This window comes from Zea mays, chromosome 4 (genome assembly GCF_902167145.1).
Source record: "Zea mays cultivar B73 chromosome 4, Zm-B73-REFERENCE-NAM-5.0, whole genome shotgun sequence".
NCBI classification, from domain to species: domain Eukaryota; kingdom Viridiplantae; phylum Streptophyta; class Magnoliopsida; order Poales; family Poaceae; genus Zea; species Zea mays.
The window spans coordinates 17,094,922-17,165,952 of NC_050099.1; the positions used below are offsets into that span (position 1 = coordinate 17,094,922).

The 71,031-nt window shown below is 49.7% G+C and overlaps 2 protein-coding genes across 6 annotated transcripts; both read right to left on the bottom strand.

The window, feature by feature from the left end:
- Nucleotides 1–46,797: 46,797 nt before the first annotated feature.
- On the bottom strand, nt 46,798–50,591 carry LOC103652890 (putative serine/threonine protein phosphatase superfamily protein). 5 transcript variants are annotated; one of them, XM_035967200.1, is made up of 4 exons: nt 48,447–50,591; nt 48,085–48,241; nt 47,486–47,931; nt 46,798–47,101 (listed from the first exon to the last, which is right to left on the bottom strand). In XM_035967200.1, the coding sequence occupies exon 1, from the start codon at nt 50,451–50,453 to the stop codon at nt 49,185–49,187; it is 1,269 nt and encodes a 422-aa protein (XP_035823093.1). In that variant the 5' UTR covers nt 50,454–50,591; the 3' UTR covers nt 46,798–47,101; nt 47,486–47,931; nt 48,085–48,241; nt 48,447–49,184. The 5 variants fall into 5 exon arrangements, with proteins under 5 accessions (XP_035823093.1, XP_008678098.1, XP_008678097.1 ...); XM_008679876.4 differs by lacking the exon at nt 48,085–48,241 and having other exon boundaries at nt 47,486–47,678; XM_008679875.4 differs by having other exon boundaries at nt 47,486–48,241.
- Nucleotides 50,592–52,324: 1,733 nt separating this feature from the next.
- On the bottom strand, nt 52,325–53,908 carry LOC103655133 (uncharacterized). Its single transcript, XM_008681935.2, has 4 exons — nt 53,753–53,908; nt 52,712–52,873; nt 52,595–52,624; nt 52,325–52,431 (listed from the first exon to the last, which is right to left on the bottom strand). The coding sequence occupies exons 1-4, from the start codon at nt 53,906–53,908 to the stop codon at nt 52,354–52,356; spliced, it is 426 nt and encodes a 141-aa protein (XP_008680157.1). The 3' UTR covers nt 52,325–52,353.
- Between the last annotated feature and the right edge of the window lie 17,123 nt (nt 53,909–71,031).

The following is a 71,031-nucleotide window of genomic DNA, read 5'->3' on the forward strand; positions in this document are numbered from 1 at the left end:
TGAGAATGGAAGCATAAGGTGAGGATTAGATCTAATTTTTGATCTATGTTTTTAGAGAAAACCTTTCTAAAAAAAGAAAACACACAAGATCAGCAATGATAAGCACAAACAAATCAAATGTTTTGAATAAGGGAAGTATAGAGTTTTTCCAAAGCACGGACTACTCAGATTCGGGGGCTAAGCATAACTACTATTGCTTGGCTCCTGAATTGAGAACTATGCTAAATGCGACTTATGATCACTAACGTTAAAGCATCACATATGCACTCAAAAGGGGAGAAAACATCAAGCGAAATTCATTTTGAAATGCCCTAGGGGGCCACACAATCAGAGTTTTTCAAAACACGGGGCTACACGGTTACCTCTCATACATGCAGGGCTCTGGCCAGAGTGAAGAAAAACTTCACTACCCAATGCATGCAGAGGACTGGGCATGACTAACTTCAGACCAGACACCTTCTCTTATAGCAAGGCTGGCGCACAACTTCAATCTAAGACATCTCCTGGATGGGTTAAGAGGGAGCTGATGTTGATGACTTCTTCCGGCGGCGACTGAGATGGCAACACGGGGTCGAACTCTTCTTCGAGCGGGATTGGCTCTTGTAACTCCTCTGAGGGCTGAGGGCGGCGGTGTTGGCGGGGTGCTTGCAGCTTCTTCCTTGACCTCAAGGGACGGTGCTAGAATCTTCTTCATGGTGAGGGGCTCAAACAACTCTGGCGGGGGATCTTGGGAGGACTCGGGGTGCTCTTGCTTATTCATAGCCTGAGGGAAGACTGGAATTCCTTCCAAGACTATGGTTCCTTCCGGGAGTTCCCAAGCCTTCTTCTCTCCTCTGATAGAGACCGGGTGACCTTCAAGAATCTGGGGGTCTTCAGCTCTGATGGGTTGAACAGGGTTGGATGAAGCGGGCTCTTGGATCCGCATGGCTCTACGTTGGTTATGGGTTACCAAGTAGGCCTCCATCAACTTCTGGACGTGCTCATCCTTGGCTTGCTTCAGGGCTTCAAAAGCAATGACTTCACGACTCTCCAAGGCAGTTGCACGGGCTTGAGCTGTGGTGAGATCCACATGCAGCTGACGGTTGCGCTTCTCTGCATCTTCTGCTCGGGCAATCATCTAACGGTGGTGCCGAGCCAAGAAATCATACTGTGCATCCACTACAACAATATTGACCTTCTATGACATTCTGATGGTATCATAAGCGTCACAGAAGGTGCGTAATTGAAGGTCTTCTGTGACGAAACATAAAAAATTATGACGTTCCTAAGGAGGAATATTCTAAGGAATGTCATTATTTATTATGTTTCGTCACAGAAGATCTTCAATTACGCACCTTCTGTGACGCTTATGATACCATCAAAATGTCATAGAAGGTCAAAATTCTTGTAGTGATCAAGGGTGAGCAGGTATGCAGTGAGGTACACGACTGTGGGGTCGTCCTCAAGCAACTGCTGCACTTCCAATGCATGCATCCTGGCCATCCAGATGGGACGGTTTCTTTGAAAGGGCGGAAAGAATCTGAGTGGGGTGTCGGCCACTTCTTCTTCATAGATCTGACATAGGGTCCTCAATGCCTTGCGGGCGATGACTTGGTAGGTGTCTCTGAATCTGTGCCCAGCAGCAGTGACACTCCATTCCACATGGTGCGGACTAGATCCAATGTATACAGTCACGACACACTTCTCTGTGCCATGCTCGACGAATTCACGACCATCATACTCTGGCTGACTCCTGATTCCGAGGCGAACTGTGCATGCTTTCAGCAACTTGGGGAAACCATCTTCATTCTGGCAAAAGCTGGTTTGGCAACGAACCTCCATCTGACTTCTGAGAGAAGGAAAGGGGGAAACCATTTTTGAAATGAAGGGATGAGAGCAAGAACTTTTTTTTAAGAAAATAGTTTGGACTCAAAAACTTTTGGATCAGGCTAAGGGTTACGTCCTGCGGCCAACCTAACAGCTCTGATACCACCTGAAGCGTCCTCAATCCTCCGGGACTCAAATGTGATACAATTACTAGTCCCAGGAGGCTAGTAAACACATTTATACATCAGATGATACCAAATCTGCTTAAATGAGACAAACCTACAAAGGTGGCGAACAACTTTAAGAGTTGGTCCACAACTCGGGACATATCATCAGAGTGGGGCTGAAGCAGCCCGATATACGTAGCGAAGCAAATCAGCGGTCCAACAGCCACAGGCAAGGTTGGGAACAGTCGTAACTCTTACCCGATCTCCTTTTCTGAAAAACAACAAATAAGCAAGGGTGAGTACAAACGTACTCAGCAGCCCACCTTCACCCGCGGAATGGGGAAATCAGATATAATGTATGGAATATGTGGAGCTCAGGATACTTTGCAGAAACAGCAGTATTTTATGCAGGGTTATTTTGTAAAACATTTTGTATTTTTCAAGGCGCATCCTCTCCCAAAGGAGCAGGAAGTTTTTCAATATTAGAACAAAATCCCCTGGACTAAACCATCCAGGTATCTCAGTAGTTTCCCACTGGTTTTTATTTTCAAAAACAGCTACTGGACTTCCCGTCCACCATAGCTCACGGCTCAACCGCTGAACCTTTTGAAAACCACTTTTCTCAAACGCACCCTTTTTTTTGGAAAACAAAACATTAATTGTCATACCCTACCAGACTCGTCCATTCCTGTGGTCACAGACTATTCGAATAGGTTTTCAAACTCTGCGCAGAGGTGTACACTTTACCCACTAGTCCGGCTCTGCGATCTCATGATCAATGAGACCCGAATCCGAATCTCTTTCTTTCCTCGCACGTCCTAACCTTAACAGTTATACCGGAAGGAGTCAGGCCACCGCCATGTCCAAACCGAACAAAACATTCCCCCTCCTTATCCTCCCGGTGCTCCCCAGCCTTCATAACCCTAGGGTTGGACCGTACGAGTTCAGATTGAGTGACTGCCCACACAGTCTCGAGTGGTTGTACTTATCATGAGTACAGGTAGTGAAAGATGACAAGCCGGTCCTTATATGAGGGGACGATCCTTCTGCTCACGCCTAAACCAGCTGAGCCTTCACCTTAGGCCCTCCCCTAAACCAGGGAGTCCCTGATCATCCCTACTCAAAGGTGATAAGGGTGAAAACCCTTCATTATACACATTTTGAAAAGCATTTTCTTTTGAAAAACTCACACCCTTTTCTCAAATCATTTGTAACAAATATATTAAGGATTGATTGAGGCAAGCGGCTTGGGTGGCCATAATAACTTGTCTCAAAATCATATCATGCATAAAATAACAGGTTGAGGGTTGTGGTTGAAAAATCATAGGTAATTTATGCATCAAAGGGATCCAGTGAGCTTGCCGTGCTTATTCGGCGAAGGGGGAAGGGGAGCTCGTGGAACTGGCTTCTAGCTCCACTGCCTGGCGTAGACTTGTAGATCTGGCCTCCACGAGACGGCACGAACGCTCCGATAACTATGCAACATGAATAAGCAAACATACAAACAAGCAAGTATACCAACAAATATTTAGTATAGTGGTCAGAATAGCGATATATGGATGGGTAGAGTCTTGAGTAGAATATGTGTCATGTGGTGTTGTGATATTACTGGTGGAGGAGCGGAGGTGCTTACCAGGAGGGTGGACTGGAGGCGAAGCGACACTATGCGTGTAGCCGGCAGAGCGGAGTAACTGAGTGGGTGGGGTGTTTGCCTTGGCTGAGGGTGTTGAGTGTGTGTGGAGAGGGAGGGGGTAGCTGGGTGTATTTATAGCTGAGTGTATGTGGTGTAGCACAGTGAAGTTCACTGTTGGTGAGAATAGTGACGAATGAATCGTCTGACTTAGTATGAACATGAGATTTATAGGCAGAATATGGGACAAGAGTATTTTGGGAGTCTTCTGGAATATGAACCATGCTTAAGGGATGACATGGTTGGATAGGAAATAGTTTGATAAAAATTTAGAAACAAGAATTATTGGAATCTGAGTTTGGAAGCCTGGTTCGAAGGAATCTCAAAGTCAAGCATGCTCAACTTGGAGAAACCTGGGATGGGTGACCAGATGGGAAGTTCCCACTAGAAGGAAAATCACAGTCACCGGAGTTCGTATGACTGGAATATGGGTCTGGCTGGTCTTAGGTGGACTGGACAGCATGATGTATGAGTAGTTGAAATTTAGGGTGATCGGCTAATCGATGAATAGTAATGATGAATAGTGACAACAAAAAAGTTACTATAGATATCATCGATGAGTAGTAACGATGATAAATAGTACCGATGATGAATAGTAACAATGAATAGTAACGATGGTGAATAGTATCGGTGAATAGTAACGATGAATAGTAACGGTAAATAGTGATGGTGAATAGTTCGTATGAACGAACGATGAACGATGAATAGGAACTATGAACGAACGAACGATCGGAATTTCGGCAGCATAACGGCAGGACAAAGATTATCTGGAAGAACGATGAATAGGGACTATGAACGATGAATAGGAACTATGAACGAACGATGAACGATCGAACGAACGAACGATCGGAATTTCGGCAGCATAACGACAGGAAAAAGATTATTTGGATGAACGAACGGACGAACGATCGAATGATCGGACGAACGAACGATCGGAATTTCGGCAGCATAACGGCAGGACAAAGATTATCTGGAAGAACGATGAATAGGGACTATGAACGAACGATGAACGATGAATAGGAACTATGAACGAACGATGAACGATCGAATGATCGAACGAACGAACGATTGGAATTTCGGTAGCATAACGGTAGGAAAAAGATTATTTGGACGAACGAACGGACGAACGATCGAACGATCGGACGATCGGACGAACGAACCATGAACGATCGGACGAACGATCGAACGATCGGACGAACGAACGAACAAACTAAGAACAGGGGACGAACGATCGAACGATCCTTGTGCTAGTGTGTGCTTGTGTGGAACATGGAGTGTGTGGGGGGGGGAAGAGAGTTGCCATGAAATGGCTTGGGGTGGGATGAGAGGACGCCCTTGCCCCTCTATTTATAGCCATGGTGGGGGATTAGGGGGAGGGATGAGAGGATTAGTGGGAGGATGAGATGATTAGTGGGAGGTTAGCATGTATTTGTCTTGTATAAGTGAGATTTGCTTGTAGAGCTCACCGTATGACACTGGAGGCATACGTATACGTATGAGCATGAGGACAGTTATGAAGAAAATATTTGTAGGGACTTGAAAAATGATTCTGAAGGTATTTCTCAAGAGGAAAATACCTGGAGATATATCAGTGGAATATTTGGGCAGTATTTCTGGAAAGAACTTGAAGAGGATCACTAGGGAAATATCTGGGTAGTATTTCCGTAAACAATTTGAGGGGAATCACTGGGGAAATATTTGTAGGATATTTTGAGGAGGATTTTAGAGAGAATATAGACCACTATACTTTATTTGTTCATATCAACTCGCAAACAAACATTTTGAAATGAAATTTGAAATTCATTTTGAATTTAGAGCGAGTTTGAGAAAATTTCAGGATTTGAATTTTTGGGATGCTACAATAGTCCGGTGCCCTCTGACTTCTGCTGAGGCACTGTTCACCGCAGAACGCTTTTGCAGTCGACCGTTGGCTCCAGTTAGCCGTTGCTCCGCTGGCTCACCGGACAGTCCGGTGAATTATAGCGGAGGTTGCCCTAAAATTCCTGAGAGTGGCTAGTTTGGAGTTGTACGGGCCTGTCTGGTGCACCAAAAATCTGCACACTCTAGTCCTTTTTGCTCCAAATAAATTGTGTCCCTTAACTGAATTCGTTCTTGGTTTGTGTTGAACCCTATGCACCTAAGATAAATCACATCTACCAAACTAGTTAGTCCATATGGTTTGTGTTGGTCGTCAACCACCAAAATCTATTTATAGGAAATGGTTAACCCTATTTCCCTTTCATCTTGCAAGGAGATAATATAAAGAAGAACATTGGCCTCAAGTTGATCATTGGATCACTTGAGAAGGGTTGAGTGCAACTCTCGTCCTTTGGGACAACACAATGTGGAGTATGCGAGCATTTGAGGCTTGACCGAACCACATGAAAAATTGCCTTATCTTGTGTCTTTGATCTTTTGTGATTTATTCTTCCTCCTTCTTTTTAAGTTCTTGAGTTCACTTGTAATATTCCTCTAAGTTATAATTCTACATCTAAAAGAGCAATCGAATGAAAGAACTTCTCTTCCTTCTCGCCTTAACTTGATCTATACTTTCAACTAACATCTAAACTAGTTTAAGTTTCTTTTTAAGTTGTGATTTTTCACGCATCACCTATTGACCTCCCCTCTAGGTGACTATCATGTTGGTGATAGTCTATTGTAAAGGCTAACAAGAGGCTTTGTCTTGTGGATTACCTTGTGGAGACTTTGTCTCTCTTCATCAAAGATCCAAGGGCTCAAGCTTGATCATTGGGATCACTTGAGAGGGTTCAGAGAGATGTCATCCTTAAGGACACCTCAACAAAGATGTATGTTTTTTTGGAACCAAACTCTGGTCAAACAAATTGTGTTTCTCTTTATGTGTGTTTTGCATTTGCTTACAATTTGTTCTTCTCTCTCTCCCTCTAAGTTATCTTGCTTGTTCTTTGATTTAAATCACTTGAGATGCTCTCTAAGTAAATTTTTTTATATTCATAAGAGCAACAAGTCTAAGAGAACTTTCCTCTCCATTCTACTACTTTAATTTGATTATATCTTGCTCTAACCTCTAACTTGTGATCTAGTTTTCTTTAAGTGTTGTATTTTTAGGTGTGGCCTATTCACCCCTTCTAGTCAACTATCAATATATACGTCACAAGCCTCAATAAGGCCTACCCTAAGGATGACCTCCCATTGCCAAGGATAGACAAAATAGTCGACTCAACTACAGGTTGCAAAGTCATGTCCCTCCTTTACTGCTTCTCTGGTTATTATCAAATTTACACAAGAGAGGAAGACAAGGCCACATCAAGATTTATAACACCCTTCGACACATATTGCTTCATCCACATGCTCGAAGGCCTTAAGAACGTGGGCTCAACATTTTCTAGAATGATGAAGATCATCCTAGAAACTCAAATCGACCCAAACATCTTCACATATGTCGATGGAATAGTCATTGACAGCAAGAATAAAGAAAACCACCTGACAGACCAAGTAGAAACATTTACAAACATGGGAGAGGCCAGACTTCACCTCAACCTAGAAAATTGCATCTTTGAGGTTTGATAGGGAAAAATCTAGGATATTTGGTCTCACACAGGGGCATCGAGGCCAACCCCAACAAAATAAAGGAAATAACAGACATCAAGACCCTCTAGATTGCGAGGGACATCTAGAATCTGATCGGCAAAATAGCGTCCCTTAACAAATTTATCTCGTGCTCAGTCGAGCAAAGTCTCCCCTTCCTCAAGACTTTGCACGGAGCAAAAGACTTCATTTGGGTGTAGGAACAAAAGGCAACCTTTGAGTCGTTCAAGGCCTACCTTATAAAGTTCACAACAATATTCAACCTAGACCTGAAGGCTTCATTCTTGCTCTATATTCCAGCCTCACACAATTCCGTTAGCGTGGCCCTCGTCCAAGAAAAAGAAGTCAAAGGGAAGGCACAATAGTAGCCGATCTAATTTGTCTCCGAAGTCGTCACTAAATCAAAATCCAACATGTAAGAGATGGAACAAATAGTGTATGCTATCTTCATGGCCTCTCGAAAGCTCCACCACTACTTTGAGGCACGCAAAATAAGGGTCCTAACATGCTAAGTATGAATGATATATTCAATAACCCTAAGGCCTCCACAATAATCGGCAAATGGGCCATGGAATTATTGGAGTATGTGTAATATCCCAAAAAAATTGTTGCCAAAGGTTGATCTTTGGTGCGTGGATGTGGGAAAAGGGTTGTGGGCCGTTGGATGCTAAGTCAGAGTCATCTGTGGTGTCGTTTCTTTTCTCCCGCAAAGAAACCCTAGTGGTGGCCCTTCCCCCCTTTCCCCTTCTTGGCCGCCACCCCCTTTTCCCCCACACTTGGCCACCCCTCCCCCTTTCCCTTGGCTGGCCGCCCTCTCCTCCCATGGCAGCCGCTCTCCATTGCTTCCTCCTCCCTAGATCTTCCCCCACACAGCAAGGATCGTGAAGAGGAGGAGCACATTGAATTGAAGAGGAAGAGAGGATCAAGGAGATGTTCTACCCCATCTCTTCTTGCAGATTTCCTTGGGGAAACCCTAGGTAAGGATGGGATCCTTGTTCCTCCCTGTAATTATGTGCTTTTGGAGGTTGTGGATCATGGGGGTTAAAGGATTAGAGGTTGGATTAGATGTGGGGTTAGGTTGTGATCTCGAATTTAGTTTCTGCAGAATGGCAGATTCGATAGTTTCTGTAACGCCCTGAATTTGGGGGTAGAATTTTTTCTTCTTTTCTCTCACCAAATTCAGGCGTTACCCTTTTCTTTTCTCGTTCCCTCGCTAAACCTTGACCTTTTCCAAAGTTTTAGCGGGGATTGACTTGGAATTCCCGTGTAAAGAAAAACCCTAAATTACTTTATGTTGTTTGGTGCACCATGCCGAACTATGCATTCTTTGATTGCTTAAAAATGTAAGCGCATTCATCTAGGAAGATCGGATTTCGAAAAGGAGAAAAAACCCTTTTCTTTCTTTCTTTTTCTTTCTCTCTCTCCTCCCTTTTTCTCTCTCCCGCGCCGTGGGCCGCCCCTGGCCGGCCCAGCCGCCCCCCCCCGCGCGCCCCCTTTGGGCCCAGCTGGCCCAGCCGCCCCTCCCTCCTTCCTCCAAATCCCTCTCTCTCCCTCCCTTTCTCCCATTTTCTCTCTAGCCGCCGCCCCCTGCCCTAGCCGCCGCCCCCTGCCCTAGCCGCCGCCCCTGCTCGTCGCCGGTTCGGCCGCCCGTCCCCGTCCCCGGTGAGGTCCCCCTCCCCCTCTCCTCCCTCCCCCATCTCCCCTCCCCTTTCCCCTACCCGGCTCGGCCCCGCCGCTCGGCCGCCCCTGCGCCCCGGTCCGGCCGCCCGCCGCCCAGCTCGGCCGCCCCATGGCCGGCTCGGCCGCCGCCGCCCCTGCGCGCCCTGCCCGCCCCTGGCCGGCTCGGCCGCCCCTGCGCGCCCTGCCCCGCCGCCCCCTGGCCGGCTCGGCCGCCCCCTGCCCCGCGCCCCCGCCGGTTCAGCCGCCCCGCCAGCTCGGCCGCCCGCCGCCGGCTTGGCCGCCCCCACCCCTGCCCCTGGCCGGTTCAACCGCCCCCTGGTCGGTTCAACCCCCCCTTTTTTATTTTATTTTTTTTTCTTATTTTATTTTCTTTCATTACTGTTATTTATTTTATTTTAGGCAGGTTAATCATTGTTCATGTTATTGAAATAGAAAACTTAATTTTGAATTCCGTTACGCTAATTAATTCATATAATCAATTGTTTATCCAGTTCAATGTTGATCGACTAAAAATGACTAGGTTTCCATTAGTGCATATAACTAAATTCTTTTGTTAGAACCAATTGTAACTAATCATTAGTGCCTAAGCTTTAACCCCCCCGCGAGACCTTTTCCCGTTTCTTTCTAACCATAATGAATGCGATATCGAATGTCATACTTGATGCATATTCACTTTATTTGTTCCCTTGTATGATGTACTGTTTGTTTCCCAATTTGAATGGATGAATGTATGTATGCTTGCAATCGCATAGAGAACGATCCGGTTGAAGAGCCCGAGGAACTCGCAGGAGAAGCCCCTGAGCAGCAGTCGGTTGGTGGAGGCAAGTGTCCTTTGACCTATCTCTGTCCTATTCATTATTTAATTCACCTCCCGCTTTACACATTTATGCCTAAGGACTGACTAGCTTTTGTTATCCATGTCCTTATCTACCTATCTGGGTTGGATTATTATTGTTTAGCTTTATGCTATTGTTCAAACTCTAATCAATGAACATGATGAGATTATCTATGATACGCTGTTTTCCCTTCTCTTATTATGATGTTATACTTGTGGTCTTCAAGGGGGCTCGAGCGGTTTCTCGAGTGCCTCTCCGTAAGGACCTGTTCTATGGATGACCGCCCGGGAAAACAGTGCAACCATGAGGGTGGAATGGGATGCCCTTAGCTGAATAATTGGAGGATCCGGGGTGTAGTTCACTTAGCCGTCGTGCCGTCAATGGGGCTCGGTGTATGCGGCTCGCTCTGCCAAGTTTGGGTTCGCCCCTTGGGGAGGAGTGCGGTGCATTCAGGAAACCTAACGGGTGGCTACAGCCTCGGGGAATCTTTGTAAAGGCTACGTAGTGATGCCCTGCTGGGTCACCTTGGTAGTGATCAATGGAGAGTCATGATCTCCGGGCAGAATGGGAATCACGGCTTGTGGGTAAAGTGCACAACCTCTGCAGAGTGTTTGAAAACTGATATATCAGCCGTGCTCGCGGTTATGAGCGGCCAAGGGAGCTCCAGTGATTAGTGGTACTTGATCAGAGATACTTTGGTACAGGTGGCTATGAGATCGATGGTTTCGGTTATGACTATGGTGCTGGTAAGTGGTATTCTTTCCGTTTGGAATGGGTACATCGGGTTAATAACTTGGGTTAATGTTAAAACCTGGCTTTCTATTAGTAAATAATAATCTGACCAACTAAAAGCAACTGCTTGACTTATCCCCACATAAAGCTAGTCCACTACAGCCAAACAGGATACTTGCTGAGTATGTTGATGTGTACTCACCCTTGCTCTACACACCAAACCCCCCCATCCCTAGGTTGCCAGCATTGCAACCACTGCTCAGGCGAAGATGAAGCTGTGGAAGGAGACTTCCAGGAGTTCCAAGACTACGACGAGTTCTAGGCGTGGGTTAGCGGCAACCCCCAGTCGGCTGCCTGTGAAGGCCGCGGTTATCTACGTTTCTTTTCCGCACTTTGATTTATTGTAAGGACTATATGGACGTCTCAGACGTATGATGTAATCGACTATTTCCCTTTATATACTATTTTGAGCACTGTGTGATGATGTCCATGTTATGTAACTGCTGTGTACGTGAATAACTGATCCTGGCACGTACATGGTTCGCATTCGGTTTGCCTTCTAAAACCGGGTGTGACATAAGTGGTATCAAAGCCAGACTGACTGTAGGACCGCTAACCTAGAGTAGAATGGTCGTTCTAAGGACTATAGACCTCTGTCCCTGCCTTGACTTTGATATCTCTTCAAAAGTTGGTCATACCGACCACACCTATGTTCTACTATATATAATACCTTGCTGAAAATCATGTTTTATTCTAATCCTTCATTTACTTATGATTCATTATTTGCTGGTCATATTAATTCTGTTCTCACCCTTTTGCTTGCGATGTCTTTTGTAGATGGCTCGACTTAGACACACTGCACGAAAGTCAGTCATCCCCTTCTTACCCTCCCGCCTTGCTGAGCGTCCGCTTCGCCGTCCCATGGCCGGACAGTCCAGCCACTTGGAGAGACTACACCACCGCCTGCGTGAGGAGCAGGAACGTCGACGACAGGAGCAGCAGGGCTCTTCTTTCTCGCTCCAACAGGAGATAGAGTCTGTGAGGAGCTGCTCCCCTGTGCTTCCCCTGGAGGCGCCCCCTGCACCACCACTGGGCGCCCCAGCTTCTGGAGTAGCTGCTGGAGGAGACCCAGACGACAGAGGTGGCGACGACAACTCGAGCCACGACACCGACTTCTCTGCTAACCCTGAGCCGGAAGGATGGGTTGCTCGACCCATCACTCGCGACGCTGCTCGTGGGTGTCACTTCCACGATGCGCTCGACACCCTGCTACGTCGGGCATTTGACCGGCATACTTGGTCCGTCGAGTATCGCTGTGTGGTCTACCAGCACAGTCGCGAGGTCTACCCGTACCGCTGGGAGGCAACCTGCTTGGTGCGCTGCCCGGAGAACAGTCTCCAGGGTGCGGAGGCCTGCTCAGAGCACTATTCTATCTCTGAGCGGGACTCAGCTGAGGCAGCCATGCAAGATGCTGCACGGCGTGCGCTTTCGCACTACTGCTCGGTTTTCGGTGGGGCAGCTGATGGTCTTGACCTGAAGTATTACCCCCGCCGTCCATCTGGCAGCACAGGAGGCGTGATTGTCTCACCTGTCGGTGAGGGCAATCCTAGGTTGAGCAGCACAGTCAACCTAGCCGCCGTGCTAAACACGGAGCTGGACCATGCATTAGACGAGCTGAGTAGGGCTCGTGCTGAGATCGCCCTGCTGCGGGCTGAGCGCGCGGAACATCGTCACCTGGATGGTGGTTCCCCCGCTCCCGTTGGGACTCAGCACCCGTACCGCTCACCTCAGCGTGGACACCAGTCTTATGGCAATCCCGACTGCAAGACCAAGATAAATCTAGAACCATAGATCGTTAGAGTTGGATCTTGTAATTAATACGAAATATATACATAGAAGCTACAGTCTTAGCGTTAGTCTCGGTCTTAATTAGTCTTAGTTAGACAGGGTAGTTTGCTATATCCTGTGCATTTATGTTTGTCATGATGAACTATGTTTGGTTTGGATCTTTGTAATGACTGTCACCAGAGTGTGGGTATCCCCTGCATTTTGGCTTACCTATTATGTTAATGGAGTTAGCTATATAGTTGGGAAACCTTTTATTCCACTCTCCTCTTTATCTGAGAAGCTGTGTGGTCTGTGTTGGAGATCAGTGAAGATGCTCATCTGTTCAGTGCTGTTGAAGAATTCTATACTCTTTTCTTATGCTGCAAGATTTGCCAGATCAGTTCTGATGTGTGGTTGCATTCTGCAGATGTCAGAGAACAGGCGCAGAGGAGGAAGGCGTGCTCAGCAGGAGCGAGCCGCTCAACAGGATGAGGTGCCCCAGCAGCAGCACCTGCCGCCCCTGCCCCCGATGTCCATCGAGCAGATGTTTCTGATGCAGACTCAGGCAGTTCAAGCCATCGGTCAGACTTTGGCCGCCATTCAGCAGCAGCAGCAGCAGCAGGCCCCACCTCAGCCTCAGATGCCTCAGATGCCCAGGGACAAGCGTACTGAATTCATGAGAGGTCATCCACCAACGTTCGCTCATTCTTCTGACCCCATGGATGCTGAAGACTGGCTGCGCACTGTGGAGCGGGAGTTGCATACCGCTCAGTGCGATGACAGGGAGAAAGTCCTGTATGGTCCCCGTCTGTTGAGAGGAGCAGCCCAATCATGGTGGGAGTCTTACCTCGCCACCCATGCCCACCCTGACGCCATCACCTGGGAAGAGTTCAGAGGTAGCTTTCGTCAGTACCATGTTCCTGCAGGTCTGATGACTGTGAAGAAGGAGGAGTTCCTGGCCCTCAAGCAAGGGCCATTGTCTGTCAGTGAGTATCGGGACAGGTTTCTGCAGTTGTCTCGCTATGCTCCTGAAGATGTCAACACCGACGCCAAGCGGCAGTACCGTTTTCTGAGAGGCTTGGTTGACCCTCTGCAGTATCAGCTGATGAATCACACCTTCCCGACATTCCAGCACCTGATTGACAGAGCAATCATGACAGAGAGGAAGCGTAAGGAGATGGAGGATCGTAAGCGCAAGATCAGTGGACCCCAGCCTGGGAGCAGCAATCGTTCTCGTTTCTCAGGCAATCAACCTCAGCAGTTCAGGCAGAACCAGCGTCCACCTCAGCAGCATCAGCAGTTCCAAAGGCAGTATCCTCAGCACCAGTATCAGAACCATCAGAGCAATCAGTCAGGAGGTCAGTTTCAGAGGCAGAATCAGCAAGCACCTCGTCTTCCTGCCCCAGCAAGCCAGCAGAACAGTCAGGCAGCACCAGCTCAGGTTGGAAACAGAGCATGTTTCCACTATGGAGAGCAAGGCCACTAGGTGATGCAATGTCCGAAGAAGGCAGCCCAGCAGCAGTCAGGCCCCAGTGCCCCAGCAAAGCAGAATGTGCCTCAGCCTGGAGCAGGCAATCGCTCTCAGCCGCGCTATAATCATGGAAGACTGAATCACTTGGAGGCTGAAGCAGTTCAGGAGACCCCCGGCATGATAGTAGGTATGTTCCCAGTCGACTCCCATATTGCAGAAGTGTTATTTGATACTGGAGCAACTCATTCTTTCATTACTGCATCATGGGTAGAAGCACATAATCTTCCAATTACTACCATGTCAACCCCCATTCAAATGGACTCAGCCGGTGGTAGAATTCGAGCCGATAGCATTTATTTGAATATAAGTGTGGAAATAAGGGGGATAGCGTTTCCCGCCAACCTTATAGTAATGGGTACTCAGAGAATAGATGTCATCCTAGGGATGAATTGGCTAGATAAGTATCAGGCAGTTATCAGTTGTGATAAAAGGACCATCAAGTTGGTGTCCCCACTAGGAGAGGAAGTGGTGACCGAGTTAGTCCCGCCTGAGCCAAAGAAAGGAAGTTGTTATCAGATAGCTGTTGATAGCAGTGAAGCAGACCCAATTGAGAGGATCAAGGTTGTGTCCGAGTTCCCAGATGTGTTTCCAAAGGACTTACCGGGTATGCCACCAGAGCGGAAAGTTGAGTTTGCTATAGAGCTTCTTCCCGGAACCGCCCCTATCTTTAAGAGAGCTTACAGAATATCTGGACCAGAGTTGGTTGAACTTAAAGAGCAGATTGATGAGCTGTCAGAGAAAGGTTACATTCGGCCAAGCACCTCGCCTTGGGCCGCCCCTGTCCTATTTGTGGAGAAGAAAGATGGCACCAAGAGGATGTGCATCGATTACCGAGCTTTGAATGAAGTCACAATCAAGAACAAGTATCCCTTGCCCAGAATAGAAGATCTGTTCGACCAGTTGAGAGGAGCCAGTGTGTTCTCCAAGATTGATCTGAGGTCAGGTTATCATCAGCTCAGGATCCGACCTTCGGACATTTCGAAGACGGCATTCATTTCCAAGTATGGTTTGTATGAGTTCACAGTGATGTCTTTTGGTTTGACCAATGCGCCAGCGTTCTTTATGAACTTGATGAACAGTGTATTCATGGATTACCTTGATAAGTTTGTGGTGGTATTCATCGATGATATTCTGGTTTATTCTCAAAGCGAAGAAGAGCACGCAGATCATTTGAGGATGGTATTGCAGAGATTGCGAGAGCACCAGTTGTATGCAAAGTTGAGCAAGTGTGAGTTCTGGATCAATGAAGTCCTGTTCTTGGGTCATATAATCAACAAAGAAGGATTGGCTATGGATCCGAAGAAAGTGGCAGACATTCTGAACTGGAAAGCGCCAACAGATGCTAGAGGAATCAAGAGCTTCATTGGAATGGCCGGATACTATCGGCGATTCATTGAAGGATTTTCGAAGATTGCGAAACCAATGACAGCGTTGCTAGGCAACAAAGTTGAGTTCAAGTGGACCTAGAAATGTCAAGAGGCCTTCGAAGTGCTGAAAGAAAAGTTGACTACAGCGCCTGTCCTAGTCTTGCCTGATGTGCACAAGCCCTTCTCGGTGTATTGTGATGCTTGTTACACAGGTTTGGGATGTGTGTTGATGCAAGAGGGAAGAGTTGTGGCTTACTCGTCCCGACAGCTGAAGGTTCATGAGAAGAACTACCCAATCCATGATCTAGAGTTGGCAGCAGTGGTTCACGCACTGAAGACATGGAGGCACTACCTGTATGGACAGAAATGTGATGTTTACACAGACCACAAGAGTCTGAAGTACATATTCACTCAGTCAGAGTTGAATATGAGGCAACGAAGATGGTTAGAGTTGATCAAAGACTATGAGTTGGAGATCCATTACCATCCAGGCAGAGCAAACGTAGTGGCAGATGCTTTGAGCAGGAAGAGTCAAGTCAATCTAATGGTCGCTCGTCCGATGCCTTATGAGTTGGCCAAGGAGTTTGACAGGTTGAGTCTCGGATTTCTGAACAATTCGCGAGGAGTCACAGTTGAGTTGGAACCTACCTTAGAGCGCGAAATCAAAGAAGCGCAGAAGAATGATGAGAAGATCAGTGAGATCCGGCGACTGATTCTAGATGGCAGAGGCAAAGATTTTCGAGAAGATGCAGAAGGCGTGATATGGTTCAAAGACCGCCTGTGTGTTCCCAATGTCCAGTCCATTCGGGAGTTGATTCTCAAGGAAGCTCATGAGACAGCCTATTCGATTCACCCTGGCAGTGAGAAGATGTATCATGATCTGAAGAAGAAATTCTGGTGGTACGGAATGAAGAGAGAAATCGCAGAGCATGTGGCCATGTGCGATAGTTGCCGAAGAATTAAGGCAGAGCACCAGAGACCTGCTGGATTGTTGCAACCATTGCAGATCCCTCAGTGGAAATGGGATGAAATTGGTATGGATTTCATAGTCGGATTGCCTCGCACTCGAGCCGGCTACGATTCCATCTGGGTAGTAGTGGACCGCTTGACCAAGTCAGCCCACTTCATACCTGTCAAGACCAACTACAACAGTGCAGTATTGGCAGAATTGTATATGTCTCGGATCGTTTGTCTTCATGGTGTGCCAAAGAAGATAGTGTCAGACAGAGGAACGCAGTTCACCTCTCATTTCTGGCAGCAGTTGCATGAAGCTTTGGGCACGCATCTGAATTTCAGTTCAGCTTATCATCCGCAGACAGATGGTCAGACCGAAAGGACCAACCAAATTCTTGAAGACATGTTGAGAGCCTGTGCGTTGCAAGATCAGTCCGGATGGGATAAGAGATTGCCTTATGCGGAGTTTTCCTATAACAATAGTTACCAGGCCAGTTTGAAGATGTCACCATTTCAGGCGCTCTATGGAAGGAGTTGTAGAACTCCGTTGCAATGGGATCAGCCTGGAGAAAAGCAAGTGTTTGGGCCGGACATTTTGCTTGAAGCCGAAGAGAACATTAAGATGGTCCGAGAGAATCTGAAGATAGCGCAATCGAGGCAGCGAAGCTATGCAGACACAAGAAGAAGAGAGCTGAGTTTCGAAGTCGGAGACTTTGTCTATCTGAAAGTGTCACCGATCAGAGGAGTCAGAAGATTCGGAGTGAAAGGCAAGCTAGCACCCCGCTACATTGGTCCGTATCAGATTCTTGCAAGACGTGGAGAAGTGGCCTATCAGCTCAGTTTGCCAGAGAATTTGTCTGCTGTGCATGATGTCTTTCATGTGTCTCAGTTGAAGAAGTGCTTGCGTGTGCCAGAAGAGCAGTTGCCAGTGGAAGGTCTTGAAGTCCAGGAGGACTTGACCTACGTTGAGAAGCCAGTGCAAATCCTTGAGGTTGCAGACAGAGTCACCCGAAGGAAGACCATCAGAATGTGCAAAGTCAGATGGAATCATCACTCTGAGGAAGAAGCAACCTGGGAGCGTGAAGATGATCTGATGGCTAAATACCCTGAGCTCTTTGCTAGCCAACCCTGAATCTCGAGGGCGAGATTCTTTTAAGGGGGATAGGTTTGTAACGCCCTGAATTTGGGGGTAGAATTTTTTCTTCTTTTCTCTCACCAAATTCAGGCGTTACCCTTTTCTTTTCTCGTTCCCTCGCTAAACCTTGACCTTTTCCAAAGTTTTAGCGGGGATCGACTTGGAATTCCCGTGTAAAGAAAAACCCTAAATTACTTTATGTTGTTTGGTGCACCATGCCGAACTATGCATTCTTTGATTGCTTAAAAATGTAAGTGCATTCATCTAGGAAAATCGGATTTCGAAAAGGAGAAAAAACCCTTTTCTTTCTTTCTTTTTCTTTCTCTCTCTCCTCCCTTTTTCTCTCTCCCGCGCCGTGGGCCGCCCCTGGCCGGCCCAGCCGCCCCCCCCCCGCGCGCCCCCTTTGGGCCCAGCTGGCCCAGCCGCCCCTCCCTCCTTCCCCCAAATCCCTCTCTCTCCCTCCCTTTCTCCCATTTTCTCTCTAGCCGCCGCCCCCTGCCCTAGCCGCCGCCCCTGCTCGTCGCCGGTTCGGCCGCCCGTCCCCGTCCCCGGTGAGGTCCCCCTCCCCCTCTCCTCCCTCCCCCATCTCCCCTCCCCTTTCCCCTACCCGGCTCAGCCCCACCGCTCGGCCGCCCCTGCGCCCCGGTCCGGCCGCCCGCCGCCCAGCTCGGCCGCCCCATGGCCGGCTCGGCCGCCGCCGCCCCTGCGCGCCCTGCCCCGCCCCATGGCCGGCTCGGCCGCCCCCTGCCCCGCGCCCCCGCCGGTTCAGCCGCCCCGCCAGCTCGGCCGCCCGCCGCCGGCTTGGCCGCCCCCGCCCCTGGCCGGTTCAACCGCCCCCTGGCCGGTTCAACCGCCCCCCTTTTTTATTTTATTTTTTTTCTTATTTTATTTTCTTTCATTACTGTTATTTATTTTATTTTAGGCAGGTTAATCATTGTTCATGTTATTGAAATAGGAAACTTAATTTAGAATTTCGTTACGCTAATTAATTCATATAATCAATTGTTTATCCAGTTCAATGTTGATCGACTAAAAATGACTAGGTTTCCATTAGTGCATATAACTAAATTCTTTTGTTAGAACCAATTGTAACTAATCATTAGTGCCTAAGCTTTAACCCCCCCGCGAGACCTTTTCCCGTTTTTTTCTAACCATAATGAATGCGATATCGAATGTCATACTTGATGCATATTCACTTTATTTGTTCCCTTGTATGATGTACTGTTTGTTTCCCAATTTGAATGGATGAATGTATGTATGCTTGCAATCGCATAGAGAACGATCCGGTTGAAGAGCCCGAGGAACTCGCACGAGAAGCCCCTGAGCAGCAGTCGGTTGGTGGAGGCAAGTGTCCTTTGACCTATCTCTGTCCTATTCATTATTTAATTCACCTCCCGCTTCACACATTTATGCCTAAGGACTGACTAGCTTTTGTTATCCATGTCCTTGTCTACCTATCTGGGTTGGATTATTATTGTTTAGCTTTATGCTATTGCTTAAACTCTAATCAATGAACATGATGAGATTATCTATGATACGCTGTTTTCCCTTCTCTTATTATGATGTTATACTTGTGGTCTTCAAGGGGGCTCGAGCGGTTTCTCGAGTGCCTCTCCGTAAGGACCTGTTCTATGGATGACCGCCCGGGAAAACAGTGCAACCATGAGGGTGGAATGGGATGCCCTTAGCTGAATAATTGGAGGATCCGGGGTGTAGTTCACTTAGCCGTCGTGCCGTCAATGGGGCTCGGTGTATGCGGCTCGCTCTGCCAAGTTTGGGTTCGCCCCTTGGGGAGGAGTGCGGTGCATTTAGGAAACCTAACGGGTGGCTACAGCCCCGGGGAATCTTTGTAAAGGCTACGTAGTGATGCCCTGCTGGGTCACCTTGGTAGTGATCAATGGAGAGTCATGATCTCCGGGCAGAATGGGAATCACGGCTTGTGGGTAAAGTGCACAACCTCTGCAGAGTGTTTGAAAACTGATATATCAGCCGTGCTCGTGGTTATGAGCGGCCAAGGGAGCTCCAGTGATTAGTGGTACTTGATCAGAGATACTTTGGTACAGGTGGCTATGAGATCGATGGTTTCGGTTATGACTATGGTGCTGGTAAGTGGTATTCTTTCCGTTTGGAAAGGGTACATCGGGTTAATAACTTGGGTTAATGCTAAAACCTGGCTTTCTATTAGTAAATAATAATCTGACCAACTAAAAGCAACTGCTTGACTTATCCCCACATAAAGCTAGTCCACTACAGCCAAACAGGATACTTGCTGAGTATGTTGATGTGTACTCACCCTTGCTCTACACACCAAACCCCCCCCCCATCCCCAGGTTGCCAGCATTGCAACCACTGCTCAGGCGAAGATGAAGCTGTGGAAGGAGACTTCCAGGAGTTCCAAGACTACGACGAGTTCTAGGCGTGGGTTAGCGGCAACCCCCAGTCGGCTGCCTGTGAAGGCCGCGGTTATCTACGTTTCTTTTCCGCACTTTGATTTATTGTAAGGACTATATGGACGTCTTAGACGTATGATGTAATCGATTATTTCCCTTTATATACTATTTTGAGCACTGTGTGATGATGTCCATGTTATGTAACTGCTGTGTACGTGAATAACTGATCCTGGCACGTACATGGTTCGCATTCGGTTTGCCTTCTAAAACCGGGTGTGACAGTTTCTGTTCATGCCAGTTTTCTGTGGTCTTAGTAGCCTCAAAAAATAAAAAGTCTATATATGAGTCGTGGATAATTTGTAGATCTTTCCATGGCCGTGAAGAACACCTCAATCGGACATCAGTTCACAGAGTTATTGTAGTTTGAATATAGCAGTTTTTCAGTCTCATAATTCTGTGCAGAATATGTTCTCTTAAAATTTAGGCAGTTTTATCTACAGAATTAAACCTTAGGTTTGTAAGAAAATTTGTAGATAATTTCATAAGCTTTCTAGATTGTTAAAGAGTAGTTTGGGAGATATCGAATTTTGAAGTTAACTATGATGCTGTCTGAAACAGATTCAGTCAGTTATCTTATCAGATGTTTTAGAACTTATATATGGCAGAATTTAGTTATCCATTGAATACCGAAGTTGTAGAGTATTTTGTGTAGATACTCCTAGAGTATTTGTTTGATATCACCATTGTTTTAATTTTAAAGATACAAAATTAACAAACAGCGCTGCTGTTGTATGACATGTGGTTCAGGGTGGGAGTCTTTCCACCAGGTCTTGGTTTCAAGTGTAGGAGCGATTTGTTGATTGTTGGCAAATGTTTGTGAAATATTTGTACTAAGTTTTATGCCCCCTAGCAGGTGGCTACACTCCAGATCATGCCTAGTACATTTTTCTTCTTTGATGAAGGCAAGTGAATGTAGTGGTGGTTGCTTCCATTCTGATCTATTATTTCTATCGCCTACACTCTAATATTCATAATTATTGGATTCTTTCATAATTGAACTCTATGGTGATGCTTTACTTGCTTGTATTATACTGATGCTCAATCATATATTGATGATGATTATGATTCAAGTATGACTCATGAGATTAATTCACACCCCTGAAGGTAAATGAAGTATTAATTGAGGTTTATGTTGTATGTGAAGGAAGTGAAGTATATTGATAAATGCAGCATGCCATATACATTGCATGATTCACTTGCATCTGAAGTTGGGTCGTGACCTATGGTCCGACCGTACCGTTACAACTTAGCATCATACGTTGCCCGAGGAGGGCTACGATGCGGCTTCATACCCTTAGAGGTATGAAGGCAGAGGACATATGCATTGCATTCATATGCATTCATTGAAGTGATATTTGTAGATGATGTGGTTTTATACCCTCAGAGGTATGAAGACAGAGGACTTACACATTACATTCCTATGCATACATTGAAGTGATATTTGCAGGTATTGTTGACGCAGGGAAGTGTTATACAACCTATTATGGTTGTTCGAGGAAATGAGATGGTATTGGTTATATTGGGACTACTGAGTTCTATATCTACAAGTATTTTTATCTTAATTGTGATTCTTTTCAAATGTTGATTAATTCAATTTGTGGTTTAAATATCTCGTCAAAACAATTCGCTTGTTGAGATGTTTCATCTCACTCTTGCATTACTCAATGCATGTGCTTGTTGCTCATCAAGGGGAGTGGGAAGTAGCAGCACATCCACCTTCACTCTCATAATAACGCTGCTTAGGCGCAGTCATGATTTAATTAGAAACTTCTTGTCAAAGGATGTTTGTTTCTAACTAGTTATGCGCACTGGTTAATTTAGTTCATGTCGTTATGGTTGTCTTCCCATTGCTAGCAGATTATTAATGTCTATTATGTTTTCATATCATGATATCTATTTATACTTTGTTGCTTTCCCGTTTATGCAATTTTCAAAGGAGATGTTGTCGGAATTTTATATATGAAAGTTACATGTGTAGTTTAGTAGCATTCTGGGGTGTTTGTGGATCCCGGGGTGTTACAGTTGGTATCATATTACAGGCTTTAGATTCTTGGCAATTTGAAGATAAATTTGACACACTTGCACATATAGGAAGGGTATGGGTTCAAATATCTTTGATATATATTAGTGTCTTTGAAGTGCAGATGACAATAATTTCACCCCTCCCTATTCCTTTACGGTGATGTGGTAAGTTGTTTATGGCTTAATGCTTGATATAATTTATTTCTGAAATTTTGATATTGTTTTATTAATGTGGTTGATATCGCTGGTCATTTGTGAGATTGAAGTTGTTATTATTATTGTGATATACAAGTATGCCTATGTTGTTTTCACCATGTTTTTCATGGTTGAGTTTTATTACAATAATATTGTTATATATGCTTGATTGAGGATGTTTCTAAGAGGAGTGTGAATTGCGTGTTTTGGGGTACAAGATAATCATCAATTTGAATTTAAGTTGTTGAGCGGTTGGTGGATAGCTCCAACTATCTTTGCAAAGAATGATTGTTTATGTCGAGAAACCAGTTCTGAAAGAAATGAATATTGGTACCTTTATATGGATTTTGGGGGAAGTCTTTACATAGCCAGAATGGCTTACATGTCTCTCTTCTATCATGTGTTTTAGTAGCCACAAAGCCTAGATGTGGTTTAAAGTGGTTGCATGTTAGTCATGCTAATTGTAGAATAAATCTTTGATTTTCTTGATCCATTGATTATGTATTAATACGTTGAGGATCTGATGGTTCTCTCCCCAATGCATGTTTGTGGAGCCATTGTTGGACTACTTATCTATTGGTTTGAATGAAGTCATTGCCTAGCCTAGGGTTGGTTGTGTGTGGTTAGTCACCTATTCCTAAATGATGTGGTTTTTACATCAGCTTGAGATGTTTGCCAAATGTGTGAAGGATTACAGGGTTAGTATTGACCTTTATGTCTGGTACTTTGAGTGCATCATATGATAGAATGAAATGTAAGTTTCTGAACTACAATAGATGAAGACTTATATTATGTGTAGGTTAACCTTACTAGTTTGAATATTTTTTATTAGTTGATTTGTTGGATGAAGTATAGTGGCATGGGTTAAGCAAGTATTGTGTTGTTGTTGTGCTATCAGTGCTCTTTGTGGAGTTTTTGGCATTTCTTCGATGAACTGTGCCGCGCAGAATGTTATTGGCTTCTTGTCGGCTTTATTGCTGCATTAGTTCTGTAGATTTTCTCCCTTTTGGTGGGGTGCAAAGAATGTTATATTAGATAATTATTTTTTCATGATGGCAAGAACAAGGTTTAGAAAGATTAGGAGTTTTGTTTCAATAGAACTACTTGTTTCGTGGTGCTGTGAGGTGAGGTGTTTGATCTTCTTATACATTCATCTGGTGTGGATGTTTCACCATTGAATTAAAATGAATTGTTGAAGTTGGTAAAAGTTGTGCTTAGTGCATATTACCCCTTCATAAAAGAGTGTCGTTTTAAAACATTGATGCTAATGTATGGATGCATCCAAATTCGATGTTGTGAAATCATAGTGTTGATTGCATCTATGACTTGGTTTGAGCTTCATTACATGTTGGTTCATGCTTGATGTCAGGTGGTGTAGTTTCCTTAGACAATTAGTCCGAGGTAGAAGTTCTTATGTTAATTAAGACCAATAATGGACCCATGTTTTGAATGGTGGTGCTATATGGGGTACCTTGGATGTTTTGTTTGGAGTGGTCGAATTCGAGGACGAATTCTTTTTAAGGGGGGTATAGTGTAATATCCCAAAAAATGTTGCCAAAGGTTGATCTTCAGTGCGTGGATGTGGGAAAAGGGTTGTGGGCCATTGGATGCTAAGTCAGAGTCATATGTGGCGTCGTTTCTTTTCTCCCGTAAAGAAACCCTAGTGGTGGCCCTTCCCCCCTTTTCCCCTTCTTGGCCGCCACCCCCCTTTCCCCCACACTTGGCCGCCCCTCCCCCTTTCCCTTGGCTGGCCGCCCCTCTCCTCCCATGGCAGTCGCTCTCCATTGCTTCCTCCTCCCTAGATCTTCCCCCACGCAGCAAGGACCGCGAAGAGGAGGAGTACGTTGAATTGAAGAGGAAGAGATGATCAAGGAGATGTTCTACCCCATCTCTTCTTACAGATTTCCTTGGGGAAACCCTAGGTAAGGATGGGATCCTTGTTCCTCCCTGTAATTATGTGCTTTTGGAGGTTGTGGATCATGGGGGTTAAAGGATTAGAGGTTGGATTAGATGTGGGGTTAGGTTGTGATCTCGAATTTAGTTTCTGCAGAATGACAGATTCGATAGTTTCTCTTCATTCCAGTTTTCAATGGTCTTAGTAGCCTCAAAAAATAAAAAGTCAATATATGAGTCGTGGATAATTTGTAGATCTTTCCATGGCCGTGAAGAACACCTCAATTGGACATAAGTTCACAGAGTTATTGTAGTTTGAATATAGCAGTTTTTCAGTCTCATAATTCTGTACAGAATATGTTCTCTTAAAATTTAGGCAATTTTATCTACAGAATTAAACCTTGGGTTTGTAAGAAAAGTTGTAGATAATTTCATAAGCTTTCCAGATTGTTAAAGAGTAGTTTGGGAGATATCGAATTTTGAAGTTAACTATGATGCTGTCTGAAACAGATTCAGTCAGTTATCTTATCAGATGTTTTAGAACTTATAGATGGCAGAATTTAGTTATCCATTGAATACCGAAGTTTTAGAGAATTTTGTGTAGATACTCCTAGAGTATTTGTTTGATATCACCATTGTTATAGTTTTAAAGATACAAAATTAACAAACAGCGATGCTGTTGTATGGCATGTGGTTCAGGGTGGGAGTCTTTCCACCAGGTCTTGGTTTCAAGTGTAGGAGCGATTTGTTGATTGTTGGCAAATGTTTGTGAAATATTTGTACTAAGTTTTATGCCCGCTAGTAGGTGGCTACACTCTAGATCATGCCTAGTACATTTTTCTTCTTCGATGAAGGCAAGTGAATGTAGCGGTGGTTGCTTCCGTTCTGATCTGTTATTTCTATCGCCTACACTCTAATATTCAGAATTATTGGATTCTTTCATAATTGAACTCTATGGTGATGCTTTACTTGCTTGTATTATACTGATGCTCAATCATATATTGATGATGATTATGATTCAAGTATGACTCATGAGATTAATTCACAGCCCTGAAGGTAAATGAAGTATTAATTGAGGTTTATGTTGTATGTGAAGGAAGTGAAGTATATTGATAAATGCAGCATGCCATATACATTGCATGATTCACTTGCATCTGAAGTTGGGTTGTGACATATGGTTCGACCGTACCGGTCAACTTAATATCGTACGTTGCCCGAGGAGGGGTACGATGCGGCTTCATACCCTTAGAGGTATGAAGGCAGAGGACATATGCATTGCATTCATATACATTTATTGAAGTGATATTTGTAGATGATGTGGTTTTATACCCTCAGAGGTATGAAGACAGAGGACCTACACATTGCATTCCTATGCATACATTGAAGTGATATTTGCAGGTATTGTTGACGCAGGGAAGTGTTATACAACCTATTGTGGTTGTTCGAGGAAATGAGATGGTATTGGTTATATTGAGACTACTGAGTTCTAATCTACAAGTATTTCTGATCTTAATTGTGATTCTTTTAAAATGTTGATTAATTCAATTTGTGGTTTAAATATCTCGTCAAAACAATTCGCTTGCTGAGATGTTTCATCTCACTCTTGCATTACTCAATGAAGGTGCTTGTTGCTCATCAAGGGGAGTGGGAAGTAGCAACAAATCCACCTTCACTCTCATAATAACGCTGCTTAGGCGCAGTCATGATTTAATTAGAAACTTCTTGTCAAAGGATGTTTGTTTCTAACTAGTTGTGCGCACTGGTTAATTCAGTTCATGTTGTTATGGTTGTCTTCCCATTGCTAACAGATAATTAATGTCTATTATGTTTTCTTATCATGATATCTATTTATACTTTGTTGCTTCCCCGTTTATGCAATTTTCAAAGGAGATGCTGTCGAAATTTTATATATGAATGTTTGATGTGTAGTTTAGTAGCATTCTAGGGTGTTTGTGGATCCCGGGGTGTTACAATATGTCATAGACTTTGAATCTAGAAATGCATTAACATCTCAGGACCTGCCTGACTTCATAGTAGATTGTATAGTACCAACAAGCTCTCCACATCCAACTCTAGAAACAGTGTAGACAGTTCATTGTGCGCTGCCTAGGGCTATTTTGGAGCAAACACCGCAACAAACCTTAATGCGCCTTCAGGCGCAAAGTACATGTCTCACATCTGAGTTTTATCATAGATTCTAAAAGGTGCACCAATAATGTGGCAGAGATCGTAATCCCCAACCTTCAAAACTTAGAGCCCTCAGAGTCAAGACAAGTATTGTGAAAACTAACTCTAAAATAGTGTCAGATCAAGTGGAAAAGCGCTCGAGAGCGAAGGCTGTTACAATATCTCTTGGTCGTATGAAGTCTAGAAAAATAGTTTCATGGCTTCACAGTCTAATACATACAAAGAGGGGAAATACAAAAGATGACATACTAGCGAAGGCAACAACAAGAGGTGAGGCTCTGCCATCAGACATCTTCTACCAAGTCATAGGGACCCCCTTCATCAAACATCTTTCGCTCATTTTTTGGCCGTCGCATTTCGGCTCAGGGTCCACCATGCTCTAGCCACCGTTCGACCTCTCGGTTAAGGCTCGACCAAGCAAGATCGAGTACGCCTCAAATGTGCCGGTAGTCAGCGACATGTCAAATTTCGGAGAGCTAGGAGCGTCGGTGGGACCCGTCGTGTGGCACTTAACATGCGGTCACTCATTTTTCGCATTTCCTAGAGAGAAGGAGCAGATGATCATTTTTTCCTAGAAAGTTGTAAAAGTAGAGATACACTAATAAATGTCATCAGGGTCTTTGCCTTTTGCTTTTCGCTTGTCTTCACTAGCGGTCGTCCCACCGAGATGGGTTTTCACAAGTGCTAAGGCCCCTAGTTCCATTAGTCACCATTGTTGTAGCCTTCGAGGTGTAGGTGTTCGCAGTCCCGACCACCTTCCTTGATGGGTACTTTATTTCGCGTCACGTGTCCCATAGGTCCACTTCTAGCAAAGATTTGTGGTAGAATCGCCTCGCTCAACACCCTTCCTGGGGTTAGATCGCGGAGGTTTCTGGTTACGTTGCCCTAAGCCCCCTTCTCATCAAGGGTGCCCGGGGAGGGAAAGAGTGGTGCAGTGTCGCATTTTGTCTGAGATCCTTCTAACGATAAGGAAAACTTGATGCACTTAGTTTTAGAAAGAAAAGAAGTAACATAACTAATTTTGCAATGGGGGTTCCCACCTGTTACTCCACCGAGTCTGTCATTGTTGGCCCTGCCTCGTTTGGCTCCTGGTATGCTTCCTATCCTGAAAGTCACCGAAGGGAAACGAGAACGGGAAATAGAGAGAATAAACAGAGAGAAAGAACCAGGGCTTAACTGAGGTTCTCCCCTTATTTATCGTGTTTGGCGTCAAGAGCATTTCCAAAAACATGCTTTATTGATAGTCGTTCGAGGGTTTTACAGGAAGGCGCGGATCCGCTCTGGCTGGGTGTCTACTACAAGCTCCCATCAGAGGCATTACATAAACGATCCCTCCGACTCCTACCATGTGTGGCGCCCCACTTTGTTGGTATCGCCGGCCGGGCGATCTTCGTTCTCCTCGCCGCTGGGGATTCTTCCTCGCTGCTTTCAGGGGCTCCAATCTAGGTCCGAGCCCAAGTCCGTGCAGAGAGCGTCGAAGATGAGGTCCCCACCGCCGTTGGCCATCCCTACAAACTCCAAGTCATCTAAGGTGGGGAGATGGATGCGGGCCACTAGGGTGGCAATCACCGCCGGGGCACGGCCAGTCGAGGCAGGAAGGTGCAAGGGTTGCTGCTAGAGCCACCGTAGTAGGACATTGTCTCCATGTCATATAACGTGGAGAGCTCCGTGTAGGACACGAAGAAAACTGACAGATTATCATATGAGCGGTTAGGCCCCATATGAATTGCTATTCGTCGCCTTATCTCGTCAGCCTCGGAAGGGGGACCAGCCCATGCCCCTCACGCCGCCCGCGCGGGGCGAGGCTGAGGTTTACGATGTCGCAGTTCTCGGGCAGAAGAGGTCGGGCGGGAGCGCTCTAACCATATCGCCCTCCCGGTTGATGATGAAATCGAGGCTCCCGAAGTGAAAGGTCGCTCCGGTGGTGAAGTTGATGCTGGGGCCGCCTTTGGCCCCTATGGTCGTGCTAAGACTCCTCGATGGAGGGGATTGGGCTTCCGAGGCCCTAACCGCTTCAACTTCACCGTTGAAGGAGAAGTTGAGGCTCTCAAAATGGATCATCGTTTTCAGGGGGTTGATGGACGTCGTGGCTAGCCATCCGAAGCTTGAAGAACTTCGTCGAGAATGCGCAAGGCCCCTACCTAGCGCGCCAACTATCGGTGTTTCCAACCTCACTCCGACAAGTAAATTTATCATGCGCATTCCGGGCTCTAGACAGTGTGAGCGATGGCTGCAAGATTTATACTAGTTTGGGTAGTGTCGGCGTTTCGAGACCGGGGGGTCCCTAAGCCGACGAGTGAATGTCGCTGCGTGCCCCAGCCCAGATGGGTCGAGCGCGTGGGCGAGCGCGAAGGGGGGAAGCGAGGTGGTCGGAGACGGGCGTGAGAGAGGTGGAAATCCCGCGGCCTTCGTGTTCGTCCCGCGCCCAGGTCGGGTGCGCTTGCAGTAGGGGGTTACAAGCGTCCACGCGGGTGAGGGAAGCGAGCGGCCCCAAGAGAGCGCCTGTCTCGTCCTCGTCCCCGCGCGGCCAACCTTCTCTAAGAGGGCCCTGGTCCTTCCTTTTATAGGCGTAAGGAGAGGATCCAGGTGTACAATGGGGGTGTAGCAGAGTGCTACGTGTCTAGCGGGGGAGAGCTAGCGCCCTAAGTACATGCCGATGTGGCAGCCGGAGAGATCTTGGCACCCAGCTAGTGTGATGTCGTGGCCGTCGGAGGAGCGACGGAGCCTGGCGGAGGGATAGCTGTCGGAGCGGTTGTGTCCTTGCTGACGTCCTCCTGCTTCCGTAAGAGAGCTGAGAGCCGCCGTCGTCACAGAGCATGCGGGGCGCCATCATTGCCTATCTGGCGGAGCTAGCCAGATGGGACACCGGTCTTGTTCTCTGCGGCCCGAGTCGGCTCGGGGTAGGGTGATGATGGCGCTTCCTGTTGACGTGGCTGGCCTGCGCCCTAGGTTGGGCGTCGTGGAGGCTCCTCCGAAGCCGAGGTCGAGTCTGTCTTCCGTGGCCGAGGCCGAGTCCGAGCCCCTGGGTCGGGCGAGGCGGAGGTCGTTCGGCAGAGGCCAGGGCGGAGTCCGAGCCCTGGGGTCGGGCGAAGCGGAGTTCGTCGTCTTCTGGGGCTGAGCCCGAGTCCGAGCCCTGGGGTCGGGCGGAGCGGAGTTCGCCGTCTTCCGGGACTTAGCCCGAGTCCGAGCCCTGGGGTCGGGCGGAGCGGAGTTCGCCGTCTTCCGGGACTTAGCCCGAGTCCGAGCCCTGGGGTCAGGCGGAGCGGAGTTCGCCGTCTTCCGGGACTTAGCCCGAGTCCGAGCCCTGGGGTCGGGCGTAGCGGAGTTCGCCGTCTTCCGGGACTTAGCCCGAGTCCGAGCCCTGGGGTCGGGCGTAGCGGAGCTTCCTATGGTGCCTTTGGCAGGACCTGACTGCATGTCAGTCTCACTGTGTCAAGTGGCACTGCAGTAGGAGTGGCGCAGGCGGCGCTGTCCTTTCGTCAGGCCGGTCAGTGGAGCGGCGAAGTGACGGCGGTCACTTCGGCTCTGCCGGGGGGCGCGTGTCAGGATAAAGGTGTCAGGCCACCTTTGCGTTAAATGCTCCTGCGATTTGGTCGGTCGGTGCGGCGATTTAGTCAGGGTTGCTTCTTAGCGAAGGCAAGGCCTCGGGCGAGCCGGAGATGTGTCCGCCGTTGGAGGGGGGGCCTCGGGCGAGACGGAAATCCCTCGGGGTCGGCTGCCCTTGTCCGAGGCTAGGCTCGGGCGAGGCATGATCGAGTCGCTCGTATGGACTGATCCCTGACTTAATCGCACCCATCAGGCCTTTGCAGCTTTATGCTGATGGGGGTTACCAGCTGAGAATTAGGAGTCTTGAGGGTACCCCTAATTATGGTCCCCGCCAGTAGCCCCCGAGCCTCGAAGGGAGTGTTAGCACTCGCTTGGAGGCTTTCGTCGCACTTTTTTGCAAGGGGACTAGCCTTTCTCGGTTGCATTTTGTTCCGGTGGGTGCGCGCGAGCGCACCCGCCGGGTGTAGCCCCCGAGGCCTCGGAGGAGTGGTTTCACTCCTCCGAGGTCTTAATGCCTTGCGTAATGCTTCGGCTGGTCTGGTTGTTCCCTCATGCGAACTGGCCGTAGCCCGGGTGCACGGTCGGGGCCCAAGTTCTCGGGCTGGTATGTTGACGCTGTCAACGGTTCGGCCGGAGCCGGGTTTGCGAGAGCAGCCCCCGAGCCTCTGCACAGGGCGAGAGGGCGATCAGGGACAGACTCGGCTTTTTTACATACGCCCCTGCGTCGCCTTTCCGCAAGGAGGAGGGGGGAAAGCGCCATGTTACCCTCGATGGGCGCCGAACATGGTGTCTCCGGTGAGCTGCAAGCGGGTAATCCGAGTGGACGTCCGTGCCCCGTTCGTTAGGGGTCGGCTAGGGGCCCAGAGGCACGCCCAAAAGTACCTGCGGGTGATCTACCGGACCCGGTCCCCTGGCGACGGGGTCCGAGGGCTTGATGCCTCCCTCCGATGGGATTCCGTTACAAGATCGCTCCCGCTGGTCTCGGAAATGTCCTAGGGTACCTCGGGAGCGCAGCCCGAGCCTTGGTTATGTATCGAACGTACCCCTGGTCATCCCTCGCTCGACGTCTGAGGCGGCTGTGAACCCTTCGGGGGCCAACCTTCGAACCCCTGATCAGTAATGGGCGCGGAGCCCGAGTAGCCTGAGGCGGCCATGGAACCCTTCGGGGGGCCGGCCTTCGAACCTCTGACCAGTAGTGGGTGTAGGGCCCACGCGATCTGAGGCGGCTGTTGAAACCCTTCGGGGGGCCAGCCTTCGAACCTCTGATCAGTAAGGAGGCTCGGAGCCTGGTTCCTTCACGGGGAAGGATCCTTTTCGGGGTATCCCCCTTTCCCGGTCCCTGTTGCAAGAGATAGAGAAAGAGGAGAAAAGGAAAAGGATATGAAATCGAACGACGCGGCGTACCTTTTTTGGCGCGGTTATTACGGCGAAGGCGAAGCGTCGCCCGCTTCTCCTGCCAGGAGCGCCGCCTGTCCTGCCGCGGAGTTAATGCGATGGGGCGAGTGGTTGGCGGGGCAGCCGTTGCGCGTGCGCGAGCCGTTCGAGGAACGGATCACGGGCGCGTCATCTTCACGCCGTGAGAGGGGGTTCTCTTGCTGCCCCCGGATGGGGCGTGAGCTTGGCTGACAACGTGATCGCTGCTCCCGCCCACCTGCCACCGCCATTACTGTCGGCCCACTTTTGGCCGCATTGACCGCCGCGTCGGGCTGGCGCTGCTGGGTCGTGCGCTGGGTCGCCTCGAGTCGCGGTGTTGGTTCCGCAATCGAGGAGGCGCGGTGGTGGCGCAAGTGGCGGTGCGGTTGCTTGCATGCAGCATCCGGTGCACCGGTTGCGTGACGCGTGGTCCTGGGCCTCCATGCTGGCGTGTTGGGAGTCGGAGAGGCGCGTCCACTTGGCGCGGTTGCATGCCGCCTGCATGGCTTCCCGCCTCTTTCGCCCGTTGGTCTGGGCAAAAGTGGGGGGTCACTTGTAACCGCTGGGCGGTTATGTGCACCACGCGCGGCGGTTTGGCTTCTTCTGCTCTGAGCCGGTTTGCATGACATGCGCGACCCAGCCCCCGCGCCGCAGGGGAGGGCCTTGGAGCGTGTTGGAGAAGACTCAGCCCGTGACGGTTGGGGGCGCACGTAGGGAGAGTTGCCTTTAAAAGGAGGGCGACCCCTTTCGGAAGGTGACCATGTCTTCTCGCTCCCTTATGCATCGCGTCTTTCCACCTTCCAAGCCCCCGGATGGGGGATACCCGCCGTCTTTTCGCCTCATCGTTGGAGGAACGCAACTCCGTGGGAGTTGGTACCTTTCAGCCATCGTTCGGCTTCAAGGATTTTCATCGCACAGCCTGGTTGCTCCCCTCCGCTGGTGGTCACCCAAGACGGTGACCTCCAGCTCCTGGATGGGGAGAGGCAAGCCGGGATGTGATCCCGCCCTCAGCATCGGGGGTGTTCGTCATCCTCGCTGGGGCGGGGAGCGAGGCGAGCCGGGGCTCTACCTCCTGCGCGGGTCAGCGGGCCACCTCTTCTTCCAGCTTCTGGTGGTGGCAATCGCCCTCCCGCCCTGCGGCGGAGACGTCCTCCAGTCATGCCGGGGAAGGCGAACTGTTGCTGCCCAGCTAGGATGCAACATTCCGCCCTCCCCCTCGCATTCGCGGCGAGGACGGCAGCGAGGATCTGCCGGTGCACTTGGGAGCGGCCCGCTCTTTGGCTTTAATAGCTGGTTCGCGTCCCTTAAGAGGGACCGCGAACGAGAGCCTTCTGGTGGCCGCGTCCACCCGGGACCATGGCTGCTGCTGCAGAGGTCGCTGGCAGGTCCTCCGACGCTCGTCGCCCCGCAGGCTCGAGGTTGCTGATGCCCGCGGGGGACGGAACCAGAGTTCCGTTTGTGATGGCACTTTGAATGCCAGTGTTTTTGTTCATTATGGCTGTCGAGGCCTGAACATGTATGTAATTTTGGCACGGAGCCGCGTTTTTTCCTCATTTTCGAGCACTAAGACTCGCCTGTTGATTATCTGAACCGCTTCACCAAGCATGAGTCGCCCCGTGTCAAGGTGACGAGTGAGGTATCTGTATCCCGGAGGCGTAGGAGTCCCTCGGCTCGGTCGGCCTTGTTATCTGAGGCTCCTCTAGCTTAGTTAAAGGGACCCCTTGGCCGCTCTTCGACGAGCCGAGGCCAAGGGTAGCGATATCAGTATGAACAGAGGCGGAGTTGGCTCGAAAATGAAACCTGGTTGGCCGGAGCCTGGCCGGGTTGTCCGTCAGCGGGACCGACGCCGGAGTTGATCAGCCGAGGCCTCGGGTCGGGCTGGCGCCCTTGGAAGATGGTTGGCCGAGGCCCCAGGGGTAACCAGCCGAGCCGCCTGCTCGGGCCGGATTCCCGGAGAAGTCCCTGGACCGCGTCGCCGTCCGAGGCTGGGTCGGACCTCGCTGAAGGTGTCGTCGATGCCGAGGGTGCCGCTGCCCCCTTCCAGCGTCAAGACCCGAGCCTGCAGGATCAGAGTGTCTTGTAGCGTGTGCCTTCCGCGGCCGCCGAGGCCAGAATTTACACCCTCGCTGTGTTGTAAAGTTGCGTCTCCTTTCCTCTTGTTTCGAGTATCTGGACTTTTTTGTCGGTAACAGGGATGTTTGTGCGAGCGAGAGTTGCTTCTCGCGGAAGGTGATGAGTGAGGTATCCGTATCCCGGAGGCATGGGAGTCCCTCGGCTCGGTCGGCCTTGCCGCTTACGCGCACTTTCACCCGTCCATGAGGCCCTGTCACCGACTCAGTCGAGAAGGCTCGAAGGATCGCTTCGGCAGAAGAGCTTCCGAACGTGAAGACTTGTTCGGTCCGCGGAATCACTTTATCCGAACGCGAGTTACTTATCGCAGAAGGTGATGAGTGAGGTATCCGTATCCCGGAGGCGTAGGAGTCCCTCGGCTCGGTCAGCCTTGGCTGCTTACGTGTACTCCGTCGTTTTCAGGATCCACTTTTTGAAGTAGTCAGAAAGCACGAAAGATATTCTGGCAGAAGAGATCTTTTTTCGAGGAAAATTTCAACGCAGAGGGGGTTCCCCCCCTTTTAGCCCCCGAGGGAGGGTCGGGCTTTGCCGAGGCGAGGCCGACCCTTCCTTGATGACTAAACTTTGCGTGGGTGCGAGGTATATGAACAACTTGAAAACATCTTAAGGGTAGAAGCGACGTAGCTGTTGGATGTTCCAAGCGTTGCCGTAGACCTCGCCTTGACTGTTGGCCAGCTTGTACGTCCCGGGCTTCAGAACTTTGGCGATGACGAAAGGCCCCTCCCAGGGGGGCGTGAGCTTGTGCCTCCCTCGGGCGTCTTGCCGCAGCCGAAGCACCAGGTCGCCCACCTGGAGGTCTCGGGGCCGGACACCTCGGGCGTGGTAGCGTCGCAGAGACTGCTGGTACCGCGCCGAGTGTAGTAAGGCCTTGTCCCGAGCCTCTTCCAGCTGGTCCAGCGAGTCTTCTCGGCTAGCTTGGTTGCTTTGATCGCTGTATGCCCTCGTCCTCGGGGAGTCGTATTCCAGGTCAGTGGGTAAGACAGCCTCGGCCCCGTAGACCAGGAAAAACGGCGTGAAACCCGTGGCCCGGCTTGGCGTTGTCCTCAGGCTTCAGACCACCGAGGGGAGTTCCTTCATCCATCGCTTGCCGAACTTGTTGAGGTCGTTGTAAATCCGAGGCTTGAGCCCTTGTAGAATCATGCCGTTGGCACGCTCTACTTGCCCATTCGACATGGGATAAGCCACGGCGGCCCAGTCCACCCGGATGTGGCGATCCTCGCAAAAATCCAAGAATTTTCTACCGGTGAACTGGGTACCGTTGTCGGTGATGATGGAGTTCGGGACCCCGAAGCGATGGATGATGTTGGTAAAGAACGTCACCGCCTGCTCGGACCTGATGCTGTTCAGAGGTCGGACCTCGACCCACTTGGAGAATTTGTCGATGGCGACCAGCAGGTGCGTGTAGCCCCCGGGCGCCTTCTGCAAGGGGCCGACGAGGTCCAGACCCCACACAGCAAAGGGCCAGGTGATGGGTATCGTCTGCAGAGCCTGAGCGGGCAGGTGGGTCTGCTTCGCATAGAATTGGCACCCTTCGCAGGTGCGGACAATTCTAGTGGCGTCAGCCACCGCCGTTGGCCAGTAGAAGCCTTGCCGGAAAGCATTCCCGACAAGGGCTCGAGGCGCTGCGTGATGGCCGCAAGCCCCCGAGTGTATCTCTCCCTGGATTCGCCGACCCTCGGTGGTTGATGGCTCCGGCATCGCGCGGAGAAGCATCGCTGCTGCAGCCAGGTTCTGACCGACCCCACTGGATGCGGGTGGCGGCCTGACCCTGACGTCGTTGGCGACGCGGTGCTGGAGACCCTGGGGCAGGTGACGTATTTCTCCGGCCGGGGGTTGGCACGCCCATGCCTGCCCGACGTCCCGGTGGACCGGCTCAAGCGCTCCTGCTCCCTCGTCGAGCCTGGCCTGCGCCCCGCGGACTTGCTCGAGCTGTGGGTCGTGACCCCCCGCCGGAACGGGGACCACAGCTAGCTCCCGCGGGATGTCAGCGCGAGGCACCGGCCTAGGGAGATCACCGTCCTCCGGCATGCCGAGATGATTTCCTTCGGAGGGATCCCCTAGCTCGACGTGGAAACATTCGCGGCTTGGGCCGCAGTCCTCGTCGTCGAGGCTGCGGCTACCGTCGGAACAATCGGAGAGGCAGTAGTCACATGCGGTCATGAAGTCCCACATGGCACTGAGGTTGCCAAATCCAGAGAAATCCCAACAGATGCTGGGATCGTCATCTTCCTCGGACCCAGAGGGCCCGTAGGTCGAGACGTCCGTCAACCGGTCCCAAGGCGACCGCATGCGAAACCCCAGAGGGGTTGCACTCGCCTCTACGAGAGCGCCCGCCAAAGCAAGGTCGCTTGGCGGGTTGAGGCTGAGTCCAAATGACGTAGGATGGGAATCGATCGGTACCTTTCGGTCGACGAGCAGCGACATAGTCACGTCGGGGACTAATTGCACCGTCGTCTCAGGTACGAGGGCGACGTCCTGCAAGCTCTCCGCGAGCGCACTGGCGTCGTCCGCTTGCTCGGGATTGGCGTGTCGCGGGGAGACGGCGCTCGCCTTCGTCTCAAATGCGAGGTCGATGCCTGACGCGCCCCCCGTTGGGGCGCTGGGGACGTCGACTCGCTCGACAGTCGACGAGGCGCGGCCCCCCGCTTGGCCTTGGTTGCCCCGCCTCCTCCTCCGTGGACGGGGGAGAGGACGGGGCTAGCTCGAATGTTGTTCTTCCACCACGCGGGGAAGACGTCGTCGATTCCGCCGCCGGCGGGCGGGCTGTCGGCCGCCATTGTCGTTGTCGCGCGGCGGTGGAAGGAGTATCATGTCATAGCTGCCGTCGAAGGACACGAACTCAAGGCTCCCGAAACGGAGCACCGTCCCGGGTAGGAGAGGTTGCTGGAGACTGCCCATCTGGAGCTTGACGGGAAGCTGTTCGTCAACACGCAGCAGGCCCCTACCTGGCGCGCCAACTGTCGGCGTTTCGAGACCGGGGGGTCCCTAAGCCGATGAGTGAATGTCGCTGCGTGCCCCAGCCCAGATGGGTCGAGCGCGTGGGCGAGCGCGAAGGGGGGAAGCGAGGTGGCCGGAGACGGGCGTGAGAGAGGTGGAAATCCCGCGGCCTTCGTGTTCGTCCCGCGCCCAGGTCGGGTGCGCTTGCAGTAGGGGGTTACAAGCGTCCACGCGGGTGAGGGAAGCGAGCGGCCCCAAGAGAGCGCCTGTCTCGTCCTCGTCCCCGCGCGGCCAACCTTCTCTAAGAGGGCCCTGGTCCTTCCTTTTATAGGCGTAAGGAGAGGATCCAGGTGTACAATGGGGGTGTAGCAGAGTGCTACGTGTCTAGCGGGGGAGAGCTAGCGCCCTAAGTACATGCCGATGTGGCAGCCGGAGAGATCTTGGCACCCAGCTGGTGTGATGTCGTGGCCGTCGGAGGAGCGACGGAGCCTGGCGGAGGGACAGCTGTCGGAGCGGTTTTTTTCCTTGCTGACGTCCTCCTGCTTCCGTAAGAGAGCTGAGAGCCGCCGTCGTCACAGAGCATGCGGGGCGCCATCATTGCCTATCTGGCGGAGCTAGCCAGATGGGACACCGGTCTTGTTCTCTGCGGCCCGAGTCGGCTCGGGGTAGGGTGATGATGGCGCTTCCTATTGACGTGGCTGGCCTGCGCCCTAGGTTGGGCGTCGTGGAGGCTCCTCCGAAGCCGAGGTCGAGTCTGTCTTCCGTGGCCGAGGCCGAGTCCGAGCCCCTGGGTCGGGCGAGGCGGAGGTCGTTCGGCAGAGGCCAGGGCGGAGTCCGAGCCCTGGGGTCGGGCGAAGCGGAATTCGTCGTCTTCTGGGGCTGAGCCCGAGTCCGAGCCCTGGGGTCGGGCGGAGCGGAGTTCGCCGTCTTCCGGGACTTAGCCCGAGTCCGAGCCCTGGGGTCGGGCGGAGCGGAGTTCGCCGTCTTCCGGGACTTAGCCCGAGTCCGAGCCCTGGGGTCGGGCGGAGCGGAGTTCGCCGTCTTCCGGGACTTAGCCCGAGTCCGAGCCCTGGGGTCGGGCGTAGCGGAGTTCGCCGTCTTCCGGGACTTAGCCCGAGTCCGAGCCCTGGGGTCGGGCGTAGCGGAGCTTCCTATGGTGCCTTTGGCAGGACCTGACTGCCTGTCAGTCTCACTCTGTCAAGTGGCACTGCAGTCGGAGTGGCACAGGCGGCGCTGTCCTTTCGTTAGGCCGGTCAGTGGAGCGGCGAAGTGACGGCGGTCACTTCGGCTCTGCCGGGGGGCGCGTGTCAGGATAAAGGTGTCAGGCCACCTTTGCGTTAAATGCTCCTGCGATTTGGTCGGTCGGTGCGGCGATTTAGTCAGGGTTGCTTCTTAGCGAAGGCAAGGCCTCGGGCGAGCCGGAGATGTGTCCGCCGTTGGAGGGGGGCCTCGGGCGAGACGGAAATCCCTCGGGGTCGGCTGCCCTTGTCCGAGGCTAGGCTCGGGCGAGGCATGATCGAGTCACTCGTATGGACTGATCCCTGACTTAATCGCACCCATCAGGCCTTTGCAGCTTTATGCTGATGGGGGTTACCAGCTGAGAATTAGGAGTCTTGAGGGTACCCCTAATTATGGTCCCCGACAGGTAGAACATCCCTACTTCCAGTCATAGGTGGCTTGCGCTACCGGCGCCATTGATGATCAAAGCTCCTAGTAGGGTTACAAGAGGGCGAGGGAGGGAGGAGAGGCTCCCAAGTCTCTTATCAGGGTGGAGGTGGAGCTAATGATTACAAGGTGGATTCCTAACTAAGTCTTGACTTGGCGTCGGGGCTACAATCTCTGGGTCCTCATTGGTGTGTCCTCCTCCTCCTCGTCGACCCGTCGTCTTCTCATTTGGGGTTCATCTATTGCTTGTGTGTGCGTCCATTGTTCGTGTGTCCCTAGTTCGCGTCTTCATCCATTCATCTAGGGGCCAACCTCTTCCTTTTATAGGCTGAGGAAGGGGTCGGCCAGTGGTGGCTTCCTTAGGAAGGAGCCACCGGGCGATGGTAAAACCAAGTGTTTTACCCGGGGTGAAGCTACGTGCGCCTGTGGGTCCCAGGAACATCTGGTTGTGTCGTATTCTTTATGGTGAACGATGTGGGTAGCATGGGGCCCGAGCACCATCATTTGGGCTACACCGACCCCTAGCCTTCGTAGCCTAAGGCTCGGCGGGGCTCGTCGTGTTGCGCTCTGCCAATGGTTAGTGCACTCAGGCCTAGTCCTGACAGATCATGAGTGTGTCGTAGGTCGAGGGGGTGCGTGGGTCGTAAATGTGTCGCGACTCGAGGGGTTCATAGGCTATGAGTGCATTGCAACATGGGGGGCTCATAGGTCATGAGTGGGAGGTCAATCGATGCCTCTTCTGTGGCTTAGCGCCATGTGCAGTTAATGCGGCCATTCACTTATGACGGGTCGGCCTTGGGTCAGGCGAGGGGTCCACTCGAGTGGATTCCTTTTGGCTCACCTTGCCCCTTGTCAAGCTCCACCACGCCCTACCCCGGGCTCGATGTCGTGGGGCTCGTCCGGGGCGGGTGCTTTTAGGGTAGACGTTACCTACCTCCTCTAGCTGACTTATGGGTCCTAGTTAGCAGAGGCTTTTCCCTAACGTGCTCACTGACCGATGGGCCCTAGGGGCCAAGGATCTGATCACCGACAGTACCGTTTCGCTATCTAATCCGACCGCTTGTATGGTGATCTCACGACTCAGATAGATCGATACCCCTTCGCCGTGGTAAAGTTCATAAAGAGCCCCTTGGTTTCGCCATAGTCAGCCTGCCATCCGCCCAGACACAAGAATCATCGCAAATTAGTCCAACATATTATAGAACAGACCCCGAGCTTTTTTAAAATGTGAGCCACCATCTAGAGGGAGATAAAATTAATTCTAAAAATGATTTCTAGTATAAAAATTAATCTAAAAATTTAGAAAATTCATATCTTATTTATTTTAAATATTATTTTAATGATTCTTCAACCTACAATCTCGTAGTGACGTGAAGAATATTATTATGTTGTTTGTTTCCATGTTTGGTGTAATGTTATTTGTATTCATTATTTGCTTATTTGTATGTATTACTACGAGTAGAAGCGAGGTTACAAGGAACCTGAAGCCCAACTTTGAGTACCTGGAGTTGCACCCAAAAAGGCAAGTTGTGTCCTTATCACATTCTTTGGCCCAATAATATTTATGATTCTGTTAATCACCGTTGCACAATTAGGCTAAATTGATGGGACATAATAGGTTACCTAGTCTTGTTTACCTTACACCTTGCATACAAATGAATAAACTATTGGGTAGTGTTGCTATTGCTTTACCTGGTTTTGGGATTAATAATATTTATCAATTATGATCATATTTCAATACGATATTTTGCTGGATTATTTATTATTGTGCATGATAAGATCAGTTTGTTAATTAGAACATGGAACGACCACATGAGGCAATAGTGCTACCACAAGACTATATGGCTCTAGTCTTATCTAAATAATTAGAAAAGCTAGTATGAGATAATCCTTTCCTGAAAGGGCAAGCGGGGAATGAATCGTTGTAGAGCAGAGTGCTGGTTGTAATTACTGTGAAGGGGTTACGGACCATGGAAAAGGCTTATGCTTCTTTTTTCCTGAAACCATAGCAGGTTTTCTCATGCTAGTTGAACTTTATAAAGGTCTCATAATGAGCCCTTGCCTACTCACCTTGGTAGTGTTTAAGGGTCTGCGCAACACGAGGTAAAAAGGGGATCAAGACTTGTGGGTAAAGATGTGCCACCTCTGTAGAGTGTAAAACTGATATATCAGTCGTGCTCACGGTCATGAACGGCTCAAGTCCTCACATGATTAAATTATGGAATTAAAATTAACTTGTCATGCATTGTATTATGGATATTTATTTACTTATGATCATTTATATTACTAGGTTTGTATACACTTATACTTAGTAATTGCTAATAAAATTTTGACCATCTTAATCAAAAGCAATGTTTAACCTTAACTAAATTCCTTGGTAAGCCTTACACTACACTTTTCCCCACACTTGATGAGTGATGACCGTATGAGAGCTCACCCTTGATATAATCACATCAGGTCAAGAGCATGTACTGCCAAAGAGGAGGAGCATGAAGATGAGTTCGGAGAGATCAAGGCTTTTGTCTCCAAGTCAACTATGGTTGTGGATGATCGTTGTTGTCATATGGTGTAATTTGTTTAGTTATTTTGTACAGAAATTGTATTAAGTAATAAATATGTGACATTTTTTCTGTACACTAAGTCGATATATATGTGAAACTTGATCCTGTTACAAATGTAAGATGCATCTAGATTTGTCCTTAAATCCGGGTGTGACAGATGTAGTATTGTTATTTTTGTTAAATTCGTACACGAATACAACAAGAATTTAAAATGAACCAATCAAGAACGCTGGAAATAGTTGTTTTCAGAGATTTCAAAAAGTTTTGAATTGTGGGAATATTTTAAATCAGTAAGCATCAACAGGAAGAGCCGTAAGCCAAGGAGCAACATACACTTCAAGCTTGGACCTACCACATTGTCTTGATCTAACTTATGGACACTCTGAAGTTCATCTTTTATTTAAAAATCAAAATGTCAACATAATTGCAAGGTTTTCTTCTAGCTTTCTTAAAGGATCATTTAATACAACTCATCACAACAGTAAAACGACCAAGGTCTGACGGCCCCGAAATGTCCGACGGCCTTGTAGGAAATCGTCGGCAGTTATCTTATGTTAGACGACATCCAGCAGCCGTCAAAAGTAACCATTATGTCCGACAGCTATACTGACAGTCGTCGGACATAATGCATTTTTAGGTAACGGTGTCGGACGACGTTTGAATTTTCTACATGCACGCATACCACCCACGCCTCTCTCTCTCTCTCGCTCTCTCTCTCTCTCTCTCTCTCTCTCTCTCTCTCTCGGTTTCACGTCGCCACCGCCGCCACCGCACCTCGCCTCTGCCACTGTCGCCGTTGTTGCCAAGGGCTACCCCGGCGTGCCCGACGCCTTCGCCGTAGGCTTCCCAAGCGCGCCCGCCGCCAATCCGCCGGCCGCCTCGAAACTCCCGCCACCGTCCTCTCCAGTGACTCCAAGCCCGTGCCGTCACTCAACATCGTTCGTCTCTGCCCCGGACAGCCCTGCCCTTCCTCACACCCACGCCCGGTGCCTCCGTCCACCTTGCCCATGTCATCTTGACTTTGAATAATTTTATTTATGCCTGTGTTGTTTGATTGTAATTTATATATAATTAAATAATATGTATGTTAAATATTATTTAGTTTGTTATGTCCGACGACCGAAATTTGATTATGTAATTAAATTAGCTTGTTTTAGTTTATTTAGTGGTGCTTAGATAATTTAAAATTTTAATTTTCAAGGGTAATTATTATTCCCTCGAAAATAAGGTCATTTATATGATTTGTCATCTATGATAATGTTATTTCGTATATAATATTGTATTGGTGGTTTATTAGTTGAATTATATAATAATGCGTGATGATTCTAATTATTCGTAGTGTATCGTAATGTCAACAAACAAAACTTAGATGTCACCCGTTTTGGCCCAACACAGCTCACATGCTACGTATGCGAGGTGACCGATAGAGCCCGTATTTAAGACAAATACATGAACGCTATTTTCGACCCGTTAAGACCGAGCGATGGCTGCCGTCGCCGAAGGCCTTCAGAAATAACAAATTTCCGACGGTTTAGGCTTTATTTCCAACAGCTTTGGTCGTCCGAAATTTTCTATTTTACTATTGTGAGCTCCTATGTTTGTTTTATACTTGAAAGGTTAGATAATCTATCCCTTCATTATCAGTTTGTTTGTTAGGCATCAATAGGACTAATCACCCCAAAATAGGAAGATCATGTCCACGTTCTTAAAGTTTCACGGTCCAACTGGCAAAAATTCCTTTTTTCCTTTGAAATAATTAGCACGCAAACATACATATGAGACATCACTAGTTTTGCTTCGACATCCTGTTAGTTGAGCAATGGATAGTCTTGTTCGCAATTTTGTGTTCTTTTTTCTCTCTTTCTTGGTTTCATTGTAATAACTCCTAAACTCCAATATACTTACAAAAAAATATTCAATAGGAGGGCACCCACTTGATTTAGAAGAAAAGTGATCCGGTGCTGTAGAACCATATATATCTGGCTGGTCTTGTTAGGTGTATATGTATAACTGCACTCATTGAGTTCAATACTACATAAATGCATCGCAGAGAACAGCAAAATAAAAAGGTGGCGCCATTGTTGTGCACACAGGCAGGATAGGAAGTGGAAATAATAGCTACATGATAATTTCTGTTGTCTGATAAGTATTCTCGATATAGTAGAAGGCAAAGCATGGGAGGAAGGATTTGCATTTGTTGTGGGTTTGAGAGGCGTTGGGAACAAAAACATGCCGTGATTAAGCAAGAGCTGGGCTAGAGATTGCTATGGTCACTCAGATGAGGGCAGCGCTGCACACATTACCTGAGATGCCGTCTGCTCCTCCTTAGTCAGTATAACGTGGCCCAAGCCTGACACCAACAAACAACCCGTTTCTTTCAATACATTATTTTTAACATTATATATTCAATAGATTAATATAGTTATTATCAGATCTCATTTTTCATGCTACTGGAAAAATACTCCCTATGCTCCCGAGATACCTTGAGGATAGTTAGCATTCAGTCGTCTATCCATGATGCTGCTGAGATCAATGTGTTCTTCAGATTTTGCTTTCATAGTCAATTAAAAATATAGGTTCACCTTCCCGTTCAAAAGGGTAAAAAAAAATCCCAAGACTGTAAATGGAGAAAACAAATACATTATAAGTAGTTTTGTCCGTGTACTAAAAAAATTTCCCATAAAAAAGAAAGCATTTCTATCCGACACATGTAATAACTTATTTTCTAAGAAGAAAAGAGAGTAACAAATGGACGAACCAAAATTGTGTTGAGAAAACAGAACCTTGTATTTTTCAGGCAGTTCAGTCAGAGTATTTCGCTTCGAAGTTCTGCAAAGCTGAAAATTCCACCGTGCTGAATACTCAAACAATTCTTCAACACTTCTGCCAGGACTCGAGAGAAGGAAACCCCTGATTGCCCACGCAAACTTCGGCAGCCATCATGTTCTTTTTCCAGTTTATTATGAGCATTTAGAGCACCTAAAAAACTCGGCTGTCGAATTTTCTGTGGAGCTCCTGGAAACAAATTTTTGAGTGGAATAATAACCCTTGTTCTGTGGAGGACTTCTTTTATAACCATTCTTCTACTAAGATTCAGGGATCTAGTAGAATGCGTTTATTCCTGATATCTGGTCTGGGTTGGGCCATTTGGAAGAATAGGAATAGGATGGCTAAGAAAAAATTTCCTGACTGCACAATGGGTATCTTGTATGATGCTATCTCTTACTTGCAGAATTGGGGGATGTTGCTGAACACAAAGGAGACTGATGTTGAATACCATGAAATTGTGGTTGTGGCTACACAGGTTCCATCCGAGGCGTGAAGCTGTTGCTTACATGGAAGTCATCTGGAAGTCTTAGAAATAATCCTGCTATGTGGGTTGGTTTGCGTTTTTTAGCCTATTTCTGAACTTTTGGATTTCTCTCTGTAAAACTGGTGTCCACAGTTTCATGTACTGGTGCGTGGCTCACAGCCAGACACTAAGTGACTATGTTACTTGCTTTCTTAAAAGCTGAGTATAATCTCATTTTAAAAAAAATTAGATTCAGGCTATTTCTATTCATTTTTAAAATAAAATTTATTAAGGGTCTAACTTATTATGAAGAAATATTTTGATTGTGATTTATTATCCTCTTATGTGCGGACAAACCTGAAGAAGACGACCGCGCGAAGTAGAGAGGTGTGGAACGACCACGTGGAGCAGAGAGGCGGACGACAGCGTGGAGCAGAGAGATGGACGATCGCGTGGATGATCTCGATGAGTGGAGGCCGAGGAAGCCAGGCGGAGCGTCACGACAAGCGGAGTTGGCCGCAAGCCGCAACGACGGTTGTGGACATGAGCCGTGATGGTGGTCAGGATGACAATGATGATCGTGAAGGCAACCGCCACGGCGGCTGGGAACTGGTTGTAATGGCTGTTGAAAAAAAGTGAGACTAGAATTCCCTAACCCTAACCTACTGGGATTAACAACTAATAATTTAGGGACTGCAGAGAATATATATAGAGGCAGCAAGCTTTAGCAATAGGATGCGCTGAATTGAATGTGCCTTAAGTCTTTATCTATCTTACGGACACTCTAAACTTTATCTTTATTAGAAAAACAAAATATCAATATAATTGCAAGGTTTTTCTTCTTGCTTTTCTTAAAGGATCCTTTAATACAACTAATATGGTTGAAGACTATGGATCTTTTTCATGCCGGCTAGCTCCTATGTCCGTTTTATGCTTGAAAGTTTGGATACCGTCGGTTTTCTCACGATTGTTGGGCATCCATACTTCAATAGGACTCATCACCCCAAAAATATGAAGATCGTTTCCACATTCTTGAAGTTTACTAGCAACAATTCCCTTTTTCTTTGCAATAATTAGCACGCAAACATACATATGATACATCACTAGTTTTGCTTCGACATCCTGTTAGTAGAGCAATGGATAGTCTTGTTTACAATTTTGTTTTCTTTTTTCTCTCTTTCTTGGTTTCTCGAGTTTCATTGTAATAACTCCTAAACTCTAATATAAAAAGAATATTCAGGAGGAGGGCACCCGCTTGATTTAGAAGAAAAGTGATATAGTGCCTTATGCTAATTCCATTAGTTATCCTATCTCACCTATCTCAAACTTAACTCTATAAAAAGTGTAATCTATAACGTAAATATCTTATTTTACACGATCTGCTAGAATCATATATATTTGGCTTTTCTTGTTATAGTATGTATAACTGCACTCATGGAGTTCAACACTATATAAATGCATCCCAGAGAACAGCAAAATAAAAAGGTGGCGAGAGCATGTGAGACTTCAATTGTTGTGCACAGGCAGGATAGAAAGTGAAATAACAGCGACACGACAATCTGTTGTCTGAGAAGTATTCTCGATACAGTAGAACGCAAAGATGGGAGGAAGGATTTGCTGTGCGTTTGGGAGGCGTTGGGAACAAAAACATGCCGTGATTAAGCAAGAGCTACGCTTGAGAATGCTATGATCACTCAAATGAGGGCAGCGACGTTACTTATCCATGGAGCTGCTGCACACATTACCTGAGATGTCGCCTGCTCCTCCTTAGTCAAGTATAACGTGGAAAAAACATCCTAGGAATGTAAATGGAGAAAACAAATACATTATGAATAGTTTTGTCCGTACACCAAAAAAGTCCCATGAAAAATAAAGCATTTCTATCCGACAAATGTAATAACTTATTTTCTAAGAATAAAATAGAGTAACAATTGGACGAACTAAAATTGTGTGATTATTTTTAACACTTCTATCCGAGCTTGTTCTCGAGCTGTAATGCGGTGCATGACAACAGTCTTACTGTCTAACTTGATCTATACGTAAAAGTGCAACCATAACTAAAAGCCTTTTACATCTTGACTTTATATTATTTACAAATAAAATAAAGAACCTAATATATGTCAAGGTTGGTCCCCCTAGATCCCATGGGAACAACCTCTTCCAGACTGCAAAGGCCAAGACATGGCAGCTCACCAGTCCTATGGCCGGAGCTGCCACGAGTTCCCAGTGGAGAAAGCGCCACCTAATCAGACGTGTTCTTGCTGTCCACATGGCTATAGATCAGGATGGTGAACAGGAGTGGCAGATCGACCAACCCTGTTGAAGGCCTTGCCTCCCCATGTGCCGCGTGTTGTTTAGGGGGTGTTTGGGAACAAAGTTTTTCTGCAGTTTTGGAAGAATACTGCAGTATTCTCAAATACTGCAGTATTATATACATAATGGTGTTTGGCAAGCTGGGTAAAATCTCTGTTTTCAAAACTGAAGTATTGCAAATACTATAGTTGTTTTAAGGCATTCTAAACTTAGCTCTGGACCTCAGTTTTCAAAACTGCGGTATTATAAACTACGGTATTGTCATAACTAAAGTATAGTATAGTATAGTATTTCAAAAACTGTGATTTTCAAAAACTTTGTTCCCAAACAGGGCCTTAACGTGCAATATCGATGCAAGTCGTTGTGCCAGAGAACGACAGACCGCAGCCTGCAACCGCGCTGCCATTTGTCGTGCTTGACGTCGTGCCAGGAAACCACATGTCGTGGCCTGAAGACGGCAAGCCCCTGCCTGCAGCCGCGCCCCCGCATGCCGTGCTTGATGCCACGCCAGGAAGCCACATGCAACCGCATGCAGTCGCGTTGCCGCTGCTGATCGGCGGTCTGACTCCACCTTTGCCGCGAGTAGATCACAGAGCTAAAGGATAGCAGATCGAGCCTGCTCCAGATCTGTCCTGTCATGACCGAGCTCATCACGGTAAGTCAGCAGAAGTCATGGAAAAGGATCTCAGCGGAGTCGGCTTAGGGGGATTAGACTATTAGAGAGATCTAAGACTAAGACCCTGTTTCAATCTCACGGGATAAACTTTAGCTTCCTGCTAAACTTTAGCTATATGAATTGAAGTGCTAAAGTTTAGCTTTAATTACCACCATTAGCTCTCCTGTTTAGATTACAAATGGCTAAAAGTAGCTAAAAAAAGCTGCTAAAGTTTATCTCGCGAGATTGAAACAAGACCTAATTCTTCTTTATTGATTCATTGATTGATTCCTCTTTAAGGAGGTACAACCCATCCTTATATAGATACAAAGACTTGCCCACAAGTTACTAACTCAATCTTATCTAATCTAATCCAAAGTAAGTAACTAACACAATCTTATCTAATCTAATCCTAAGTAACTAACTCAATCTTATATAATCTAATCTTTATCCACTAATCCTAACCCTGAGCCTATCCCTATGGCCTTCAACTCTCCATGCTCTGGGCTGCCGCCCCACGACAATGTGCCGAGCTGATCGTCTTCAGATTCTGTTTTCAGTCAATTAAAAATAGGTTCACCTTCCCGTTCAAAAGGGAAAAAAATCCCAGGAATGTAATGGAGAAAACAAATACTCCCTACATCCTAAAATATTATTTGTTTTAGCCCTTAAATTTTATATTTATATTCAAATAAATGACAATAAATCTAGACATATATAAAACACATATATTAAATATTATATAAATCTATTCAAATGCTAAAACGACTAATATTTTTAGGACGAGAGAGTACATTACAAATAGTTTTGTTCGTGCACCAAGAAAAATTCCCATGAAAAAGGAAGAATTTCTATCCGACTGATGTAATAACTTATTTTCTAAGAATAAAAGAGTACAAATGGACGAATCAAAATTGTGTGGAGAAAACAGAACCTTGTATTTTCAGGCACTTCAGTCAGTATTTCGCTTCGAAGTTCTGCAACTCTGAAAATTCCACCGTGCTGAATACTCAATCAATTCTTCAACACTTCTGCCAGGACTCGAGAGAAGGAAACCCCTGATTGCCCACGCAAACTTCGGCAGCCACCATGTTCTTTTTCCAGTTTATTATGAGCATTTAGAGCACCTGCCAGCACAAATTGGACTATGTACCAACAACAAAAGGTAATAGAACTGTCGAAGAGATTTCCACTAGGCCGCCGCAAAAACAAAAAGAAAAGATTGCACATCACATCAGACACAACAGAGCACAAGACAACAAATCGGTGGATAAATTTAGGTGTCCACATCACTGCAAACTGCCTTGAGAAGTCTGATCACATCGCCATCCGCGTGCATTGAGCATGTGAGAAAATTGCTGGACCAAACATGGAAAACATCTACAAAAAACAGTTTGGAGACAAGACAAGATGAGGTAGGAACACAGTACACGAGATAGGAACACGAGACCAATTCAACGACCCAGTGGGGAGAAAATTTGTGGAAAAAAGGGGTTACAGCTAGGATGCAAATGCAAATCACATTCGAGATACCTTTCCTTGTCTACTTGCTGTTCCGCATGGCAATACTATCCACTTGTCAAATTCCTTTTCCGCACAACATACACATCGATATGGGTAGTAATCAAACTCCTCACTGATTGTTAGGATATGCACATAGCCTATCACCCTCACACACGTTGCAGGCGCACTGGAACAGCAATCATGTTTCAGGAAACATATTTTAGGCTGGATTAGCAGAATTTCATATGTGATCATGTCTGACAAGGTTATGCAGTATGTTTCAACTAAAACGACTGCAGAAATTTGCACATCTCAACTTCTACACATCAATCAGCATTGGTAGTGTGACGTTGAACAATAAATATGGAGAATGGGGAGATAATGACCATTACCTCCATTTCAGAAGTACCTCAACAACTCTCTATCTTGCTATAAATTCCCTCAACTTCATCAACTTGTCAGTAAGTGTTGCCATGATCACTACGAGAAGACTATTTCCTTGATGCTTCTCATAATTACCAAACTTCTGTTGTGTTATACTCGTTTCAGCTGGTCTGTCACTTCAGCACTCCAACTGGTTATTTGCTTGTGCAATCATCAATCATTGATTATGGTGTTTGTACAAATGAAAACTTAACATTGATGTCAAATCCATGGGCTCCAAAGAATCAAATGATAGCTTCAACTCACAATTTCCAAACAGTGAGCTTAATTAGAAAGGATCCGTACTAAAATCTTCAGTAGGAACTTGGCTACTAAATGATATGACAAAAACAGAGCCGAACTGTAGCCAATCAGCCATAAAAGTGTTCTAGAGACTGTTGATTCTCTACACCAAATCAGACCAAAATCGTTCATGATCAGCATTAACAGAAAAGTAACATTGGGGAAATATACTACACAAAAGTTCAAAAACAACTGCACAATTGGACCGTTAATTGTAGGTATATATATCAGCAATGCACTATTGTATCTTGAAAAATAAAACATAATGGTAGATCTTCCTTTCTTTTGTGGATACCAACCCACTAACAGGTAATGATTCCTACAAACAATCTCTCTCATAACTAGTCTTCTTTACCAAATTCACCAAAGCAATCCCAATTGTGGGTTACCCAAACAATCCTAGCCTAAGCCTTAACTCCTACCTCTTTTAACCCATGGCTCTCTCTTACCAGCAACGCAAGCCCATCCTTCACCTCAACGCTCTTCTCCGCGACCGCTGCGGCAGCCTTCTCCACCTCTTGCTTCCTATACATCCAGGCCTCTGAGGGAGGCGTCGTGATCACCCTGACATCAGTGCCACCAGCATTGATCTCAAGCACCTCAGGCAGCCCGTTCCCGCATCCCCTTGACAGCCCCACATCCACCCTCACCGCCTGTGCGCTACACACTGCATTGATCCCCACTGTCTGAATTGTGTGCCCCATCACCATTCTCTTGGCCCCAGGGATCATCCCAAGCACCCCCTCCAGCCTCTTGCAGTCACAATCGAAGCCGTCGGAGAACCTCCTCAGCCAGACCACGGCGTCCCGGCCTCGCACATACTCGGGCGCCCTGGCATTGTCGCCACCCTCGCCGCGGATCCACTCGCTGACCTCCGCATTGATCCGCTCCAGGCCGTACTCGACGTTGGCCTCGAGGAGCCCTCCATGGACGAACACCGAGTCGCCCACTACAAGCACGGTAGGGAGGTCGGCCAGGAACCGGCGCGCAATGGGCCCGTCGGGTCGGAGGGCGGCGAGGCGGGACCGCATCCCGTCCCAGAACTCCGGCTTGACGCCGGGGAAGGACTTGGGCACGCCGAGAAAGGGGTTCCTCGGCTGCGGGTCGAGGTGCTCGCCGCAGCGGCGCTTGATGGCGAGCCCCGCGCGGTACCACCCTGCCCAGGCGGAGAACTCCTGAAAACCCTGCGGCGTGGCGAAGCGGAAGTCGCCGGAGACGTTCATGACCTCGTGGTTGCCGAGGATGGGGAGGAACGCGCCTCCGCGGCTCTCTGCGGAGAGGGAGAGGCGGCGGAGTAGGTATAGGAGGCGGAGCTCGTCGCCGCCGCGGTCGAGGATGTCGCCGAGCTGGACGGCGAGGGTGGGCCCCGCGGCCCATGAGGAGGAGGCGGAGGGGGAGTCGGGGGTGCAAGACGGGGGCACGAGGCCGGCGAGGCGGAGCGCGGAGAGGGACTTGGGCAGGTCCCCGTGGAGATCTCCGATGGCGACGAGCCGGGATAAGGAAGGGAGGAAGGTGGTCGGAGTCTTCGGGCGAGGAGGGGGCGAGGAGGAGGACGGGAAGGTCGGGAAGAAGATGCCGGACACGGCAAAGTCCACGAACGCGTCGGCGAAGGCGGATACGGCAGCCGGGAGGTCGCTGCAGGCGGGGACGGAGGGGGACGGGGCCGCCGCCATCTTTCTCTATTTGTGCTCCGGCAGGGATTCCGGATTCGTTTTTGCGGCGTGCGCGGGTGAGCTGAAGATAGGTTGCGGCCCGCCTTTTAAAGATAGCACATGAATTGGCCTACCCTGCACCGTAGATGTAGTCAATGACCTTTGCAAAACGTCAACGGCCAAATACTCTGGTTTAAGGGCTGATTTGGTAGATCCATAATAGAGGAATCTAGTTGCTATTTAATTTTACATAGTAAGGGAATTTCTCCCCCATATGATTCATGTCCACCAAATCAGTCTACCGTTAACTTATATATATATATATATATATATAGGGTTTTGGTGAATATTTTGGTGAATGAATCATATTATCTTTTATTGAAATAGTTGCTTTAGTTTAAATTATAATATTTTCATAATATATTACTCTATCAGTCTTGATTTATAACTAAGTGAATGCCCGTGCGTTGCAACAGGAAGATAAAATACCACGATAACTCATGTACAAATGTGTTATAATATTATAGGAAAAGGTTTCATAATTTATTTGTGATCATACCCATACATTAATATACAAAAACACTAATTATTATTCTATATTTTTGTTAGTATCACTAAAAGTAAATGTTTACATACCTTAAAAGATATAGGTGTATATTCGTCTGTTGCTATGGAATCAATATGATAAGATACATTGATATGCAAAAATACTAATTATTATTCTATACTTTTGTTAGCATCACTAAAAGTAGATGTTTTCATATCTTAAAAGATATAGTAAGGTACGTGCCAGAGTAAGTCACTTTTTAAAGAATATACTCTGACATCATGAACTTAGAAAACTTGCTAGCAGCAATCCACCGCCTACTGCTTGTCTCTCTAGAAGAGGTAGCCAGCTCCCCTTCCTTCAAATACATGGAATGCTCGGTGTGATTTGAGTACACGGAATGACAATTTCTACAATCAGAAGCCGCTAACTGCATACAAGCAAAACAAAAGGAATAATTCCATTTCACATTGAATCAGAGATTAGAAGTTGGAGCACAACTCGTTTGTCAGTTTTTTTGCCGAAGCCCGACGAAAATTACAAACAGGAAATGGATAGAGCAAGAAAATGAGTGCTCCAAATTAATGACATCTAAGTAAAAGGCATCAACCTTTTCCTTTCTGCTTCTATGTACCCTAAATAAACAACCTAAAACCTAAAACTTAACCCCCCTAACTCTGCTCGTGTCAGCTGCTATAGGTTTCCCTATAATGTGCCATCTATTAGCCTCTCAATATCAGACTCACAGAATGGTTCCAGAATCTTGAATTCAATCTCCAAGTACTCTGTCAGAACCCACATGTTCAAAAACTAAAAATATTGTGTTATTAGTGTATCAAAAATGAGTATATGAGTGGCATTATCTGGGGTTGGGAGGTGAGGAGAACCAGAAATGGTTTCTTCGGATGCGCTTCTTTTTTTCTGATTTAGGAGAAGCACATCCTATTGAAGTTAAACAGAAGAGAAATGCATACCATTATTAAAATGCCAGAAGTTAAACAGAAGGGCAATGCATACCTATATATACACACGCGCGCCCCTTATTAAGCTACGATGCAATATGTTTAAGCATGAAATTAGCATTGATTAGGGATGAACAAACCTCATGCAAAATAGAGATACAGATGAATTAGGTTACCAGACGAGTACAATGGTTCTTTTGTTGTATATTATCTGCTGCTACTACTACTTCATTAGTTCATTCTCATATGTTAAAATATTAAGAAATACATACCCTACCAATAGTGCCAATGATGGCAGTGACAAATGAACAAATTGAGCCAACAAATGGATAAAAAGCATTTCTACCTTTCTAATAGCAGCAGTTGTGTTGCCAGTAGCACCAAGAGCATCAGTTCTCTCAGATTTTGTGGCTCATTCCAGCCATCTCAACAATACCACCAGCATTGTCACTGATTGGACCATCTCAGCAATATCATAGTGATGTTTGACCTTGACAGTGAATCCGTTAATCCCAGTAGAGCTGCTTTATGGAGCCTCTGATGCTAATGATATGGCAAGTCATTGGAAATTTGGATTGGATAAAAAATAATCTATTTAGATTAAACAAATTCAAGCCCAAGAAATATATGTACATCCTGAATTGCAACCTCACCTTAAGCATATCTTGTACATGCCGACCATCCTGCATTGCATATATCACGACAAATCGATTGGAATGAAATAAAAAATCAATGGAAGCATGCAGGGAGAGGGCTCGAGGCTGGACCACCTTGTACATGTTGATCTTGGTGATCTGGTAGGAGACATCGCGCCAGGTGGTCTTGGCGACCTTGTCGCTACTTCCTCTCCTCCCTTCTTTAGAGCAGCAGCACACCACCTCACTCGATGTTCTCGATGGAGCGCGTGAGCGACACCCGCCCTGTGGACCGGCCTATGTCGCGCATGTCGGAGGTGACGGCGGTGTAACTCCACCGCGCAATGCCTTCCGCCATCCCCCACAACATTAGTACTAAAATATTTGACAACTAATATCCTGATGTGAATTGAGTAGCAGATTTCTCACTCTAAAATGAAGATACAATACTAAAAGCATTTAAGAAATAATATTGGCAAAACATATGTTTTTGAAAGACTGCAAGTTGATGTAAAAGGATAATTTATGATTGTAAGATGTCCAAAAACTGAGAAAGGAAACATTGCATTTAATCTGGAGTTACAAGTAGCCAAATTTAGGTATGACACTCAAATCTGGAACAACTCAAACTGTAGTTCCTTAGACTCCTGGTAACATGTAAAAGGATGATTTACTCAACACGTCTTCTTCATTCCTATATTTTGATTTAAACTTTATTTTGATTTCTCATATTAATCCTACAAATGACAAACCTAGCTAGAACATAAGTCGTGTAGTAGCTAGCTAGTAAATAAAGGTTATTGTTTAAAACACAAGCAAGGGTTCACCATGCACCCATATTGCACAAACAAAAACGCACACATATATGCATAGATGGTAATCAATCAAGAAGGAAAAAAAATTATTGTAGCAACAAGTGGCAACAACTACATCTTCTACTGAAAAGAAGGATCAGCTTTTCATTTGACAACAGGAACTGTAAGACAATTTTTTAGAAACTGAGAAATAGTTGCATAATCACGATCATGAATCTGCTGTCTAACCAAGAGCATTTATTTTGGTCCCAAATAAAAAAATATCATGATTAAAGAGGTCCTTGAGGTTGCCACAGCAGGCGCAGGGGGCCTCCATGCAGGTGTCCCAGTCCTCCTCCTAGCAAATCCTGCACTCCACCACCTTCGTCGCCGAGCCGCCGCCTAGCCCACGATGGCAGTACTCGACGTCCACCGTCTCCTGACGCAGATCGACCATCTGCTTCCCACCGCCGATCGCCGCGTCCAGCATCGACTCCGTCAGCAGCCGGCCCACGATCAATGCGAGATGGTCGCCCATCGGTCCTACGAGCACGTGATCCATCGTTCAGTTCATGGAAACAATGCCACCATCCTCGCGAATTGTAGACACTCGATGCAGAAAAGCAATCAAACGCAATCACAGCCGACAGATTGAAATTGTGTTTGAACCATAGGTAAGAGTAATCAGAGGCAGACCAAGAAGCCAAACCCAATGAATGAGGAGCACGTGGTTGTAGGCGGTGGGGATCCAAATGTCCAAGGAAACCGGGTAACTGCTCCCTTATGATATAGGACCTGACTGACAGGAACTAACCGGAACCGCTTGTTGGAGATAAATTCTTCGATATATATAAATATACTGGTTTGATAGACTCAACCAAAACTCCACCCAATTAAGTACCTTGTAGATGGTATTAGACTGGGTAGAAATAATAATATTTCGTTCAGCAAACTCATTGGTGGCGTCTCTGATAGCATCCAGATCAAAACTCTGCTCAAGGTGGGCTGTAATCTTATTAGGCCTGGTGCATGCTCATGTTCTGTTCAAAACAATTCTGATTGAACAATCTTTTTCCCATGAATGAAATGATATAAAAGTCATGATCATACATAAAAATCATGAATGGTAAGTAATAATCGTGCATACCAAGTGCTAGCATTAAATGCTTCTTGTTGGCTACGATGATATCAAAATCCTAGCAGTGCAGAGATAAGCAAAAACCCTCTGACAACAGAGACAGCGATGAGAGCAGTTTGTCAAGCTGTAAAAAGAATTGATCCCTATGGCTGCTAAGAAAAACAATAGTGATACCTGTGTGCGGTGGGTCATCATTATGAGAAATCCGAGTTACAGATCATTGATCCCTAGAGTAAACTAAACAGTATCATTTCTACCGAGTCTAAGACCATCTGCAAGGTACTTAATTGGGTGGAGTTTTGTTTGAGTCTGTCAAACCCTCTGACAACAGAGACATGCGACGAGACCAGTTTGTCAAGCTGTAAAAACAACAGTGATCCATATTTATAGCAATAAAGTAATAAATAAACTATTACATAGTTACATTGGTAGGACCGATCATACCTGTGTGCTGATGGCCATCATTATGAGAAATTCGAGTTACAGATCATTGATCCCTAGAGTAAACTGAACAGTATCAACCTGACCATATGACATAGTCGTTGTCTCTCGGCAATGCGTTGCTACAAAAGCTTTCAGTCTGCTGCAAATTGAATTAATAGGCTTTCTAGGACACTGCATGGCCTAAGCATTACTACAAAAATAATATCAGTAAATTTTTTCCTATTACCCATAGGTTTTACACATGCAAAATAACATTTTATACCTTTGCAAACATTTGATACCTTTGCAACTAATAGATTAATCAAAAAGCATGATCAAGTTTACACCTTTTCACCTCTCTTGCAACCACTGGCAGACTGTATACACTTTACTACTGCATGTCTGCAGCATCACATTTTTTTGTAGTCTTCACCTGTCAATTTTTTTGGTAACTTAATATTTCCAAAATGTATCAACTCCATTTTTTATTTTCAAGTCATCGGTCCAGAGTAAGGAGAAGACTGAAGAGCATAAACAGATGCAAGCTAACTTATAAACAGATGCTAAGCAAATAAGGACACCCCCTTTATAGACAAACATTCATGTTGTCGGCGTCTCGGACCCCGGGGGACCCTCGACCGGGCCGACCAGTGAATTTATCGCCGCGTGCCCCTGTCCAGATGGGTTGGCGCAAGATGGAACACAAGGGGGAAATGTATTATCTCGCGCCGGGGGGTGCTCGTAGTAGGGGTTACAAGCGTCGCGAGAGAAGGAGAGAGCCTGTTCGTTTGCCCGTTTCCCTCGCGCGACCCCTCCCCTTTCAGGAAGGCCCTGAACCTCCCTTTTATAGATGCAAGGAGAGGGTCCAGATGTACAATGGGGGGTGTAGCTATGCGCTAACGTGTTCGGCAGAGGAGTGTCTGAGCCCTGTGTACATGCCAACGTGGCTGTCGGAGGAGTGCTTGAGCCTTGTGTACGAGATAACATGGCCGTCGGAGGAGCGCCTGAGCCTTGTAGAAGCACAGCTGGCGGTGCGGCTGGGATCCTACTGACGTCTCCTTGCTTCCGTAGGGGGCTGAGAACCACCGACGTCATGGGCGCACGCGGGGAACCATCATCACCCGTTTACCAGGGCGAGCTAGATGGGACGCCGGTCTTGTTCCCTCGTAGCCTGAGCTAGCTTAGGGGTAGGGTAATGATGTATCCCTTGTGGCGCGGTCGGTCCGAGCCCAAGGTCGGGCGAGGCAGAGGCTTCTCCTGAGGCCGAGACCGGGGTCGGGCGAGGACGCGATTCCTCCTGAGGCTGATGCTGAGGCCGATCCCTAGGGTCGGGCGAGGCGGAGACCTCCTCCCGAGGCTGAGGCCTAAGGTCGGGCGAGGCAGAGCTTCCTATTGCGCCCGAGGCTGAACTCGGTCGTTGTCAGCCTTACCCCGGTGGGTGGCACAGCAGTCGGAGCGGGGCGAGCGGCGCTATTTTCCTGTCAGATCGGTCAGTGAAGGGGCGAAGTGACTGCGGTCACTTCGACCTTGCCGACTGAGGCGCGCGTGTCAGGATAAGGTGTCAGGTGATCTTCGCATTGAATATGCCTGCGATATGGTCGGTTGGTAAGGCGAGTTGGCCAAGGTTGCTTCTCGATGAAGCCTGCCCGAGCTGGGCTTCGGGCGAGCCGAGGGTACGCCCGCCGCCTGAGGAAGCCCTCGGGCGAGGCATGAATTCGTCCGGGACTACTGTTCCCGCCCGAGGCCGGGCTCGGGCGAGGCGAGATTGCATCCCTTGGTAGACGAGGTCTTGTCTTGAACCGTGCCCATCAGTCTTTGCAGTTTGTGCTAAGGGTGGTTACTAGTCGTGTTTAGGAGCGTTGGGGGTACCCCTAATTACGGTACCCGACAGTAGCCCCCGAGCCTCGAAGGGAGTGTTGGTACTCGCTTTGAGGCTTTGCCGCACTTTTTTTTGAGGGGTCCGGCCTTTCTCGGTTATACTTCGTTCCGATGGGTGCGCGCGAGCGCACCCGTCGGGTGTAGCCCCCGAGGCCTCGGAGGAGTGGTTTGACTCCTTTGAGGTCTTAATACCTTTTGTGATGCCTCGGCCGGTCCTGTTGTTCCCTCATGCGGCCTGGTCGTAGCCCGGGTGCATGGTTAGGTTTCGAGCCCTTCAGGCTGGTTTGTTGACGCTGTCAATAGTTTGGCCGTAGCCGGGTTGCGAGAGCAGCCCTCGAGCCTCTGCACGGAGTAAGAGGACGATCAAGGATTGTCTCGACTTCTATTATACGCCCCTTCGTCACCTTTCCGCAAGGAGGAAGGGGGGAAAGCGCCATGTTGCCCTCAGAGGGCGCCGAACATGGTGTTTCCGGTGAGTTGCTAACGGGTGATCCGAGTGGACACCCGTGCCCCGTTCGATAAGGGTCGGCTAGTGGCCCGGAGGCGCGCTCCAAAAGTACCTGCAGGTGATTTGCCGGACCGGACCCATTCGATAGGGTCTGAGGGCTCGATGCCTCCCTCTGGTGGGATTCCGTTACAAAAATCGCTCCTGCTGGTCTCGGAAATGTCCTAGGGTACCTCGGGAGCGTAGCCCGAGCCTCGGCCATGTAACAGACGTACCCAGAGTCATCCCTCACTCTGCGTGCTCTAGGTCGGCTGTCAACCCTTCCGAGGGGCTAGCCTTCGAACCCCTAATCAGTAATGGGCTCAGAGCCCGAGTGCTCTGGGGCGGCTGTCGAACCCTTCCGAGGGGCCAGCCTTCGAACCCCTGATCAGTAATGGGCTAGGAGCCCGAGTGCTCTGGGGCGACTGTCGAACCCTTCCAAGGGGCCAGCCTTCGAACCCCTGATCAGTAGGAGGGCTCGGGGGCCCGCTTCCTTCGCCGAGAAGGATCCCTTTCAAAATATCCCCTTTCTTGGTCCCTGTAGCAAGAGAGAGAAAGAGGAAGAGGAAAAGGATATGAATTTAAATAGCGCGGCGCACCTTTTTTGACGCGGTCATTATGGCGGAGGCGAAACAACGCCCGCTTCGCCTGCCAAAGGCGTCGCTTGCCCTGTCGAGGAGTTAATGCGATGGGACGGGCGATTTGCGGGGCGGCTGTTGCGCGTGCACGAGTCGTTCGAGGAACGAAACACGGGCGCGTTGTCTTTACTCCGCGAGAGAGGGCTCCCCTGCCGCTTCAGGAGGGGACGCGAGCCTGCAGGCGATTTGACCGCTGCTTCCGCTCGTCTGTTGCCGCAATTACTGCCGGCCCACTTTTGGCCATACCAACCATCGCGCTTCTTCCCGCGGTTGACTGGCCTGTGATCGTTGCATCCAGTTGGCACTGTTAGGTCACGCCAGGGCTACCTCGAGTCGCGGCACTGGTTCCGCAGTCGAGGAGACGCGGCATTGGCGAGAGTGGCGGTGCTGTTTCCTTGCGCGCAGTAACTGTCGCGCTGGTTGCATGACATGCATGCCCAGGCCTTCACGCTAGCCCTCCGGATGTGATGAAGCCGAAAGGATGCGCAACCGTGGTGCGGTTGCATGCCTCCTGCGTGGCGGTCCGCCTTTTTGCCCACTGGTTTCGGCGAGGATGGGGGAACGCTTATAACCGCGGGGCGGTTACAGGCTTCGCGAGCGGCGATTTGGCTCCTTCTGTTTTTGGGTCAGCCCGCCTGACGTGCGGGACCCATCCCCCGCATCGTAGGGGGAGGTCCCTGAAGCACATCGGTGGAGACTTTGCCCGTGGCGCTTGGGGATACGAGTGGGGAGAGCCGCCTTTAAAAAGGGGTCGATCTCCCGGGCAGTAGCTATGCCTTCGCACTCTCCTCATGCATCGTGCCCTTCCACCTTCTGAGCCCCCAGATGGGGTGCATCCGTGTTGCCTTTGTCTTGCTGCTGTTGGAGGAGCACAACCTCGCGGGGGGTGGCGCCCTTCAGCCATCGCTCGGCTTCAAGGATTTTCATCATGCAGCCCGGCTGCATTCCCTCACCAATGGTCATCCGTAGGGATGACCATCAGCCTTGTGGTGGGGAGAAGCAAGTCGGGCTGCGGCCTCTGCCCCGCCCTCATCTTCAAGGATCTTCATCATCCGGGCTGGGGAGGAGGGCGGGGCGAGTTGGGGCCTACCTCCGCGTGGGTCGGCGACCCGCTCCTTCCCTCAGTGATCGGGGGAGAAGGGCGTTCGCCGTTCGTGGCGCTGGCAGCTGCCGCGTGTCTGGCTCCCTGGCCTGAGCGGCTCTGGCGCTGCTTCCGGTGCCACCTCCCACCGGTGGGGTGGAGCGTGGCCGCCCGTCCTCCGCACAGGTGTCGGTCGCGCCGTGCGCGGGCCGGCCACGTCCAGGTCCTCCCTGCGCCGTGGGCTGTACCGGGGGGTCGCACAACATGTCGTACGCCGCGAGGGCGGCGTTCGTGTTCTGGGACAGTCCAATTCTCGTTCTGCGGCAAGGACGGGAGTGAGGACCTGCCGGTGCGCTTTGGGGCGGTCGCCGTACGCCGGTGCGGTGTTGGTGGGTAGGTGGCCGCTGTCGTCAGTGCTGAGGTGGTGGTCGCCATGGGTGAGGCTTGCCCTTGCCGAAGCGGTTGCCTCCGCGGACGAGACCGTCAGTGCCACCTGCGCTCCAGACCTCCGGCTCTTTGGCTTTAATGGCTGGTTCTCGTCCTCCGTGAGGGGACGTGAACGAGGGCCTTTCAGCAGCAGCGTTTGCCCTGAGGCCATCACTGCAGCTGTCTTGCTGCCCGAGGCGGAGGTCGTTGTCGCACTGTTGGTGCAGCGGTCGCCGGCGAGCCACCTGGAGTTTGTTATCCCGCAGGCCCTCCGGTGTGGAGGTTGTTCATACCCGCGGGGATGGAACCGAAGTCCCGTTTGTGATGGTACCCTGAACATGGGTGTTTGTTCATTGTGGCTGCTGAGGCCTGAACATTTGGGCATTTTGGCGTAATGCCATGTTTTTTCTCATTTCGAGCACTAGGACATGCCTGTCGGCTAGCGGAACCACTTAACCGAGCATGAGTTGCTTTTCACGGAAGGTGACGATTGAGGTATCCGTATCCCGGAGGCGTAGGAGTCCCTTGGCTCGGTCGGCCTTGCCGTTTAAAGCCTCCTTTGCTTGGTTTTAGAACCTTCGGCCGCTCTGCGATGAGCTGAAGCCGGAGGCAGTGGTGTCGGCACGAACGGAGGCGGTGTCGGCTCGAAAAGAGGCTTTGTCGGTCCGGGAGCAGGTGGCTTCCCAGGCCGAGGAGGTGCAGCAACGGCGGCTGGAGCTTGGCCAGGTCATCCGCGAGCGAGACCAATCCCGGAGTCACGCCGACGAGGCCGTGAGCCGGGCTGAGGTCCTCGAGGAATAGCCGGCTGAGGCGACGGAGCGGCTAGCCGGGGTGTCTGCTCGGGCCAGAACCCTTGCGGAGAGCCTGGCCGTGAGGGTCTGAGCGCGGTGCTGGCGTCCTCCTTCAAGGTGGAGATCTGAGCCTGGCCGTCTGAGGCTGGGCCGGATTCCGCCGGGGGTGGAAACTACGCCGAGGGCGCTGCTGCTCCCTCTGCCGATGTCTAAACCTGCAGGAACAGTTTGTCTGAAGCATGCGTATGTTTTTCGCGGCCGCTGAGGCCTAAACATTTTTATTGTCGTGTTATAAAGCTGTGTTTCCTTCCCTCTTGTTTCGAGTATCAGGACTTGTTCGTCGGTAGCAGAATTGCTTATCCGAGCGAGAGTTACTTTTCGCGGAAGGTGATAAGTGAGGTATCCGCATCCCGAAGGCGTAGGAGTGCCTCGGCTCGGTCGGCCTCGCCGTTTACATGCACTCTTACTCGTTTGTAGGTTTCTGTTATCGATATAGTCGAGAAGGCACGAAAGTCGTTTTCTACCCGAGCGTTTAGGACTTGTTCGATGTCAGAACCGCTTAACCGAGCGTGAGTTACTTTTCGCGAAAGGTGACGAGTGAGGTATCCGTATCTCGGAGGCGTAGGAGTCCCTCGGCTCGGTTGGCCTTGCCGTTTACGTGTACTCTTGCTCGGTTTTAAGGTTTCGTTATCGATACAGTCGAAAGCTGTTTTGGTAGAAAACTTTTCTGAGGAAAATTTTGACGCAGAGGGGGTTCCCCCCTTTATAGCCCCCGAGGGAGGGTCGGGCTTTGCCGAGTCAAGGCTGATCCTTCCTTGATGGTTAGACTTTATTTGTGTATGTAAAGAAAAAACGAGGTACATGAACGACTTGAAACAATTTAAGGGTAGAAGCGACATAGCTGTTGGATGTTCCAAGCGTTGCTGTAAACCTTGCCTTGATCATTGGCCAGTTTGTATGTTCCGGGCTTCAAAATCTTGGCGATGATGAACGGCCCTTCCCAGGGAGGAGTAAGCTTGTGGCGCCCTCGGGCGTCTTGTCGTAACCGAAGTACCAAGTCTCCCACCTAGAAGCCTCGGGGCCGAACCCTTCGGGCGTGGTAGCGTCGTAGAGACTGCTGATACCGCGCCGAGTGGAGTAAGGCCACGTCCCGAGCCTCTTCGAGCTGGTCCAATGAATCCTCTCGGCTGGTCTGGTTGCTGCGGTCGTCATACGCCTTTGTCCTCGGGGAGCCGTATTCTAAGTCCATGGGTAGGATGGCCTCGGTCCCATAGACTAGAAAGAACGGCGAGAAACCCGTGGCTCGGCTCGGCGTCGTCCTCAGACTCCAGACCACCGAGGGTAGCTCTTTCATCCACCGCTTGCCAAACTTGTTGAGGTCGTTGTAGATCCTCGGTTTAAGTCCCTACAAAATCATACCGTTGGCACGCTCCACCTGCCCATTCGTCATGGGGTGAGCTACGGCGGCCCAGTCCACACGGATGTGGTGGTCCTCGCAGAAGTCCAGGAACTTCTTCCCAGTGAACTGCGTGCCATTGTCGGTGATGATGGAGTTCGGGACCCCAAAGCGATGGATGATGTTCGTGAAGAACGCCACTGTCTGCTCGGACCTGATGCTGGTTAAGGGTCGGACCTCGATCCACTTGGAGAATTTGTCGATGGCGACCAGCAGGTGCGAGAAGCCTCCGGGTACCTTCTGCAAGGGACCGACGAGGTCCAGACCCCACACAGCAAACGACCAGGTGATGGGTATTGTCTGCAGGGCCTGAGCGGGCAGGTGCGTCTGTCTCGCGTAGAATTGACACCCTTGGCAGGAGCGTACAATTCTGGTGGCGTCGGCCACCGCGGTCGGCCAGTAGAAAGCTTGTCGGAAAGCGTTCCCGACGACGGCTCGAGGTGCTGCATGGTGACCGCAAGCCCCCGAGTGTATCTCTTGCAGCAGCACTTGTCCTTCGGCGACGGATATGCAATGTTGGAGAATGCCTGAGGGGCTGCGGTGGTAGAGCTCCTTTTCATCACCCAATAACACAAACGACTTGGCGCGCCGAGCCAGTCGCCGAGCTTCGACCTTGTCTAGGGGTAGCTCTCCTCGGAGGAGATATTCCAGGTACGGGGTCTGCCAGTTCGGATTTGGCGTGACCCCATTCCGCTCCCCCTCGACGCACAGGGCTTCACCCTCGGCGGCCGAGGGTACCTCGGGCTGGGCCGAGGTCTCGTCGGGCTCGGGCGCGTCGTCGAGTTTGACGAACGGTTGATGTATGTCCCTGCCGAAGACGTTCGGGGGGACCGTCGTCCGCCCCGAGGCTATTTTAGCCAGCTCATCCGCAGTCTCGTTGTACCGTCGAGCAACATGGTTGAGTTCCAACCCGTGGAACTTCTCCTCCAAGCGCCAAACTTTGTCGCAATAGGCCTCCATTTTTCGATCGCGGCAGTGGGAGTTCTTCATGACTTGGTCGATGACGAGCTGTGAGTCGCCCCGAGCATCGAGGCGTCGTACCCCTAGCTCGACGGCGATGCGCAACCCGTTAACCAAGGCTTCATACTCGGCCATGTTGTTTGACGCCGGGAAATGGAGGCGTATCACATAGCGCACGTGTTTCCCGAGGGGTGAGATGAAGAGCAAGCCAGCACCTGCTCCTGTTTTCATCAGTGACCCATCGAAGTACATGGTCCAAAGCTCGGCTTGGATTGGAGCTGTCGGCAGTTGGGTGTCGGCCCATTCAGCCAGGAAGTCCGCCAAGGCTTGAGATTTTATGGCCTTCCGAGGAGCGAATGAAATTGTTTCGCCCATGAGTTCCACTGCCCACTTTGCTATCCTACCCGAGGCCTCTCGGCACTGGATGATCTCCCCCAGGGGAAGGATGACACCACAGTCACCGGATGAGACTCGAAGTAGTGTCGCAACTTTCGCCGCGTCAGAATTACTACGTATAGTAGCTTCTAAATTTGTGGGTAGCGGATCTTGGTCTCGGATAGCACCTCGCTGATGAAGTAGACCAGCCTCTGGATGAGCAGTGCGTGCCCTTCCTCTCGTCTCTCGACTACGATCGCGGCGCTGACCACCTGAGTGGTTGCAGCTATGTAGATCAAGAGGGCTTCTCCCGCAGTGGGGGGCACCAAGATGGGCGCATTGGTAAGGAGTGCCTTAAGGTTTTCGAGGGCTTCCTCGGCCTCGGGGGTCCAAGTGAAGCGCTCGGCCTTCCTTAAGAGGCGGTACAAGGGCAATCCTTTCTCGCCGAGGCGCGAGATGAAGCGGCTCAGAGCCGCAAGGCATCCCATGACCCTTTGTACTCCTTTCAAATCTTTGATAGGCCCCATGTTGGTGATGGCCGCGATTTTCTCCGGGTTGGCCTCGATGCCCCACTCGGAGACGATGAACCCCAGGAGCATGCCTCGGGGGACTCCGAAGACACACTTCTTGGGATTGAGTTTCACGCCTTTCGCGCTCAGACACTTGAATGTTGTTTCAAGGTCAGAGAGGAGGTCGGAGGCCTTCCTTGTCTTGACAACGATGTCATCGACGTAAGCCTCGACCGTCCGGTTGATGTGCTCTCCAAACACGTGGTTCATGCACCTTTGGTATGTCGCACCTGCATTCCTCAAGCCAAATGGCATAGTAGTATAACAATACATGCCAAAAGGTGTGATGAAAGAAGTCGCGAGCTGGTCGGACTCTTTCATCTTGATTTGATGATAACCTGAATAGGCGTCAAGGAATGACAGGGTTTCACACCCAGCAGTGGAGTCCACAATTTGATCGATGCGAGGCAGAGGGTAGGGAACCTTCGAACATGCTTTATTCAACCTAGTGTAGTCGACACGCATCCTCCATTTCCCACCTTTCTTTTTCACAAGCACAGGGTTAGCTAACCATTCAGGATGAAATACCTCTTTGATGAACCCTGCGGCCATTAGCTTGTGGATCTCCTCGCCTATGGCTCTGCGCTTTTCTTCGTTGAAACGGCGCAGATGCTGCTTCACGGGTCGGGCACCGGCTTGGATGTCCAGTGAGTGCTCGGTGACATCCCTCGGTATGCCGGGCATGTCCGAGGGACTCCACGCAAAAACTTCGGCGTTTGCGCGGAGGAAGTCGATGAGCACTGCTTCCTATTTGGGGTTGAGCTCAGAGCCGATCCGGACCTTCTTGTCGGTGCTATTGCTGGGGTCGAGAGGGACGGACTTAACCACCTCGGCCGATTCAAAGTTGTCGGTATGGCGCTTCGCATCAGGCACCTCCTTGGAGAGGCACTCTAGGTCGGCGATGAGGGCCTCGGACTCGGCGATGGCCTCGACGTACTCCACGCATTCCACGTCGCATTCGTACGCGTGGCGGTACGTGGATCCGATGGTGATGACCCCGTTGGGGCCTGGCATCTTGAGGTTGAGGTACGTGTAGTTGGGGACGGCCATGAACTTGGCGTAGCACGGCCTTCCCAACACCGCGTGGTAGGTCCCTCGGAACCCGACCACCTCGAACGTGAGGGTTTCTTTTCGGAAGTTGGAGGGAGTCCCGAAGCAGACGGGCAAATCGAGTTGCCCAAGGGGCAGGACGCGCTTTCCGGGGACGATCCCGTGAAAGGGCGCCGCACCGGCCTGGATCGTGGACAGATCGATCTCCAAGAGCCCGAGGGTCTCGGCGTAGATGATGTTGAGGCTGCTGCCCCCGTCCATGAGGACCTTGCTGAGCCTAGCGTTGCCGATGATAGGATCGACAACGAGCGGGTACCTTCCTAGGCTCAGCACGCAGTCGGGGTGGTCGCCTTGGTCGAAGGTGATGGGCTTGTCGGACCAGTCTAGGTAGACTGGCGCCGCCACCTTCACCGAGCAGACCTCCCAGCGCTCCTGCTTGCGGTGTCGAGCCGAGGCGTTCACCACTTGCCCACCGTAGATCATGAAGCAGTCGTGGACCTCGGGGAACTCATCTTCCTTGTCGCCCTCTTTCTTGTTGTCGTCTTGGCCTTTGCCATTTCCCGCCGGGGGCCCAGCCTTATAGAAGTAGCGTCGAAGCATGACGCATTCCTCAAGGGTGTGCTTGACGGGACCCTGGTGATAGGGGCATGACTCCTTGAGCATCTTGTCGAACAGGTTGGCCCCTCCGGGAGGCTTCCGAGGGTTCCTGTGCTCGACAGCAGTGACAAGATCCGCGTCAGCGGCGTCGCGCTTTGCTTGCGCCTTCTTCTTGGCCTTCTTCTTCGTGCCCCGCTGGGCGGACGCCTCGGGGACGTCTTCCTGCTGCCTTCCCTGAGGCTGCTTGTCCTTCCGGAAGATGGCCTCGACTGCCTCCTGACCAGAGGCGAACTTGGTGGCGATGTCCATCAATTTGTTCGCCTTGGTGGGGGTCTTGCGCACCAGTTTGCTCACTAGGTTGCGGCAAGTGGTGCCGGCGAGGAACGCCCCGATAACATCCGAGTCGGTGATGTTGGGCAGCTCGGTGCGCTGCTTTGAAAACCGTCGGATGTACTCTCGCAGGGATTCCCCCGGCTGCTGGCGGTAGCTTCGGAGATCCCATGAGTTCCCAGGGCGCATGTACGTGCCCTGGAAATTTCCAGCGAAGGCCTTGAACAGGTCGTCCCAGTTGGAAATCTGCGCGGGAGGCAGATGCTCCAGCCAGGCCCGGGCGGCGTCGGAGAGGAACAGGGGGAGGTTGCGGATGATGAGATTGTCGTCGTCCGTTCCTCCCAGCTGGCATGCCAGCCGGTAGTCCGCAAGCCACAACTCCGGCCTTGTTTCCCCCAAGTACTTGGTGATGGTAGTCGGGGCCCGGAACCGGGTCGGGAACGGCGCCCGTCGTATGGCCTGGTTGAAGGCTTGCGGACCTCGCGGTTCGGGCGAGGGACTCCGATCCTTCTCACTGTCATAGCATCCCTCCGCGCCTGGGATGGTAGCCTCGGCGCACCCTCTCGTCGAGGCGGGCTCGACGGTCGCGGCGGTGGTGCTCGTCGCCGGGGTGACCTGGGGCCGTAGGCACCCCGTCCCGCGTGCGCCTGGTGTGGACCGAGGCCTCCCGCGGGAGTCAGGAAGTCGTTGCACGATGCTCCGAGGGGCACCCTTGCCTTCAGGGGGCAGAGCTCTCTGCCCGTCGGACCGCGGCATCCTCCAGGAGATTCTTGAGTTCTCCCTGGATACGCCGCCCCTCGGTGGTGGATGGCTCCGACATTGCTCGGAGTAGTATTGCTGTTGCAGCTAGATTCTGGCCGACCAAGCTGGAGGCCGGGGGCAGCCTTGCCCTAGCATCGTCAACGATTCGGCGTTGGACGTCCCGGGCTAGATGACGCGCTTCTCCGGCGAGGGCTCGGCCTGCCCACTCCTGCTCGATGTTTTGCCAGAGCTGCACAAGTTGCCCTGCTTCCCCGTCGAGCTTGGCCTGCATCTCGCAGATTTGCTCGAGCTGTGTGTCCTGACCCCCCGCGGGGACTGGGACCACAGCTAGCTCCCGCAGGATGTCAACGCGAGGCACATGCCCAGGGGGATCGTCATCCTCCGGCATACCGAGGTGGCTGCCTTCGTCGTGACCCCCTAGATCGACGTGGAAACATTCGCGACTTGGCCCACAACCTTCGTCGCCAAGGCTGTGGCCGTCATTGGAGCAATCGGAAAGGCAGTAGTCACATGCGGCCATGAAGTCTCGCATGGCACTGGGATTACTGAGCCCGGAGAAATCCCAACCGGAGTCGGGACCGTCCTCTTCCTCGGAACCCAGGGGGCCGTAGGTTGAGACGGCCGTCAGTCGGTCCCAGGTTGACCATATATGGTACCCCGAAAGGTTAGGATATGCCTTTACGAAAGCGCTCACCGAAGCGGGGTCACTTGGTGGATCGAAACTGAACCTAAAAGGCACAGAGTGGAAAACGGACGGTGCCTCTTGATCGATGGACGGTGGCAAAGTCGAGTCGGGGACAGAATGCACCGTCATCTCAGGTACAAGGTTGACGTCCAGCAAGTCCTTCGCGAGAGTGCTGGCGTCATCAGTCCGCTTGGGGTTGGCATGTTGCGGGGAAGCGATGCCCGTCGTTGTCTCAAGCGCGAGGACAACACCCGACATGTCCCCCGCTGGGGTGCCGATGTCGTCGACTCGCTCTGGAGCGATAGCCGATGAGGTGCTGCCTCCTGCCTGGCCACAGTTGCCCTGCCTCCTCCTCCTGCGGCGAGGAGGGTGGCGAGGCAAACCCGGATGCTGCTCTTCCGCCACGGGGGGAAGACGTCGTCGAGTTCGCCGCCGCCGGGCGAGCTGACGACCGTCGTTGTCGCTGTCGCGCTGCGGGGGGAGGAGTACCATGTCGTAGCTGCCGTCAAGGGACATGAACACGAGACTCCCGAAGCGGAGCAGTGACCCGGGCTGAAGAGGTTGCTGGAGACTACCCATCTGGAACTCAACGGGAAGGTGTTCGTTAACACGCAGCAGGCCCCTACCTGGCGCGCCAACTGTCGGCGTCTCAGACCCCGGGGGACCCTTGACCGGGCCGACCAGTGAATTTATCGCCGCGTGCCCCTGTCCAGATGGGTTGGCGCAAGATGGAACACAAGGGGGAAATGTATTATCTCGCGCCGGGGGGTGCTCGTAGTAGGGTTACAAGCGTCACGAGAGAGGGAGAGAGCCTGTTTGTTTGCCCGTTTCCCTCGCGCGACCCCTCCCCTTTCAGGAAGGCCCTGGACCTCCCTTTTATAGATGCAAGGAGAGGGTCCAGATGTACAATGGGGGGTGTAGCTATGCGCTAACGTGTCCGGCAGAGGAGTGCCTGAGCCCTATGTACATGCCAACGTGGCTGCCGGAGGAGTGCTTGAGCCTTGTGTACGAGACAACGTGGCCGTCGGAAGAGCGCCTGAGCCTTGTAGAAGCACAGCTGGCGGTGCGGCTGGGATCCTGCTGACGTCTCCTTGCTTCCGTAGGGGGCTGAGAACCACCAACGTCATGGGCGCACGTGGGGAACCATCATCACCCGTTTACCGGGGCGAGCCAGGTGGGACGTCGGTCTTGTTCCCTTGTAGCCTGAGCTAGCTTAGGGGTAGGGTAATGATGTATCCCCTGTGGCGCGGTCGGTCCGAGCCCAAGGTCGGACGAGGCAGAGGCTTCTCCTGAGGCCGAGACCGGGGTCGGGCGAGGACGCGATTCCTCCTGAGGCTGATGCTGAGGCCGAGCCCTGGGGTCGGGCGAGGCGGAGACCTCCTCCCGAGGCCGAGGCCTAAGGTCGGGCGAGGCGGAGCTTCCTATTGCGCCCGAGGCTGAACTCGGTCGTTGTCAGCCTTACCCCGGTGGGTGGCACAGCAGTCGGAGCGGGGCGAGCGACGCTGTTTTCCTGTCAGATCGGTCAGTGAAGGGGCGAAGTGACTGCGGTCACTTCGACCTTGCCGACTGAGGCGCGCGTGTCAGGATAAGGTGTCAGGCGATCTTCGCATTGAATGCGCTTGCGATATGGTCGGTTGGTAAGGCGAGTTGGCCAAGGTTGCTTCTCGACGAAGCCTGCCCGAGCTGGGCTTCGGGCGAGCCGAGGGTACGCCCGCCGCCTGAGGAAGCCCTCGGGCAAGGCGTGAATTCGTCCGGGACTACTGTTCCCGCCCAAGGTCGGGCTCGGGCGAGGCGAGATTGCGTCCCTTGGTAGACGAGGTCTTGTCTTGAACCGTGCCCATCAGTCTTTGCAGTTTGTGCTGAGGGTGGTTACCAGCCGTGTTTAGGAGCGTTGGGGGTACCCCTAATTACGGTACCCGACACATGTCAACCCAATATTGTTTCTATATTTTTTTAAGAAATTGGAACTAACGAAAGGACACTAAGAATCAATAGAAGATAATGTTACTCCCTTAAATTATCAAATAAATTCTACAAATAAATTCATAGTCTCAAATGAATTACTAAATAGATTAAAAAGACAAAAACATGAGTATATAAATTGGTGATTGCATAACTACATCCCCTAATCTCTACAAATATACACAATAGGAGCATATCTAATATAATATAATGGCTCATGGATTCAAATAGAAACTCCAATATTATCAGGGAGTCCTTTGAATAGGCATAAATCAGAATAGATAGTCATAGCTGATAAAAATACTTTGACAAACCTTTAGAAGTAATGAATCTTAGATAATAAGATTAGCTACAAATGTAATTAGGAGAAGCATAGTGTACACCTAATCAGTCCATACTTTGCAGTTACTTAATTTGGAAGGTTCTCTGTCATGTCAGGAATATGGAATCCTTTCTTTAGAGAGGTTGGGATGGAGAAGCTACCACGACATAGAAGAAATGAGGAACAATTGCGTTGCAAAAGAAGCTGGACAACCAAGACAATTATTACAAAAATGATGGTTACGAGGAAGACCCTACCTCAACATTTCTTGATTTTTTCTACCATGTGTATATGGGTAAGACACAATCTGAAAGTAGTTTTTACCGAGCCTTGAATACTTGAAGGGTCTACAAACTCATACTTAGACTATAGAAGTTATAATAATGTAAGGTTGCTATTAACAAAGAAAAAGCATTTCATGTGATATCAGAAGAACATATCAACATACACTTAGAAAAAATGTAATTTGAGTTCCATGTGTAAGCATTTTTTCAGGACCAATCTCGTCCTTGATGACATAAAGAGCTACCACCAGCCATAGCTTCCCACACATACTGTTTATCTGATTTTAGACTCTTGGTGGACACACCACAACCTGCAGATAAACAGTATCCATGAATGACAGCATCGAATGATTTGTCATAGATTTCCAGATGAAGGTACTAACCAAACAAACTCGCGAAGAAATACTTCCTTATGACTATACAGACTTCAGACCATTAAATCCGTTAGACGGCTCACCTATAAGGTACAACAGAAAACAAACATTCATGTTTCAGTAACCACTAACAAGTGGTGACACACAATAAAATGTGCCTTTGTTGAAAACAAGAAAATTTCATGTCCAGCGGACTAAACATAAAATAGTTCTTGCATGATATTATTAGATCTTTCAAGTTCATGTTCACCATCCGAACTTTCTTGTAAAGCAACCGCAATAAGATCCGGTTTGGCCATCCTAAAGTAAACAAAAAAAAGTTCTTGCATGATTATCACCTCCAATTTGGTCATCCTCATTTTCATCATGGACAGCCTCAATCTAATTCCCAATTTGGTCAGTTTCTGCCAAATTGGCACCATTCCCTGCCGTGCCCCTAGGAACCCCGTTCCCTCATCTTGCTTGGACAAACAATCAGGAGTTAGAATGTAGAGTTTCACCTTCTTCGCTGCTCGTTCCCGCCTCCCCCCGCCCACCATGCTCCCCGACCGCCACGGTGGGGCCCCGGCGAGGCAAGGAGACCCGAGCGAACCCCAGACCCAAACCTGAATCTGCACCGCTCGCCGATCTGCAGAGACGACGGGGGCAGTGGGTCTGGTGCGCAGAGACCTCGTTTGGGGCGACAACCTCACCACAGGCCACCCCGACGGCTGTAGCGGCGGGGACGCGGGGAGGCCGGGCTAGGGGAAAGGGGTTTCGGGGGGGGCGGGCAGGGATGACGCGACAGATCTCGTGGAGGGGTGCGTGGGCGTTCGGTAGCGACGGGTTTCGCGGCGGTGGGCGTGCGGGCACTTCGGTAGAGGCGGCGAGCGGTTGCGTGGGCGTTCAGTAGCTACGGGATTCGCAGCGGCGTTGGGCGTGCGGGCGCTTCGGTAGCGGCGGGATTCGCGGCGGCGTGGGCGGGCGGGCGTGGGCGGGCGTTCGGTAGTGGTGGGGGCAGTCTACAGTAGCTCCTTAATAGTTAGTAGAGATTTTTTGATATTTTTTATTAAGTTTGATCGGCTGGTCTTATTCGG

What these genes read in the sequence shown, in the direction of transcription:
- LOC103652890 (XM_008679876.4), bottom strand. Translation starts at nt 50,453, where the DNA reads ATGGCGGCGGCCCCGTCCCCCTCCGTCCCCGCCTGCAGCGACCTCCCG.
- LOC103655133 (XM_008681935.2), bottom strand. Translation starts at nt 53,908, where the DNA reads ATGGGCGACCATCTCGCATTGATCGTGGGCCGGCTGCTGACGGAGTCG. An exon ending in GCGGCGGCTCGGCGACGAAG is followed by an intron (nt 52,874 to 53,752) that starts GTGGTGGAGTGC and finishes TGCGCGACATAG; the next exon opens with GCCGGTCCACAGGGCGGGTG. An exon ending in CCAAGATCAACATGTACAAG is followed by an intron (nt 52,625 to 52,711) that starts GTGGTCCAGCCT and finishes TATGCAATGCAG; the next exon opens with GATGGTCGGCATGTACAAGA.